This window comes from Panulirus ornatus, chromosome 38, assembly GCF_036320965.1.
Source record: "Panulirus ornatus isolate Po-2019 chromosome 38, ASM3632096v1, whole genome shotgun sequence".
Taxonomy (NCBI): Eukaryota; Metazoa; Arthropoda; class Malacostraca; order Decapoda; family Palinuridae; genus Panulirus; species Panulirus ornatus.
Window position 1 is genome coordinate 12,361,467 of NC_092261.1, and position 72,089 is coordinate 12,433,555.

Genomic DNA, 72,089 nt, shown 5'->3' on the forward strand with positions numbered 1-72,089 from the left:
TGGTCATGTGGGTATATAGGGAAACATAAACCACATGTAGTTGCAGGCCACCACATCAACCACTATATCCTTAATCTATTTTTTTTTCTATCTTTCTTTCTATCCTTCACTTTCCTGATTTCTATTTTAATTGGCAAATACTCAAACATTTCTCTCGTCCTTCGTCAGGCCATTTACGCTCATCTATTTTGTTTAGTGGAATGGTACCAATTTTCATCTTCTCCCTAAAAGCAATTTCCCTCCCTCCTCTCTCCTGTCCTTTGCCATTCCTCTTTTACTGTTTCTTTCGATCTCAAGTTCGTCATTTTTATATCCCCAGTTTTTCGGCTCACTTTAATCCCACACGCAAGCCCAGCTCCGGCTAAACCTCGTCGTCTTCATTCCTAAGGCTCTCCAGAGTAACACTTTTATCAAGGATATGTCGAATGGGTTTCACAGTAATATTCTATCAAAAAACATTTAGCCAAACTTTTGCCTTATGTTACATACAGTACAGGAGAGTTAGCCTCTCAGAATGAGCTAAACACGCGTCTAGTGTATTCATATTTAAGTGTATTCATATTTAAGCTTAAGCTTGTCAAAAGTCAAGGTCCTTAAAACTGTAGAAATGTCAACCATCAACTGATAATGCAAAACACCCTCATTAGGCGTTCGAGATAATCCACAGACCATACACTCTCTCACGTCATATATATATATATATATATATATATATATATATATATATATATATATATATATATGGGCCCTTGGGTCAAGGATCAAGACGATATCTTACAAATAGGATGGTCTGAGCGTAGCCTCGTATATCTTTATACAGATGTCGATCAGCTTCTTTCACGAAAGTCAAGTATTCAAAACAAAACATATACGTTAAACATGTTGGTAAGGAAGAATTTAATATTCCGGACTAAGATATGTGTTTTCAAACGCGGGAGACAGCGACAAAGCAAAATAATAATAATAATAATATGTACATTTTTTCATCAAACGTTTTCATTGTTTAGTTTACCATCTTTCAATTCAATCAGTCTATTTCTATCTTGTCTGAATCATTCCTTAATCTTGTCCTTAGTCTATCTTATCCACCACTATTTTTGACGTCTTAGGTCGTATATATACTTTTTTTTGCATCGTCCAAGGCAGCAGCAGGAACAAAGTTGTACTGGATGACACATCTAGCGGGTCAAGTGTACTGGCCCTCCACTTCGTGACAAACAATTAATTCTAAAAAAAAAAATCTCTGTGATCGAATCTTTGTGGCTCACGCGGTACCACCACATCCCGCTGCAATGACCACGATGGCGGCCTCGGGAACCTTCTGGGCGCGACGGAAAAATGATTTCATGAAAGCATGAAGATTATAGATGAGAAAATTACGACGATCGGGGGGTCGGTCTTGAACGAGATGAATTACAACAGTCTTCTCCTCTCGTGTAGAACGCGGTGTATGTCTATGAATAAGATACAGATCAATCAACAGATAGATTGACAGAGGGGAAAGATACGTAGATGGACTGATAAACGGACAGTACGAGGAAGACTAAGAAATAAACAAGACTAAGAGAAGGTAAACAAGACCAAAAGACAAAGAAAACGAGTCAACTATGTTTCCCTCCGAAATATCATGGAAACTGGAAGGGTAACATAAGGCTTCAGGCGAGGTTATAGGAGAAACACGAGACTGGAAAAAACCATGCCTTCCAGGAGACAGTGTCTCAACCCTGTCCGTTTTCTCTTGCATGTCCCTGACGTCACGGAATAACAAGGCCGTAATTGGCTTTCCAAAGGTTGGGGGGAAAGAAACCTCCCTCCTCTTCCAGCGAATGTCTCTCCTCATCTATGGTTTTCGTCACTCTCGTTCCGGATCCATAAGAACCACCAGCGGCCAGGCGTAGCGGCTCTTCCTTCCAAGAATTACTACGAAATTTACCATGACATTCATGACACCAAATACCGCTTGAGATGAAGACGGTGCAAACGTGATCTAGTTCACTAGGGAAACTGAAGAGGATTCTTGGAGTCTTTCCTAGGGGGGAGAGAGAGAGAGAGAGAGAGAGAGAGAGAGAGAGAGAGAGAGAGAGAGAGAGAGAGAGAGAGAGAGAGAGAGAGAGATTAAGATTTTCTCATAAATTCTAAATTGATTGAGTAGCTGTGTCTCGCGCAGTGTTGTTTCCATGCTGGGACTTACAAGGAGAGTTACTGCTGCCGCCACACACTCAACTTGACCCACTTGCCCTACGACGAAATTTTGGTTCACTCCCCTCTCTTTTACAGGTATTACTTCGAGGTTTTTGCTCTCTATAAGCACCACCAAATGCTTGATCACTTATTACTTGCCAAGCTACTGCGTCACATGATTACTGTGGGGCCGTTGGCTATTCATGGCTGGGGGTTGTTTTGATATCTGTACTGTTCCTCACACAGCGAAGCTTTGGAGGCGTTCACTCCCTCAAGTTCTTCCCAGCAACTATGATCTGGCCCTTTCTAGAATGCAAGTAATCCATTTCCTTCAAATTTCTTTAAAAAGTTTTCCTCTTTTCTTACTTCTTCCTCTCACTGACCTTCTTCACATTTCTATTAATGCCCGACCTGTGTGTGGACTTTGGTCCTTGACAACATTGAAATAAGTAGCCAATTTGCTTATTTTCCAATGTAGTTATAGACTGTAAATACAGTTTAAAAGCTGCCGTAATTTGCTTGTTGTTTCATCTAGTTATAGACTGTAAGTACAGTTTAAAAGTTGCCGTAAAAGACACGAGAGATAATAAGAGCAATCTGATAAGATGAATTCATCCAAAGAAATAATACATTACCGAGGAACATTACCAACCATTCCGTACAGAACAAGAGTCTTCATCCCTGATGCTGCAGTTCCACACACAGAGGTAAAAGGCATCCCCCCCACACACCACAGAGTCCAGTCATCCATCTCCATCCTTGTCCAGGAGCTGTCCTGAGATTCTCACTGGACTGGGGTACTCCCGCCTCCTGGATCACGCCTCACCGTCCCTCCAGCACTGACAGTACAGAATGGGTGAGGGAAAGTCCACCTCTGCTTTACGAGGGGGTAATGATGCCTGGAATATTGGTGAGACTGGTGCGGTGTGGCGGAGGTGGTGTGGAAGTTATTAGGGCTGTGTATAGATGGGATTTTGAGTGTCACTCAGGGGTGACGAGTGTACTGGGTGTGTTGTGTATACATATAGCATATGTGTGTGTGTGAGAGAGAGATAGACAGATAGATAGATAGATAGATAGATAGATAGATAGAGAGAGAGAGAGAGAGAGAGAGAGAGAGAGAGAGAGAGAGAGAGAGAGAGAGAGAGAGAGAGAGAGAGAGAGAGAGAGAGAGAGAGGCAGGCACAATGGGAATAGCCTTACATAATCATCTAAGATATGGGTAGCGGCAGACAACACAATGACAACGGGAAGCATTCAGTCATGGACCTCCTCCTCCTCCTCCCTCCCATTCCTCCAACCCCAAAAGGTTCAACCCCCATTCTGGTAATGGTTGAGGGCAGCGGGACGCCCACGGGCTCTCTCTCTCTCTCTCTCTCTCTCTCTCTCCACTGCACTGCACAGCGTGAGGAAGGGGGAAGGGGCTGGAACATTGTTGGCCTCACTGTGAGACCTGGATCTCTGAAACTCATTCAATATCCTGCAACTTACGCTCCAGAGCGGGGGTGGGGGAGAACATACGAGACATCTCTTAGCCCGATGGTCGAACTTGTCCAGTAAATGCCCCTTCGAGAGATGATCCTCAGGCTTTAGAAAGTAATGTATAAACTACTTTCAGTCTCCCTCTCTCTCTCTCCACCCAAGTGTGCTCACTGACATGTCGGTACGGGATATTTTCCTGCACTCGCTGTAAGAACTTAAGTCTCCGAATTCCCCCCCATTCTATATCTATTGGCAATTTGTCCATCTTTAGTACATTAGTACATCACTGTCTCTGAGAAGTAAGCGTCTTGCAAATTCGTGTGTGTGTGTGTGTGTGTGTGTGTGTGTGTGTGTGTGTGTGTGTGTGTGTGTGTGTGTGTGTGTAAGTGTGTGTGTGTGTGTGTCTGTGTGTGTGTGTGTGTGTGTGTGTGTGTGTGTGTGTGTGTGTGTGTGTGTACACAGGAGTACAGAAATGGTACAAATACAATGTAAAGACACGGGGTGACACGAGTGTAAAACTCTCTCTTCGTAACAAACAGTAATAACACACACACACACACACACACACACACACACACACACACACACACACACTAACACACTAACACACGCCCTTGCAATTCCCTACAAGGGAGACGCACGGATCATCCAAGCTGTCCTTCAAACTCCATATATCCTGGATGGTAACGGGAGTCTGGGCTGGCCTAGCAACTGCAGCGGGCACCTCCGCCTCACACAAGGCAAACAAAAAAACAACTCGGTATTCGGCTCAGGACCAGTACACTGTACAGAGTCGCTGATTTACAGATGCCTTATATATAGGCATTACAGTCCACGTATCTGACCAAAGGAAAATTATTTTGCGATGATTTTTACGGATCAGTTTGACCAAACGCTCAGTTACGACGCTGACCAAAGGTGCCGTACTGCTGCTGATGAAAAAGTTACAGTAACAAAACACTGAAATCACTAAATACGTGCCAACAGCTCTGGGACCAAGGAATGTAATAGAGAATTTAATACTGACATGATCACCGGCTCAGACATACTCGCTACATCACAAAGAATCTATCAATATTGAAATGAGGACTTTGGCAAATAGCGCCTGTCCACTTAATAGCCCTTGACTAAGACGCTGTCAAATCGTGCAAGTATGAATGGGCCCCCCATGAAAACTACGTCGGGCTACAAAGGCTACGAGCAAAGTCTGTCTGTTCCTGGAGTGATCTGCGTCAGAGGAAAGCTGAGATCAACGTACCATAGACTATAGAGGATGACAGACTGTATTCCCCTAACGCTCCTTCGGCTATTCACCACAGGCGATGGAAGTGATCGGATGCCGTTTGAAACATCAGGATATATCTATGCGATGGGGTTCACGACAGCAATACCAAGTTGGCAATGGTTGTTTATACCGCCAGTCACCTACACACCAAAGACTCACTTGACTCTCTCATCGAAGTCATGGAGTAAAAAAAAAAACAAAAAACGAGCAAGTACGACCGACCAATAAGACCAGACCACCACGTATATAATCTTCATGAAGCTATAACAAAGTAGAGTTACTCTAATGCAGCGTTTAGGCGAAGCTGTTTCTACGCTACAGGAAAACTGAGGTTAACACAAGGAAAGATTTTTTTTCGACGTGACATTCTGTTGATATCTGCATCTATTGTATGCTATTTTTCTTAGAATAATCTAAAGGTATCCAATTCCGGTCAGTATCTATGAGAGACAATGGCATTCAGTCTTGATATAACCTCATGAAAGAACCTCAGGACTTGATGTGCTTCCACAAATATCCATCAACCACAGCATGTACCGATGTGCTGATAATGTGGTAATGGAAACACATAGATATATTTTGAGGAGGTTACCATTAAGGTAATCCACCCAGGTGGTGATCAGAAGCATACGGCACTAACACGTAGTTAATGAAGCCATGAACACCTGCATACCCTTGCCCGCATCTCTCTAAAATTCCAGACTTTTTCTCCCACTTGGAAGCATGCCTTGGTGCAGCCCATCCCTAAGAAAGGAGAGCGCTACAACCTTTCTAACTCTCGCACTATCACACTCTCACTTCGTCTCTTTCCAAATAGCATCAAACCTCTTCTTAACTCTCGGTTTTACAAACACGCAGGGTCCCATTCCCTCATCATCTCTTCCTGCCCTCCTGCTTTATCAGTCTATGCCACCCATCATCTTTTATCAGTGTCTCATTCTAGTGAAATTCATCTTCGGTCCTATACAACGCAACGCGGCGTACCATCGCTCCGGCGTCATAAGGTGATCATATGCAACCAACACTTTTTTTTTTTCTATACCAACAACTCGAGCGGCGGCGGTGCTTGCTCGTTCCTGCTTCCCTCTGCGTGCGGTGACGAGGGTAGCGTAGCAGCAGCAGTAGTAGTAGAAGTGCTTTGAGGCGTGGGAGGGAGGGGAAGAAACCCTGGCTGCGTCACCCAGTTTCCCTAGGTCGAGCCTGACGTATTCAGGAGAAACAGACACATTTCTCATTAACATGACATACCAAGGGGCAATGCCAGTTACAACTTGTCTCTCATTTTTGCCCCCCCGTGCCTTAATGAGAGAAGCCTGCTCCCGACAGGTAATTAGAGATATAATTAAACCGTGGTATATTTACCATCGCCCTTACGGATGACACTCTAGAGACTGGGCAAACCATAGTTGGTGTATAAGGAAGGTCCATGTCCATTACATTGGCCGTTTTCTTTATATATATATATATATATATATATATATATATGGATACATATCCACTTTCCCTTTTCTTTTTCTCGGGATGGCATATCGGACCATCTTAAACACCTGGGTAAGGGAAAGAAAGACGATATGGAATGAGATCGATAGACAAACTAGTACAATACACAAAGGAATAATTAAAGATGATGTGAAAATAGTCATTATGTACGTACGTTGATTATCTCTACGTCTCATAAACTTTGTAACTACTCGGGTTCATTAGCTGTTAAGACACGTTAATGAGTCAAGCTTCGAGTTCCAAAAATCATTATCATTATTATTATTATTATTATTATTATTATTATTATTATTATCATTATTATTATTATAATTATTAATATTACAACTATCATTATCATTACTATCATTATTATCAGTATCATTATCATTACTTCTTTCTTTCAAACTATTCGCCATTTCCCGCATTAGCAAGGTAGCGTTAAGAACAGAGGATATTATTATCATTATCATCATTATCATTATCAATAATTACTATCATTATCATCAATATTATTATTATTATTATTATTACTATTTTCATTATCATTATCATTATTATTGTTAGCAGTAGTAGTAGTAGTGGTAGTAGCAGTAGTGGTAGTAGTAGTAGTAATAGTATAGTAGTAGTGGTAGTAGTAGTAGTAGTAGTAGTAGTAGTAGTAGTAGTAGTAGTAGTAGTAGTAGTAGCAGTAGCAGTAGTAGTGGTGGTAGTAGTAATAGTAGTATCAATATCATAATTATCTAAAGCCCCAAGGCTGCGCTACTTCCAGTAGCAGAGAGAAAAAAGAAAGGCCTCGTCTGGAGTGAGAAATTCCTCCTCAAAAGACCATGACACAGCCTTGCCGAAGGTAACCTTCTACTTGCGGCTTAACCACGGTGAGGCAGAGTCCGGTAACACCTTCTTCATAACGCTGTTGTTATTGTTACTGTCACTATAATGAATACATCATCATACTTATTAATGACTGTCATCATTCCCCATATCATCATTTTGACATCATCATCAAAAGTCATACAGGGTTGTAGGTACTGATATCCCAAATGATGTGTGTGTGTGATGTCTGTGCTACACACACACACACACACACACACACACACACACACACACACACACACACACACACACACTACAGCCAGACCTGTTGCTCCGGCAAGAGAGGTAACTTTCTACGAATAAAACTGTCAGGAACAGTTGATCTACATTTATTTTTTCTCTCTCTCTCTGAAGGTAATGGAAATATTCGCTTCCAGCTTCTCTCTCTCTCTCTCTCTCTCTCTCTCTCTCTCTCTCTCTCTCCATTGCTTTCGTCCTTCCAGGTTTCCAGAACCGCTGTGCACGACAGTGCAGTAGACATTCACACACACACACACACACACACACTCACAGATAAGTCCCTTGGAAACCTGCCGATTCCCTGTCTATCACAGTGTTGGGTCACATCCACCCCACACTGCACCATCTGCTATAACAACATCTTAACAAGCAACAAAGACTGAATCACAGAGTTCCCGAAGAGAAGAATTCTATCGCTTTCTATGGTCCATAGAACAATTAGAACTACTGCCAAGGTCAGTGGATAGAGATAGGTCTGTGACAGCTGTCTATGTAACGAATACAAGCTATGAATTGATATTCTCATGGATATTCTTGACTGATACTCTAATGGGTATTCTTGACTAATATTGATATTTCAAAATGGAACGCGAGGACCGTGTCTTGGGCATCAAAGTACTGATAATAATCTACGTCTGATTATGCTCTAAGTATATTGTTTATAGGCCATCTGTCTGACTTATAAACACATAACTAGTACCAATAGAGTGAAAAAAAAAGAGACAGATCCCTCTAGTATTATCTAGTACTATCTAGAGATAGATTCACCTTCGTATATGAATCTAAAACCTGCCGTGTATATACAGAATATCAGTCCAAGGGGTTTCAACTTTGGGGTTATCGTAACCTACTAGCCATAGCGTCCTGAAGACCATGCGATAATAGATCCCTAGGGTTGAATCCTCGTTGGTGTTGGAGGGTATCGTGGTGTGTTTCTATACCTCCGCGTTTTGAAGTGCGAGGGTAGATTATGTTCTCACTGAACTGGCCAGGCAGGCAGACAGACAGAGAAATCTCTCACGGCACAATTAATTCCCTTCGTTTATCTCTGGAAATTTCCCTCTCTCTCTCCTCGGGTGGGAAAATACCGAAATGTGTTTCTTTTAATTGAATCTTTATGGAAATTCAGCCTTCGTCTGGTAATGAGGCGGCCTATAAATCCGGCATAACCATCGGAATACCGGGGGGGAAATAATCGCCTCTGGTCAATTGGATGGAAAATATAACTAATGTGTCGGATACATGTGTTGGCGGAGATGGATATGGGAAAAGGGGAAATTTTTACCGCCGCTCTGATACCTTTTCGATCATTTACGGTCGGACGATTTTTATCGATGTATTTTGGAGAGATGAAATTCATGTTACAACTACGGTTATAATTGTAAATGTAAATATAACTCATTAATAAGCCACTGATAAGGTACGCTGTTGAAGAGTAGAATACAGCCATCTAAAATATTTGACTTTATTTACATCATTTAAGAGCAAACTTTCGTGTTATGAAAAAAATCATATTCAATAATTCCTACACGGAATAAAATGGCGTTAGTTAATATACGTAACAGTGAAGACATGGCAAGATAAAGTGAAAACAAACGAACTAGAAACTTCTCTTTGGGGTCTAATCTTAGTCTGGATCAGATTGGCTGATAGAGAGAGCATTCGACTAGCTATATCACCTGTTCACACAACCAGCTTGACATAATAGGGTCCTAGCATTGCGTCTGCCACTCTGGTATGGGTTCGAACCCCCCTGGTTCAACATGGGACAATGAATGAGCTCCTGTTCCCACCCTAAACTTGTCCATTCTTAAAGCAATAATGAGGAGTGATGTGTGACGATGATGAGGTTGAGTGGGAAAGGAAGGCCATCACGGAGCGAGAAGGTGGAACGAGAGAATGGAAACAAGAACTCCCGGAGGAAGGTGGGTGGGTGTCGGGGGGTCACTTTGAGAAGCCACTAGACTTTGCTTCACCTCCACCACCTTGATGCTTTGGTATCCACCGAATGACTGATGTGCACACCCTTAGAATATAGACGTGAATATACAGCAGAAGCAAAATGGTGACCATCGACCCACCACCCTCACGATTCATACACACCAGCTGCTGCTGGTCGGTTATACATGGGACAGAAGCTTAAGGAAAATGGTATTTCATTACCGGGTATGTGTAACCAGTTCGTTGAGTAATTACGTCAACGTTCTGCCCACTTTCATGACCGAATGAGTAAATCATTATCTCCCCCCGATGACTAGATTAAAATAACCCCTCTGGTCAATATTGGTCGTATCAATTACGTACGATTGGATTTGTCAATTTTCCCTTCAACGAAAGATGAAATATCGTTTTCACACAGCCACTCTTACTCTCGAGAGGGACGAAGCCTGGCAGGAGATCCCGTTCAAAGTTGAATCATTTACCTCTTAACAACCCAATCCACTCTGGGTAAATGACATGTTAGGAGAATTAAGTCCGACTTTATGACATGGAATCTTCATCAACTCAAGTTGCAAGAGGTTACGTCCGGGATGAGGGGGTCTCAATTGCCACAAGAAACACCTTCATTTACGCAGTCGTTACTTATCTCTGAGATCGTAAGACGATGGACCCACAGTATATGTAAGAGCTTAAACCCACGGTAGATCTCAAATATCCAGATGTTGTATCATAGGCCGAGTTTGAGTCTTTAGTCACCAAAATGTTCACTGATATCTTGATCATCTAATCCTTCAACGGACGGTCGAGGGTCTGAGGTCGAATTACGTATTTTAGGTTCAACCCATGCCTCATGGGCGTTCAGCAACGTTCTTGCTAAGTTCGTTGTGTGTGGTTTCCTTACGCCAAGATGCTGTACTCCAGCTGCTTTGTCACACTTCATCTTCCGCAAGGCTTTCACCACTTCATCTCTTTTCACTAAACTACTCGCCATGACACTCTCGTTCCGTACACCTAAACACATCAACCACCCTATCAATATCCAACGTACCTACCACCTTATCAACTAACGCATTCACAGTCTTTCGCAATACTCTTTCCATCTCGTCTTCGCCAAGTTTACCATTTGTCTTGTTTCCCTCACTGAAGAAACCATTAGTTCACCCATTCTCCTCACACTATTCATCTTTTTTCAAACACCTCTATTTTCTTCTCCATGAAGTTGCCGATACATTCTCACCCCAGCTCCCACTTGCGCTCTTTTTTTCTTCTTCACAAGGGACCTTGTTTGACTCCAAGACCCCATTTCCAAGAGCCCCAAGGCTCTAAGGCGTTCTGAAGGCGCGTCACAATGATAACAACAATACAGAATTCAAATCACTGACATAGCGTACTAAAGAAATTGATAAATGGAACCATTCAGTAAACGTAATATATATATATATATATATATATATATATATATATATATATATATATATATATTTTTTTTTTTTTTTTTTTTTTTTCATACTTTGTCGCTGTCTCCCGCGTTTGCGAGGTAGCGCAAGGAAACAGACGAAAGAAATGGCCCAACCCCCCCCCCCATACACATGTACATACGTCCACACACGCAAATATACATACCTACACAGCCTTCCATGGTTTACCCCAGACGCTTCACATGCCTTGATTCAATCCACTGACAGCACGTCAACCCCTGTATACCACATCGCTCCAATTCACTCTATTCCTTGCCCTCCTTTCACCCTCCTGCATGTTCAGGCCCCGATCACACAAAATCTTTTTCACTCCATCTTTCCACCTCCAATTTGGTCTCCCTCTTCTCCTCGTTCCCTCCACCTCCGACACATATATCCTCTTGGTCAATCTTTCCTCACTCATTCTCTCCATGTGCCCAAACCATTTCAAAACACCCTCTTCTGCTCTCTCAACCACGCTCTTTTTATTTCCACACATCTCTCTTACCCTTACGTTACTTACTCGATCAAACCACCTCACACCACACATTGTCCTCAAACATCTCATTTCCAGCACATCCATCCTCCTGCGCACATCTCTATCCATAGCCCACGCCTCGCAACCATACAACATTGTTGGAACCACTATTCCTTCAAACATACCCATTTTTGCTTTCCGAGATAATGTTCTCGACTTCCACACATTCTTCAAGGCTCCCAAAATTTTCGCCCCCTCCCCCACCCTATGATCCACTTCCGCTTCCATGGTTCCATCCGCTGACAGATCCACTCCCAGATATCTAAAACACTTCACTTCCTCCAGTTTTTCTCCATTCAAACTCACCTCCCAATTGACTTGACCCTCACCCCTACTGTACCTAATAACCTTGCTCTTATTCACATTTACTCTTAACTTTCTTCTTCCACACACTTTACCAAACTCAGTCACCAGCTTCTGCAGTTTCTCACATGAATCAGCCACCAGCGCTGTATCATCAGCGAACAACAACTGACTCACTTCCCAAGCTCTCTCATCCCCAACAGACTTCATACTTGCCCCTCTTTCCAGGACTCTTGCATTTACCTCCCTAACAACCCCATAAACAAATTAAACAACCATGGAGACATCACACACCCCTGCCGCAAACCTACATTCACTGAGAACCAATCACTTTCCTCTCTTCCTACACGTACACATGCCTTACATCCTCGATAAAAACTTTTCACTGCTTCTAACAACTTGCCTCCCACACCATATATTCTTAATACCTTCCACAGAGCATCCCTATCAACTCTATCATATGCCTTCTCCAGATCCATAAATGCTACATACAAATCCATTTGCTTTTCTAAGTATTTCTCACATACATTCTTCAAAGCAAACACCTGATCCACACATCCTCTACCACTTCTGAAACCGCACTGCTCTTCCCCAATCTGATGCTCTGTACATGCCTTCACCCTCTCAATCAATACCCTCTCATATAATTTACCATATATATATATATATATATATATATATATATATATATATATATATATATATATATATATATATATATATGTATATATATATATATATATATATATATATATATATATATATATATATATATATATATATATATATATATATATATATATATATATATATATATATATATATTCTTTCATACTATTTGCCATTTCCCGCATTAGCGAGGTAGTATTAAGAACAGAGGACTGGGCCCTTTGATGGAATATCCTTACCTGGCCCCCTTCTCTGTTCCTTCTTTTGGAAAATTAAAAAAACGAGAGGGGAGGATTTCCAGCCCCCCGCTCCAATATAATATTTATATATATATATATATATTTATATATATATATATATATATATATATATATATATATATATATATATATATATATATATATATATATATATATATATATCGCACTCAAGACGTTGTTCACATACTGTAATCAAACGATTTCACATCGCACACAAAGTATGACTGTAACGTTCTTAAGAGGGTACATACATCATTGTCAACGCGCAGTACATGACGGGGTTAGCAGACATCGTGATCTACGTTGCCATCATGAGGCCTGTAACTCGCTAACCCAGCTTATGCAAGAGGCTCATACTCCACACTGTGTTTGGTAGTGATACAGCCAACCCAATGAACTATTACACTTGGGGACACGAAACTATACAGTTAACTAAATCGTTTACATAGAACTCACTACTACAGGCACTTTAAAGCAAAATAAATACAGTAAAAGTAATATAAGATGAATGATAAGAGATTAAGAGAGGAAAGCAAGAAAGACAATGACTTCAAAACATGAAAAAGCGGTACAATCCTACTCCAGGAGTCTATAAATTTTATGAATGAGTGTAGGATTGCTCCGGGAGTTCTATAAATGTGTGTGTTGAACCTTTTAGATGGACTACTGAAACCGTCAGTGTCGTCGAACTTTCTGACTAAAGTGTTGAGAACTTTAAAGAAAGTGTGTGAGAACTCCCGCAGCAAGCCTCTACACACACACACACACGTTAGGATCTTATTAACCAGGGACCGATGCGAACTTGTTTCCAGGAAGAGAGAGAGGGAAATATAAAGTTAGTGACAGGTATTCAGAACCTGACGTGTTTCCCATTTAAAATGCTCTTAATGATGGCGCTGGTGCGTCTATTAGGGGAGCTTACGCAACGTTGCTCTTATGTTTACAGAGAATCCTTACCATGATATTGAGAGAATAATAAGCAAGGCTTTACTGTGTTCGAATATCTTTGGTGGAAGACGACGTTACACAGTACTGTGAGTACTGGAACATGTCAGAGGCACCTTACGACATAACATGAAGCGGAATTAGTCTCATTATACTACACACACACACACACACACACACACACACACACAGACTCAGGTAGGGTATACACGAACACAACGAAACTTATCTAATGCATGAAGCTATCCGGTCCGCCTTGAACTGAGAGTCTTATATAATCAGTTCACTATGTTCCAATCATGACTAGTTTTGTAGCATCTGTAACACCTGAACTATGTATCTTCATCCGAATGGCTAACATAGATTCTATAAACTATTATGACTTACTTATCTATAGAGAAGTGTACTCTGTTATAATTACATGAATCTGTGTACAACTTATCTATATCTCGATATGTTATCTTCCTTCAAGGAACTTCGCACTTTGAAAGGAGTGAATCATTCATTTCCCAGCTCCTGATTGAAGTGCAGTCGTAAATCTTTAAAGAGCCACCGAGACACACTCCCACAGTCGTACAACAATGTTGCATCTTCATCTACGAATTATTTCTTATTTGTTTCGTCATGAGGCGATAATCAAACAGACTTGAGAAAGAGCTAAAGCGAAGGCCTGAATCGAGGTGAGTAACGCATCTCACAGGCTTATTATCTGATCATCATTTACACACTCCCAACTTCCCAACTTGCCTAAGCTCCAAGCGCTGCTTGCTGCCTCTCTCTCTCTCTCTCTCTCTCTCTCTCTCTCTCTCTCTCTCTCTCTCTCTCTCTCTCTCTCCCCCCACCTCTCTCTCACACACACACAGACCACCACCAGGGGACTGCGGCAAAACCACTCCTGGGTAACTTAGACTAAATCGGCTGATGTTCAAGATGGATTTAGCCGGGTAATTCGCTTGCATGCGGTGGGTACCCGCCTCTTGGGAGGCAGCAACAAGGTTTTGGAATTATCCCAGACTTCTTGCAGGATAATCTACTTTATCAAATCCGTTTATCCAAATGTAATTTGAGTTGATCCACAACGATAACGCTGTGTGTGAGTGTGTGTGTGTGTGTGTGTGTGTGTGTGTGTGTGTGTGTGTGTGTGTGTGTGTGTGTGTGTGGGTGTGTGTGAGGCTGCCTGCAGGTGCTGGGGAAGGTCTTACTGGAGTGTGGTTTGCTGCCGTAACTTCACGTCTCTGTTTTCTGAAAAGAAGGTCCTCACTGACTGGTATCTTTTCCACCCAGATGTGTTGTAAACCAACGTCTGTCATTATGGAAGCAGTGGACTCTCGGTGTCAAGATGATGATGCTGGTCAGTGATTATGATACCAATAAATCGTTGTACGATACCAAGATATCGTTGTACGATACCAGCAAATCGTCGTAGGATACCAACAAATAGTCGTACGATACCCAACAAATCGCTGTAGGATACCAGCAAATCGCTGTACGATTCCAGCAAATCGCTGTAGGATACCAACACATCGTCGTACGATACCAATAAATCGTTCAAGAACACCAATAAATCGTTGTAGGATACCAGCAAATCGTTGTAGGATACCAGCAAATCGCCGTAGGATACCAACAGACCGTCGTCAAAACACAAGAGTCCTTTGCGATGAATGAGTCGTAACCCTTTTATCATAACATCATCATCCACAGATGCCTTCGTGGTAGCAGCTAAGCGAGGCATGATGATACTGTCTTGATATATATATATATATATATATATATATATATATATAATTACTCTTCATTACGGCAGCGACTGGGCCAAGTACAATACACAACAAGAGAGGTTGATGCACCAAAGGAGTCAGTGAGGCAGCCAAAACGTCGCGCTGCGTTAAACTACACACACACATCTCATGGTCCAGTCCCCTTGAGCCGAAGGGAACACACACACACACACACATAGTGTCACTCAAACCCTGGAGAACGCCCCTCTCCAGGTACCTCAAGATCTTACCTCCTCCTTCTCCATAGCCCCAGGAGGACATGTATCAAGCCTTGCCGATTAATCTACCATCTTTCACCGAGATGACTTGCCCTCCAGCGATCTCCTTAGACATTAGTCATCAGGGATTTTGCATTGTTATTAATCACTGACGATTATTCATATCTGAGGGCGCGTAGCGTGTGATCTCGCCGATTAAAATTTGACTTATGGCGTTGCTCTGTGCGAAAAGGAAAGTGACTAATGGCCAAATGAAACCATCCAAGACTAATTTATTCGGTCATTAATATCAACTTTCTACCCAGGATTAAATCATTCATCTACAACATGAATGGTTGTTAAATGATAAGGAGTAAATCGGCTAAACTCTCTCTAAGCAATACGAATAACAACATACAATAACATTCTACAATATTCCTATATAATTTCACCTCGTTTGGGAACTGCACAACATCATCACATTGGTAATGGTGGCACGAACACTGTGTTGCTGCGTAACAGGCATGGAAAGGTGTGTGTGTGTGTGTGTGTGTGTGAGTGTGTGTGTGTGTGTGTGTGTGCTGGAGGGGGGTGTGTGTTGCTGTTTGTGACGGTGTACCGGAGGGAAACACATCAGGGTGGACAGCGTTGACGTTCTGTTTTGCTGGACGTTGTGTTATGTGATTCATATTTATGTGTTGCGGATTAGAATAGAAACCCATACACACACACTCACACACACACACACACACACACACACACATATATATATATATATATATATATATATATATATATATATATATATATATATATATATATATATATATATATATATAAACACACGTACTTTTCACACACAGACACTGGCCGCGAGTCAGCAAGGGCCCGCCCGGGGACGGAGCTGCATGGGTTCGAATCCCGAGCGCGGCAGTCGGCTCATACCCGACCCAAGTGTTCATCCTCCCCTTCGGTTTAGTCGACAGATGGATACCTATCTTGGGCTGGTGTGTGTGTGTGTGTGTGTCAACAAAAGAATAAAGACATGGTAAATTTACATATAAGGTTAAGAGACGATGCAACAAGTGTATAAAATTCTCTACCCTTAAGAAACACATAGTAATCACATACACACACAAACACAGGAAGGGAACGGGAGGAGAAGGAGGAAGAAGAGGAGGAAGAAGAAGAGGAGGAGGACGAGGAGGAGGAAGAGGAGAAGAGGAGGAGGAAGTCTGGCCCTCCTAATAAGAAATATCCTCAAGTTTCAGGAAATAGTGATGCTGGCTCACCACTGTCACAATGCCTGGCCACACACTCCTTACAAGCTGCCCACACCATCAACCAGGAGTGCCAATCACCCAGTTTCTTTTTTCTCAGTCCCAAATGAACCACGAAATAAAACACCAAATCAGCACGAAAAGTAACTTATCAAAAACAACTTTAAAATCTACCTGGAAATTAACTGATGTGTCATTAACTTTGTCCTACATACGTGAAATGTCTCCAAAAACATAATTATGTGGTTATGGACATGATTGCCTTTGAATAAACACGCAAACCAGCTGATGTGAATGATAAATACGTTATCAACTGACATGTTGTTACCCTAGTGCGACGGCCTTTGAAATATATACCAAATGTAGGCGAATTCAGATCAATTTCTACGAATGTAATTGCCAAACACATAGACGAACTCTCCATAAAACCTCCCATGATTATGGAGGTGCACATTATACGCACAACATCCACGAGCGAGTGCATATCAAACACAGAGACTAAGGGTGTAGATATTACACTCATGGTGTACACTGGGGTGTGGGAATCCAAGTGTGTGCAAATTATATACGCGACACCGCCTTCCCTTGTTCGGGACTGTAATCAAGGGTCGTTAGATAGTTCAGTCGCAGGGCTAACTACTGTAGTACGGTGTGTGTGTGTGTGTGTGTGTGTGTGTGTGTGTAACAAAACCTGTGATGAATGAATACTACATAATTTTGTTATATATAATCAATATCGTTACTAAAAGTATTCCTTCGTGACTATAAGCTTCAGTCCAGAATGTGCCACAATCACAGACACGAGATGTTGTACGTGAAGGCAACAGCCAACATTAATACTAACAGCATGAAACAAGGCCACATAGTTAGTGTGTGTGTATATATATATATATATATATATATATATATATATATATATATATATATATATATATATATATATATATATATATATGTGTGTGTGTGTGTGTATGTATCTGTGTCAATTATTCTTACATGAAAAATCAATATATGTATTTCACTTCAGACTCTATACATATCATTTAATTATCTTAACAGATAAGCAAGAGTAAAATGAAGAAGACGTGAAACATATCTTTTAAGATACTGATGAATGCGAGGTTTGCTTACCGAAGCTTGCTTAAGTGAGCAGATCCTCAATCTCCAGGGGACACTTCCCACTTAAGCAAGGCAAGCAACAGTCACACAAGCAACCCCCTCATCCCTCCACCCACTCGCCCGTCCGCCTCACACTGGAATAAAGATAATTCTTAAAGATAATTCTTTCGTCTTGGAAAATGTTGTGGGAGACACTCCATGCGGGACTTAAAAGTAGTGGAGCCTTCGAGTATTTAAGGGAAGATTCTTATCTTAATAACTTGAAAGATTTTTGTTGATATGCGTCGTTAAGAAAGTGTGACGCTGGCGGTGTTGGCGTTAGCTGTGACTATCGTGATGATAATACGCAATGCAATGGCGTTTACATAACCCACGTTGTGTCCCTATTGCGAAAACCTTTCAAAATGGATTTATTTTTTTGAGGTAGTAGGTCTCGGAGGGCGGAGGGAGACATCAAGGGTGATTGGCGTGACGGTGGGCAAACATTCCGGAAGTATTGGGGAAGAATTGGCTGACATAATGGAAGAATCAGCGGATGAGGAATGTTGCTCATCAGGGAAGACGGAGGGCGTCGTTAAGGTGATGTATAGGATGATCTGGGAGGCAACCTGAGCCACTGGCTAGTAATGCTTACCCTACACGTCTCTCATCCCACGTACATGTGTTCTTCACCTCACACACTGCATGGCCCTCGTACTGCATGTCCCTCGCACTATGTGTTCTTCACCTCACACTGCATGGCCCTCGTACTATGGGTTCTTCACCTCACACCGCATGTCCCACGCACTGCATCATGTCCCACACACTAAGAGTTCTTCACCTCACACTTCATGTTCCTCACACTGCATGTTCCTCGTAGTATGGGTTCTTCACCTTCATGTCCTTCACACTATGGGTTCTCCACCCCACACTTAAAGTCCCTTGCACTATGGCTCCTTCACTACATCTTAAGTCCAACATTATCTTACAATAAAAGTATTTCTTTAACTGCCATTAGAAACTTTTTTCTACCAAACTTCAGGCCGTATACTTGTACCTATACTGGATATCAAATGGCTCTTCCAGAACCGCCATTTCACATCCTACTTCGCTGAAGAAGAAGAAAATAAATCCTTTATCCCTAAGGATCCTTCTAACCTCATCCTGTGTATCTCTCACCTCACGCCTCCAGATCCTCATCGATGCTACGCTTGGATCACTCACACCATCACAACCTCTCCTTTGCTGACTATAAATCCCCGACGCTAAAAAGCTGCATCACATCATCCTTGACAATCATCCATTTCATCGTCCCTCTTTCCCTCCTTCCCTCACTCCTTCCCTTCTTGACAATCACCCATTCCTCGTCCCTCTTTCCCTACCTCCTTCACTCACTCCTTCCCTTTCTCTTTCAATCCTGGATAACTTTACTCATAAGACTCACTGGGTGCTCCTCACGTCTAATGAGATTTACCTACTCCTACTACATCACACAAAATGTATACCATTTTCCTTACAGTTACACGTCGGATGAATCTTGGTTAGCGTCATGTTAGCGCGGGAATACATGTATGTTGTTGTTTTTTTTAACACCTTCCACGGTTTGGTTTACGGTGATATTCCTTTGTGTTCCAGTTCTACAGAAAAAGAAACAATTCTTAGGTCTATCCCACGGATTTCTTGTTGAGTATTATTCATCTTACGTGTGAATAATGTTGGTTCGTGTGACGGTGACGGAGGTGCCCTAGTGCTGGTCTGGTGACGATGATGATGACAGAGGTGCCCTATAGTGTTGGTCTCGTGATGGTGACGGAGGTGCCCAGGTGGGTGACGGTGACCCTGAGCCCTAATGTCGGTTCGTGTGACGGTGATGGTGACGGAGGTGCCCTAGTGTTGGTCTGGTGACGGTGACGGATGGGCCCCAGTCTTTGTCTGGTGACGGTGACGGAGGTGACCTTGTGCTGGTCTGGTGACGGTGGGACCCCAGTCTAGGTCTGGCGACGGTGACGGAGGGGCCCTAGTCTTGGTCTGGCGACGGTGACGGAGGGGACCCAGTCTTGGTCTGGTGACGGTGACGGAGGTGCCCTAATGATGGTCTGACGGTGACGGTGACGCTGTGCCTTAAAAGGCTTTGGTGACTAATGTTACGGGCACGGGGAAGCGGCAGATGATCGAAATTCCTTTAATGTAATCTATTATCTTTTTTTTTTCCCCTTCAGATTCTATTCTTAATAGGTTCGAGCACCTCATTACGGCGGGACCGACCATAATTCGTCAGCGCTGGTGGGAGGTCCATTTTCCAGTGTATGCAAATGAGGTAACAAGGCAGGTGGTGGTGGAGGAGGAGGAGGAGAGGTGCGACCATTGTCCTGAGAGGGACGACGTGTCGTGTGCCTGGTTGTCTGGCTGGTGACGTCAGGAGGGAGTCTTGAGATAGAGTGTCTCTGTGGGTCGTGCTACGTGTCTTTGTTTATCTATCTGTATCTACCATTTCACACATATGTAGATGTAACATATGTACTAAAGGACACACACACACACACACACACACACACACACACACACAGAGGGGATCTTGCAGCTTCATGGATGCGCTGCACACAGCAGCATGGACAGGTCGGATTTCTTTGAAGCGAAAAGTTCTTTGGCAAGGGGGTACTCTGCTTCGTCAACTGATGATGGTACAGTCTCGTCAAAAAAATAACTTTCCACTGCTACAGTAACCTCCAGCAGGAGGAGTCCAGTAACATGGTGATGATGATATAACAATTTTTGACTCGCATACAATCATTTGAGCTCATTCCGTTCGACACATTTTCTATATGTCTCAGGATTTCGCTTCCTCTTGGGAGGGACGAGCGAAGACAACTTCTCCAATACGCTCCATCATCCATCGTCACATACAGCGTATACCTTCTGCACCAGGCATCTTCTGGTACAAGTGTATATATATATACACACACAGCTTAAGATACGAAAATGTACAATCTCCATCGTGTGGAGGTGAGGCTCAAATTATGGTGTCAGTCACAGGTACGTAGCCTAGAAGGTTGGGCAGGTATGACTGGCACTGGGGGGGGGTTAGGGTTAAGAGTAATTCGGCAAGGGTAAGGCCGTAGATTATATTAGGGGTCAGGTAGTGTAATCTAATTCAGGAACTTAATTCTAATATCCTTAAGGGGGAGGAGGAGGGGGGATCGCTCTTGTGATCATTATGGGGAGGTGAAGGTGGTGTATGAGGAATGCTGTAAGGCGTTGGTTAGCAATGCCGTCGGACAGTGCTGGCCATCAAACAGGGGGGACGACTGTAGCCACCACATTCTACTGTATGTTGAAAGACGGAGCTTTATCAAGAATTTCGCTCAACACCCCCAAACCCGCCCGCTCCCTCGTATCATTTTCTTAGTAACAACCTCGACATACAACATGACCAGAGAGATCAATAGCGTTACAACCTCACACATTCCGGCCGGGTTTTCAGTCCATGCCACTCACGACTTCATCCAGATCCACTGCAGCAAACTCCTCGATGGAATCCTTGAATCCTAACATGGTGTAGAGTCTTCAACAAACGTTCCAGTGGAGACGATGGTTCGAATCATCACCGAGAATGTCTTCAACCACCCGAGCCGACCATCCCAACGGATGGATACCTTGTGAAAGACCTAGGAGGACTGCCCTAAAGGACGCCTATTCTACCAAGAAGTGGTTGTGGGGTACCCTGTAGGGTGCCCATCTTTAGGGAGAGCCAAATCGTATTGTCGTCATGTCGATAACATTTTCCTACGAGATACGAACGAGAATCACCTGAGAGAAGCAAGCAAGCCGGAGAAGAATTATTTGTCCTTACCTTCACATACAAGAAGAAGGTGAATATCGAAACGCCCTTCCTAAACGTTGACATTAAAAGTTCAAAATGACGAACGTACATAAATTCATATCACACGAATGTTGATTGTATGTAGGTGTGTCTATTCATATGAGTGCCTGTGTGTGTGTGTGTGTGTGTGTGTGTGTGTGTGTGTGTGTGTGTGTTCACATGTATATATTACGAAGACGCATGAATATACAATCCATACTTATTCTTGAGACAGCAGATCACGAAGAGAAACTTCACTATAAAACACTTGATACAAACCAGTGTGGGGAAATGGTCACTGAGAACAATACATTTCGAATGATCGTCCGTCAGATGTGAGATCGCCTGACGAAGAACACTCACATATGTTTAGTGTTGGGGAGACACTGAGCGGAAACGTTAAAAACGACTCCACCGCCAGGAAGTATTGGCCGGCAATGTTTACGCTGCTGTACTGATGGGAACCACTGACCAGGAATGTTTACCCTGCCTTACAGCTGGGGAGCATTCTATTAACCTACGCTATTTGTGTTCCAATTGGCAGTGTTGATTTTCACGTTTTAGGCTTGACCGAAAAGTTTTAATTCTGTCAGACTCTTCTCTTTGGAACTCTTTCCTATATATTCCCCCCTCCCCACATACTTGATTGCAGTTTCTCACATTAACGAGGTAGCGCCAGGAATAGTACAGATAATGATAACGTCTTTTAGAGACTGTATTTCAAGCTACTTCTCCCTCTCTTCCCACCTACTTTTACTCTCTCTTTAACCTCTCTTTATCAGTAACTCCTAAACTCTCAAAGGATAGTTTACTGCCTCTCAACCTATCAACCTGTCGCTTATTCCTTCCAAAGTCTTGCATAATTGCATCCAAAGTCTCATTTTCATAGCCTTCGGCACCTCATTACCTTGCATGGTAGTTTTTACAGCCTCTCCCGAGCTATAACAGCAAAATGGCCAACTGCCTGCAAAAGACTTGAGAAATACTTTATTGCCTTACAGAAAAACCTCCCACAGAATAGGTCAGCGCCTGTCAATCTCTGATATACAGCATACCGCCCTCTGAAGACATACAACACCTAACGAGCATAATAGCAGTTCCGATTGCCCTATACGACATCTTAATTCCTCCCTGATACACCCTACTGTAATATACACACATATATCTATAGTAGCGATCTGGATCCCTAGTACTATATATATACATGTGTTCTGCCTGTCAATAAAGTTGATAAAGATCTGAACCCCCTCCCTCTCGCTATGCTGTATCGTAATCTAACGTCTGTGGGTATCTTACGTAGGCGTCGTAAACTGTGGCCCGTCACAACGCTGGACGATCATTATATTACCTTCTTGTCTCTCACACGCTACATTTCATCTGCTTCCATGTAAATACATTGAAAAAAATATTCATTGCTTTCCAGTTATCTTCGTACATTAAAATTTATTGCTTTCCAGTTTTCTTCATCGTAATTTTATTGGTTCAGCTGAATAGGAACTCGCTGTATGACGTATGTAATACCTGGGACATAACTCGTTATACATATCTGATAACATAATGGTGGCTGAGCTTTCAGAAACGAATTTACCAGTGGATTACTGTCTGACATATGACGTTGAGTAAGTTGGAGGAAGACTTGGTTGTCTACACACACACACACACACACACATATATATATATATATATATATATATATATATATATATATGAGAGAGAGAGAGAGAGAGAGAGAGAGAGAGAGAGAGAGAGAGAGAGAGAGAGAGAGAGAGAGAGAGAGAGAGAGAGAGAGAGAGAGGATTCGAAAGTCTGTCACTTATGACGACATTCGGGGCAGAGGTTCGAATCCTCTTTCCCCCCCCTCTGTCTGTGGAGGGAATTGTATGCATTATGCAAATGTCCCTTTCAACACTATCATATCTATCGATCTATCTATCCATCTATCTGCCTCTCTATATAACTATCAATCTTTCTATCTATCTATCTATCTCTGCCACTCTCTCTATATATCTATATATCTATCCATCTTTCTATCTAATCTATCTGTGCTTGCTTCTCCTGCCCTAAGAGTCCCTTCTACCCTTTAAGAGGACTTCTATGATACTCAGGGAAGCCAACCACGTCCACTGGGCGGTACTACAAGCTGCAGTGCTGTGTGTGTGTGTGTGTGTGTGTTACTCAGGGAAGCCAACCACGTCCACTGGGCGGTACTACAAGCTGCAGTGCTGTGTGTGTGTGTGTGTGTGTGTGTGTGTGTGTGTGTGTGTGTGTCCACATGAAGTCTGAAGCGTGACTCCATACTTCATTTCAGGACACCTACTACAATCACTATGGACAAGACATGGTGAAATACCCAGCTGCATCAGATATCCTTTGTCTCAAGCTAAATTTCACCCAATAATGAGTTTAATTAGATGACGTCAATCATTAATTCCATGATGAGTATTTCTTCCCTAGGGACGAGAGGAAACGTGATTAAGAATCGACTTATTAACATTCAACCATTTTCTTTCATTTCTTCGTAATTTTCTTCTGTCTTGAAATACTGGAGGAATTTGATGGATCATTATACGTATAGTGGGAGGGTATGTAGTTAAACGGGTTGGATGGTGAGAGACGAACAGAATCACTTGTAAAAGATCAAGTATGACTTCAAATGGTTAACACCTTCAATAGATTTCAAGCCATGATAAAACTTAAGAGCCAACTGTGCAGCAGAAATTGATAATGATCAAGTGAAATAGTCCCTCAGAGGTTTCAAAAGACAACTACTATATTTCAAGACTTTTGTCCCATGCCATAAGTAAGGGGATTTATAGGTTTCGATGCTACAAAGGAAAACAAAAAAAAAAAAAAAATCATGCCAAAAGATCAGCATGTCAAATACGTATAATTTCAATGCCATTTGGCGCAAATATTCTGTGGGTATTGTAGAAAACGAAGACTTCAACTCAGAGCAGAATTCCTACCCTGTCTTTCCCATAGTGTCAAGACGTTCCTTATTCACACAGTCGACGCCTTCGGCATATACATCTATTGCTAAGTAGACCAAACGCATTTCATTGATCAGCAGAAAAGAAAAAAAACTGATGGCCGGCTATCCTCCATAATCCACTCACGAAGAGCAATACGCGTCTCTTACAATTCCCGCTTTCTTACTTCGGCTCATCTTCCTACCAGGCAGACCCAACCAACCAGTCATCTCCACACCGTCCTGCATCTATGCCTCGGGATGTGATTTCCTCTCTCTCTCTCTCTCTCTCTCTCTCTCTCTCTCTCTCTCTCTCTCCCCAAGCAGGGTCTTTCATTCATTCGACATCTTATGGCAATTCTTAAAACAGAGACTCTGTATCATAGAGAGAGAGTTAGTTCTGTAGACCATACGGATCCACTAGGGAAAAAAAAATCCATTCTGTCTTTATATGTGTGTGTGTGTGTGTGTGTGTGTGTGTGTGTGTGTGTGTGTGTGTAAATATTCCTTGGCAACAGCATTGACCCTCGTCATTGGTGTACACTTGAATTCCTACACACACACACACACACACACACACACACACACTTAGATGGGTACCCGTTGATGGACCTAACCCAGAAGTAAGAGTGAACAGCCCTGGTCGGCGATGCGACCAACCTCGGCTGGACAAGAAAGAATTCGAAGCCCCAGGCTTGATGATTCATACCCAAAGGGGCGCCAAACCACCGCGCCAGGGAGAGTTCAGAACTGCAGTTGTTAAACTGGTTCACTAACTCTCGCCAGAATATAATGAAGACCTTATCCCTCGGACCATTACACTGTGAACCCCCAGACGATAGTTAAAGACCTTGTCACTATAATAGATTGTATTGGTTTTAAACCCGTCCTCAAAATATAGCTCAGATCTCGTCCCTATAAACCATAAACTGGTTTACACGATCAAGACACTATACCTTTGAGTCTAACTCATTTAATATTTATAAAACCCATTTAGTGCGACTCACTGCTAAATTCTTTCACATGTCCTGCTAATCACATGTACTCTTTGATTCTTTCACATGTCCTGTTTAATTCATTCACATGTCCTGCTTAATTCATTCACATGTCCTGCTTAATTCATTCACATGTCCTACTTAATTCATTCACATGTCCTACTTAATTCATTCACATGTACTGCTTGATTCTTTCACGTGTCCTGCTTAATTCTTTCATATGTACTGTTAAATTCTTTCACATGTCCTTCTTAATTCATTCACATGTCCTGCTAAATTCATTCACATATCCAGCTTAATTCTTTCACATGTATTGTTAAATTCTTTCAAATGTCCTGCTTAAGTCATTCACATGTCCTTCATGCAAATCGTATACAAAATGAGACGTAAAAACGCCACGTCTTATCGCAAACATATAATTCAGTTCTCTTGTTTACAATGTTAATGATACTGTAAGCTCATGCGACACGCGGGTCCAATGATAAGTTCTTCCATTACCCACGAACTCATTCCTTCCCTCAGGTACTACAGTGGACCGTGGGTAGAAAAGAAAAGAAGCCTTAGCTCCCCAGACGTATCTATATGGTGAAAATCCGACATTTTCTTACGAAGGCAATGCCTAGCACAACAACAAGTCAGGAGAACTACTGGACACATAGGGACTGAAAGGACCTTCGAAAAGATGACGAAGACATCTGCCCAAACCCGTGACTTAGAGCAATATGATATCAGCATTAGCAAATATCACACACACACACACACACATATATATATATATATATATATATATATATATATATATATATATATATATATATATATATATATATATACGAATAAAGTGTATATGAACGCGCACCTTCATAGAACATACAAAGCTCCATCAGCCAGGATCGAACCTGCACAAGGGGTCCCAGGTTCGATCCTGGCTGATGGAGCTTTGTATGTTCTATGATATATATATATATGCATAGTGTTGATCAAATGGCCTAAATCAGAGCTTTTGTAAGCCCAGGCCATTTCAAAAAGGACAGGGAAGAAGAAAGAAAGAAAAAAACAATGACGTGTGTTGACTTCATCAAAGATTTTGACATCAGTGAAGGAAGACGCATGGTGACGTCATTGGAGCAATAAGCTATATACATGCTGACATCATGTAAAGGAAGAGATTGTAAATGATGACATCATCATTTTTCAATGATTTACAACATGATTTACAACGCAGTTGCTGCCAAAACACACACACACACACACACACACACACACACACACACACACACACACACACACACACACCTGTAAAATCTTTATATACAAGATTCTTTTTTTTTTTACATTACATATTGTAAAAGTATTTTTCTTTTTTTTACTGCCCTGCCATATTGGCGTTATCATTGCCCTTAATCAACGATAAATTCCAACCATTTTTCTTTTTCATTCGATATTACTACAATGGTAATTAAATTTCACGTAAAATTAGAATGACTTTTTTTTTCCCTCCCCCTCACTCACTGTTGCAAACTGAACAATACAGAATATTGCTGTACGAATATTCCCGTGCTGTTGTTGTCTGGCTTGGACGAGCAGGAATACGTGACGTAATGATGTGCTCCACACGAGGGGGTGTGTACCACACTCTGTGGCCGTGGGTAAACGACACTCTAACCTAGCCTACAAAAAGGACACACACACACACACACACACACACACACACAATACACACACACACACCTATCTTTACGAAAGGTGATCGGAAGATTGATCTAAATTTCTCCATTCTCCTCAATAAGTGTATGGTAATCAGAAGGCCAATAGGGACGACTGCTTGAAAGAAAAGGAGGAACTACCGAGCTAAGAATCGTAGGTCCTGTATTAAGAATATCTTTAGAGCTCATTTATACACCCAAAGAGATAGATAGATACACCTTCTTTGCTTAGACTGTTAAGAGGCATTTGACCCTATACGACACCAGAGGGTGATGAGAAAAGCTGGATCCATAGGCAGGAAGAGGAGGGCATGCGAGTCCAGGAAGAGGAGGGCATACGAGTCCTTCCTAGCATTAAAGACTTACGTTACTGGGAGGGACTGAAGCTTACACGGGTGTTGAAGGAGCATATTCTCTCCTAATGGTTTGAGATCGTCAATGCTGAGGCACACACATCACTCCTGGGTTTACCTGCTCTTTTCGCTGTAGGCTCATGTCTTGCCTGATAGAATGGACTCTTTACCTGACCATGTTTGGGGATGACGCCAAAGTCATGGGAGAAGTTAAGAATGATGATTGCACCTACTTACAAGGGGACCTAAACAAACGGCAATGGAATGAGGATGGGAGAGAGTGATAAAGGCCTCGGCGCGACTGTAATGTTGATTGAATCATCATAGGATCAAAATATAAGAAGAGGAATTCTATATTAAGCTACACTTGATAAAATAGGGCGTGCGAATGTGCCCACCAAACGAAGGAAAGAAGAAGAGTCAGGGGTGACCAAGTTATACTTATTGAGTTTCTGATTCCACCAGACAAAGTCGACAATACAGAGTCCTCACAAGATGCTTAAAAGACAGGAGGTGATGAAGTGGTACTGGACGCTGTATTGGTAGTGGTTGGTTCCAGGGCTGAGCCCTGAGCTACATCACTACTGAACCCTCGGTTCATTTCTAGGAGACTCTGAGCTCTGAACACACCTCCTTCTGTCACCTTCTACAAAGGCGATTTGTTGTCCATCGAAGGTATCTCCCCCACTTTAGCTCTGCTTGAAGATCTGACGTCTTTACCAGGCCCAAGCCTCCTGCGGTGCAGTGATATACTGTGTGTGTGTGTGTGTGTGTGTGTGTGTGTGTGTGTGTGTGTGTGTGTTTCGACATTAAAAATATCAAATTTCAAAATGCCATTCATTTTTCATCTTATAATTCACACGGGAAAGTCAACAGACATTAACTTATGAAACGGAGCTGGTCCAAGGTTGACGACAAAAACTTAATCCTGGTGAGGTTTAGGGGCGTTTAAAAGGTTAGCTTCGTCCCGTTTGTTTATACTGTTGACGGTCGTTCGAAAAGACAGAAAAGAAAGCATTTCCTCCATTCTGGGTGGTGCCAGCTCGTCCTGGGTTAGGTCGCCGATGACAATAAAAGGGGGAATACGAAGGCTGCAAGCAATAAAACGATATTGAATTTTTGGGCCGGGCGGGGCTCTCTCTCTCTCTCTCTCTCTCTCTCTCTCTCTCTCTCTCTCTCTCTCTCTCTCTCTCTCTCTCGTACACACTCTTTCAGGTCTCTGAGAGCATCCGCAGTCTTCTCTGATCAACCCTTAACGTTGATCGATCCTCAAGGTGGTTCGTTAACCGGAATCAACAGTAGAATCTCTCACAGGAACATGAATCTTGTTATCATTTCGCTGCACCGAAAGGAAGTTTTACATTCGTGGGACAGCCCCTTACCCATCCCTTGACCATTGTCTACTATCATACAGTCTTTTTTTTCTCTCTCTAATCAATAGACGTTGTCTGTGTCAGATATCTTAAACGTGACGATATCCCTGGACGAATGATGGAATAGCAAATCACACTCCACACATGCTATTCACGCATTCTAGTGGAAGGCCGTGGAGCGAGGCACGAGCCAACCCAAAGTAAGGATTTACCGTCGAACTCATTACCTTTACGTGAAAATTCAGGTGGCAGTGGATATATATACAGGCCCCCAGAGAATTCGGTCGGATGCAGGACGGTATCCCAATAACAGATGCCTTCTGCGAAGCGCCCCTGTGGAGTTGCCTGTGTCTCTTCTCCCAATCATTCATCATTGAAGCCTAGTCTATCAAGGGGAATTGATGTCCATCTGGTTAGGAACCAAGATCCACGACCTATGACCAATACTGGTGAACTATATTCAAAAGCGGATGACGTCCGCGTTCATCAAGTAACTTCAGAGACTTTAATTCACTTCTGGGACAAAGTTGTTGTTCACCATTTCATATCTGAAAATGTCCGATGCAGTTTAGAGGTGTTAGTCAGGCCAAACATCTGCCTTGTTTATCCAACTTGGGAAACATGGAGAGAGATGTTACTGGACCTCAAATGGTGCCTACGTTTTCATCATCTGTGAATATAATATTGTGGTTCAATATATATATATATATATATATATATATATATATATATATATATATATATATATATATATATATATATATATATATATATATCTTTCATTTACATATAAAACTACATGTACTATCCAGCAGTGGTGCCTTACCAGTGGGTTGTTATGGTTTTCAAAACTATGGAGCACCCTCCTCCCTTGCGAAGCTGCCACACTTCGGCTCGTGGTTTATCACTTCGAACAGAATCGAACGAGGCTGACGTGGCGAGACAACAGTCAAAACCCGGGAATTACTCCAGCAGCCGAGGTGAGTTCCTACGCAGCCAGCCACATGTCTGTCCAGCAAATACTTTAAAAGGTTTTTAAGCTGTACTCGAGAGGGACTGGCTGCATGTGAGTGGCTTTATGACTCCTGCCTGAGACGCAGTAGTCTCTCTCTCTTTTGAAAGGAGGGATACACACCTCACCTCGGGGAAGAACTGGGCTAACAGGAGAGCTTAGAACTCAGATCATTTCAAGCTTTAAGGTGTAGTACCTTGCCAGTCTACCCGTGCCGCATATTGTGCGCATATACATATATATATTATCCCTGGGGATAGGGGAGAAAGAATACTTCCCACGTATTCCCTGCGTGTCGTAGAAGGCGACTAAAAGGGGAGGGAGCGGGTGGCTGGAAATACTCCCCTCTCGTTTTTTTTTTTCAATTTTCCAAAAGAAGGAACAGAGAAGGGGGCCAGGTGAGGATATTCCCTCAAAGGCCCAGTCCTCTGTTCTTAACGCTACCTCGCTAATGCGGGAAATGGCGAATAGTATAAAGAAAATACATATATATATCAGCAATTAATAACTTTCAAGACTTGATATCATGTTTGATACACGACTATTAACCAAAAAACTACGCACTCTCACAGTCCATCATCACCAGGACCCAGTCTGTTAACAGTAATTACAAGAGAAATCTCTTTAGTCGGAATTAATCAAATCACACGACACGAGTGACGCTTGTCAAGGGATTATGAATTACAACGGCACTCGTGTCGACAGAGAGAGAGAGGGTTATGATCCTATAATAAGAAACACCATTGGAGTTCATCTTCTCGTGTCATTCCGTCTATGTTCACAAGGGAGTCTTACCCCTTTTCCTCCTAAACCCAATCTCTTTTTTTTCACTTTTCTTTTCTTTACTTCTATATCGTCTTTTTTTTTCTTATTTAGACCATTTTCTTTCATACCTTATAGAAAGCCAAGCTCGATGGAAGCGATTGCTCCATACCACCCACCAGCGCGCCCCTGACGAGAGCTGACGACATAATGGGATAACTGAATTATGGAAATTACTGTTAAGAGACTGGCTTATATTGGTGGACTTTTTAAAAGTCCAAAAAAAATATAGAGTTCAGTACTGAAGGTGCACTAAACATCCCCTCGTATTATAATTGTCCCGGTCCTTCTGCATCAATCTATCTATCTATATCTATCTATCTATCTCTCTGATTCATTCAAACACTGATGCCCATTATCAAATGCACTGAAGGATCCTGTCCCTCCCCACTTCAGTGTCCACTTTAAATGTTCCTGCCATCCCCAGTTCGCTTACACCGACTCTCGTCCTACTCCCCACAGCAATTAGTGTCGTATCTGCTCTCCCTCCCTCCCTCGCTGTTCACTCCTGGCAGAACACACCATTCAGGGGAGCCATCCATTATTCGCAAGGTATATCACATCATATCAAATTCACAACATGAGACCAGTTACTCGAATGAGGCTGCGTCATCTTGCCTCGTGAGCCAGGGTGAAATATTCTGATGTCCTCCCTTCCTGATAGGCTCATCACACCTCCCTGTGAACCACACACACTCTCCCTGTTGACGGTATACCTTCACTGTACACCACATGTCTTTCCTGTAAACCACACGCCCTCCCTGTAAGCCTTTCTTGTAACCTGTACCCAACACGATATCTCTGTAAACCACAAACCCACCCTGTGAACCATACTGCTTTTTTCTGTGCCCCACACGACCACCCTGTAAACCACACACCCCCTCCTTGTAAAGCACACACCCTCCCTGTAAACCACACACCCTCCCTGTAAACCACACACCTTTCCAGTACCCCATATACCTTCCCTGTGAGCCATACGCCTTTCCTTTGCCCCCACACGACCTCAGTGTAAGCCACTCATCCTCCCTGTAAACCTCTCTCCCCTCTGGTTAGTCCATTTACATTCTGCTCTCTCTCTCTCTCTCTCTCTCTCTCTCTCTCTCTCTCTCTCTCTCTCTCTCTCTTATCCCCTGGGACCGGCTCGTCCCTCCTGCCAGCCCTCACATACCCTCACACTTTAATATCAAAACATAGATTTTCACCCCTGCGCGTATCCCTGCTACTTTATCCTCTGGACCGTTTTCCCCTCACTCTTAATGTTTATTGTCTTCCCCTCTCTCAGTGTGTTCCATGCCCCTCACTTATCTCCCTCTCTGTATTAGCCTCGTTACTCTCGTGTTGAGTGTATCCTTGACCTCCTGTGACCTGTCCAAAACCCTATATAGCCACTTCAGCAGAATTTTAACACTGGAGAAAACGAAGGACCTTAATGCTATTACAATCAGGGAAGGTTCTTGAGGAAGTGGTACTTCAGTGGATTTCTAGACCCATGTCTTTATACCGGATGATAATTCCCTAAATCCTATAAGACACTTCTACTACCCAATACATTGCATTTCATGAAGCAAGGATATAGACTTAACGTTTCTATCTTTTTCTGTTTTAACAAAAACTCGTATAATTCTATGTCTAATCTTTTTTTTTTTTTAGCAAAGTTGTTTCATACCACTTTCAAGGAACTGTCGTAAGGCCATTCAGCTCAATACTTGTATACGCTTGAATTCAAGAGGAGGATGGGTCTGCGTGCGATGGTTTCCACTACAGTCAGAGTAACTAACTCAAGGAGGAAGTTAGGGTACTCAAGTTATCGCAAGGGTTAACACAACGTACTCCAGTGTAAGTTATCGTACTCATGCGTAAGTTATCGCAAGGGTTAACACATCGTACTCAAGTGTAAGTTATCGTACTCAAGCGTAAGTTATCGTAAGGGTTAACACATCGTACTCAAGTGTAAGTTATCGTATTCCAGCGTAAGTTATCGTAAGGGTTAACACATCGTACTCAAGTGTAAGTTATCGTACTCAAGCATATATCACAAAGGTTAAGACATCGTATTATAAGTCAGTTTGCAAGGCTATGTCGTTGCACTTCAGGAATTAAGTTATACCCTACAGGTTTTGGCACTGGTTTAGTCAATGAGCTGGTAAAATGAAGTTAACACACTGAAATGAGTAAAATCATAGCGCCCGCGAAGTTTATGCATCGTACTTTTCAGCTAAAGGTATCGTACGTTAAGAATTTAATGGACCTCTTAATGGAGACTTTCCTGGAATTATCTTTTATTCTTCCTCTGCCCGAGGATGTGGTCAGCGAAGCCACGCTGGCAACAGCCAACACTAACTCGCTGGTCGCGAGGGAAGAGTTCGTGGTTTCAGACCGTCATAAGTCTTATGACGGAGCGAGTTTCTTTTGTGGTCATTTCAAGGACAAATTTCCATTGCTCCAGTTTTCACACGAATGAGAAATAAAACCGCTATCTCAGCCCGGTGAGATTCGCTGAGTTTCAAAGACACTGCGCGTCTGCAGCCATTAAGGACGAAATGACTTTAACAGCACCTGATAATGAGATAAGGTATGATACATTGAAGAGATGGTGCTACAGATGCCCCTCAGTACAGCTACCAATGAAAGGGACAGTAGTACAAGGACGCTGCTCAAGGTACCTAGTCAACAAACGGTGAATAAAGTACTGTTGCACTGAAGATGTTATTCATCCATAATGGTCACTCATGGGGAAACCACTACTCAGTTAAATGACTAGATGGTATCAAATGGATCTCATGCAAAATCAGAAGACAACAGGGAAGGATATAGTGCTCGGCTTCATCCACTAGATGGCTTTAACTGCGAACTTCCTCCTGAAATGTCTCCCACAATCATCTTTTCACCGTATGCAAAGTATGAAAATAAAAAATGGAATCGAAGTTATTCCCTTTTGTTTTTCATGTACGAATATCTGTGATAAGTGAGTGTGCCTGAGGCGTGGCCTGAATTCACCTCGTAGACCCAAGACACAAGTATGACTTCTGCTAACACACCTGCAGGTGCTGTCCGTCTTACGAGACACCTGTAGGTACAGGCTGGTTTATTAGACACCTGCAGGTGCTGTCCATCTTACGAGACACCTGTAGGCACTGGCCATCTTACGAGACACCTGTAGGTTCCTTTCTGATTTATTAGACACCTGCAGGTACTGTCCGTCTTACCAGACACCTGTAGGCACTGACCATCGTATATGACACCTGTAGATGCTGGCTCTCTCACTTGACACCAGTAGGTACTGACCATCTTACCAGACACCTGAACGTATTGGTAATCTTACAGATAGCCAATGGACCCTTGATCTCCGTTTATCCATAACTAAGATAACAGATGAAGAGCATAACGGCAACGACCCACAAATATATTAAATAGATACATAATATGAAACGAAGTTAAGGAAGATACAGCGAACGCTTTCGTCTAAAAATATCTCATCATGCCTAACCACGCCAATAACAGTGTGATTATGACACACCATCCCTCACTCTCAACTTCACCTTTACAACACTGTAAATCATTATTCCCCCCCACCACCACCACGTCGTACGCAACATTATGACGCCAACGCATACGCTCCCTCAAACGTAAATCACCTGTCGAATCCTTTTCCTTAAGCAAGTTGCACATTATCCCAACTAATCTCATTTCATCAGGTGAAGGCTTCATTATCATGTGGCAATCATCTAAATCACCTTTTTAGGTGAGTTTTCTTTTCCGCGCGAGTTTTAGAGGAAAAATTTGCCATTTTCCGCTTTCTTTTCGTAAATCGGGAGCATCAAGGGCTTTCAGACCTCATCATCAGCCCAGTCCATGAAAGGATCTCGACTCATCCGGGAAGATCGTTGCAACAGACAAGAAAATGAGGCCAAATGAACAGCTCCCGCCACTCCACTACCTTTATTGAAAGGTCAAAAGGGAGCAGGTCTGAGTGTGCACTGAGGAGCCACGTTCAACGCTAAGGAGCAAGGTGAACGGAAAAGGAAGGAGCAAGGTGAACGAAAAAGGAAGGAGCAAAGTGAACGAGAAAAAGGGACCCTGTTGAACGCAAGGAACGCGTGGAACGTAGGAAGACGAGTTTTTCAACATGTGTTTCTGTCTTTCCTCTTTTTTTTACTTCCTTTTCTGTCATACATGACCCATCTCGCTATATAATAGGAGAGCTTAGTACAAGATCTTATCAGTATATTCAGACACATATATCTTCTTTACGTAATGGGTAATAAGTTCCTATAAACGTCACGTATCAAAGGATCCTTCTATACACCAGCACAGCAATAAGAGTACATCACATCCCTTGACATGAAGCTTAAACTCTCCTCACCTCCCAGAGATACGCTCTGAACCCATAATCCCCAGTCATCAGTGACTACTTTCTGTCAAGTTTTCATTGTCCCTGTGTACATTATGATTGTAACAGACGACTCGGTTGTGCTCTCATGAAAGAGGTTTGTATCTTTGTTATCATTTTTTAGGTCATACATATATGCATATGTATATATTGTCTAGCTTCCAACACTGTGTCATGCGGGAGCACTCTCTCTCTCTCTCTCTCTCTCTCTCTCTCTCTCTCTCTCTCTCTCTCTCTCTCTCTCTCTCTCGACTCCAAGACGCCTGTTTCCCTTACAAGTGTATTAATTTCCCTCCCCCCCCCAAAAAAAAAGAAAAATAAAAAAAATAAAACATTCGACTGTCAAAATTCTTAATCTATGGATATCAAAATCATCTTTTTCTTTGTTTCTCTTCAGGCCCTGAGAGTCTTATGACCCTGAGAGTCTTATGACGACAGACAGACAAACACGGAGACTTGCATATACAGATTAACTTAAAAGATAATATTTGGCGTCCTTTTTCTTCTAAACATTTTTTATCTGTTTTGTAATGTCATAGAGCGTTGCATGATTTCAAACTCAAAACAATCTACGTTTTCTTTCTTAAGATCTATTTTCATATATATCATAATAAGCATAAATCTTAAACGCACTGACGTTCCAAGTTTAAAAAAAAAAAACACAGTCGCTTATCTGAACAGGAGAATAATCAATTCCATAAATACGTCGGAGAACGTAAGAACGAACTAACATGGCCACATAACACATCAAGTCCCGCAGACTGTGTGTGTGTGTGTGTGTGTGTGTGTGTGTGTGTGTGTGTGTGTGTACCGGTTTTCTCCTCAGCGGCAGCACACACCGCGCGCGCGTCTGCTGAACTCTCTCCCAGAACGGTGGAACCATAAATGTCTGCTGGGGTCGGACCCTCCAAGAAAACAGTCGCTGAAAATGTTCGCCATCGCTCACGGGCGTCCCTCAGTTCAGGTTTGAGAAAATACACGCATAAATCGTCCTTCCCCATTATACCCGCGCATGTATTTCATCTTTTATTCGCCTCTTATCTCCATCGACGCTGCCAGCTTATGACGACACCACTCTGCAGCCACCGGCTGGGGGAACCATATAAACTGGTCGCGAGTTACCGCATGTTGCTCTGCCACGCATCAGATATTAAGGCCGCAGGGTTAGAACTGCAGTGAATGTCATTATCTTAAGGCGATGCAGACCTGGGACGAGATCACTGGCTGGAGAAGAGGGACTGGCCACCAGGCAGCCGGTCAATGGAGGGTGACCGGAACGAACCCCGAGGGAGTGGAGGCAAGAGGAGGGAGGGAGGGATTGGGAGAGAGAGAGAGAGAGAGAGAGAGAGAGAGAGAGAGAGAGAGAGAGAGAGAGAGAGAGAGAGAGAGAGAGAGAGAGAGAGAGACGATGAAGGCAAATAGGACAGAGGAAAAGGAACGAGGGGAAAAGAGATCGGAAAAAAGGAGGAACTAGAGAGAAATGGCGATTTGGAAAGACGAGAGTGAGGCTGATAAAGACAGGGAAAAATGGAACAGATAAGACTACAAAATTAACAAAAGAAGATGGGGGAATGATAATCAAAGGAAAGGAGGAGGAAAAATACAAGAAGAACGAGGAATGGAAGCTGTAGGAGGAAAGCAAGGACCCTGTTAAAGGTAGATCAACAGAACGAGAGAGAGGCAGCAGTGGAGGTAGGAGTAGCGATAGCAGCAGGAAGCAGCAGCAGCAGCAGGAAGCAGCAGCAGGCAGCAGTGGAGGCAGGAAGCAGCAGGCCAGGGGGGGGGACGCAGCACCCCTCCCGTCCCCCTTTTCCATCTGGAATCACTGGCATCACTACAAAACCCTCCAGACCCCGTCCCGTCCCCCTTTCCATCTGGAATCACTGGCATCACTACAAAACCCTCCAGACCCCGTCCCGTCCCCCTTTTCCATCTGGAATCACTGGCATCACTACAAAACCCTCCAGACCCCGTCCCGTCCCCCTTTCCATCTGGAATCACTGGCATCACTACAAAACCCTCCAGACCCCGTCCCGTCCCCCTTTTCCATCTGGAATCACTGGCATCACTACAAAACCCTCCAGACCCCGTCCCGTCCCCCTTTTCCATCTGGAATCACTGGCATCACTACAAAACCCTCCAGACCCCGTCCCGTCCCCCTTTTCCATCTGGAATCACTGGCATCACTACAAAACCCTCCAGACCCCGTCCCGTCCCCCTTTTCCATCTGGAATCACTGGCATCACTACAAAACCCTCCAGACCCCGTCCCGTCCCCCTTTTCCATCTGGAATCACTGGCATCACTACAAAACCCTCCAGACCCCGTCCCGTCCCCCTTTTCCATCTGGAATCACTGGCATCACTACAAAACCCTCCAGACCCCGTCCCGTCCCCCTTTCCATCTGGAATCACTGGCATCACTACAAAACCCTCCAGACCCCGTCCCGTCCCCCTTTTCCATCTGGAATCACTGGCATCACTACAAAACCCTCCAGACCCCGTCCCGTCCCCCTTTTCCATCTGGAATCACTGGCATCACTACAAAACCCTCCAGACCCCGTCCCGTCCCCCTTTTCCATCTGGAATCACTGGCATCACTACAAAACCCTCCAGACCCCGTCCCGTCCCCCTTTTCCATCTGGAATCACTGGCATCACTACAAAACCCTCCAGACCCCGTCCCGTCCCCCTTTCCATCTGGAATCACTGGCATCACTACAAAACCCTCCAGACCCCGTCCCGTCCCCCTTTTCCATCTGGAATCACTGGCATCACTACAAAACCCTCCAGACCCCGTCCCGTCCCCCTTTCCATCTGGAATCACTGGCATCACTACAAAACCCTCCAGACCCCGTCCCGTCCCCCTTTTCCATCTGGAATCACTGGCATCACTACAAAACCCTCCAGACCCCGTCCCGTCCCCCTTTTCCATCTGGAATCACTGGCATCACTACAAAACCCTCCAGACCCCGTCCCGTCCCCCTTTTCCATCTGGAATCACTGGCATCACTACAAAACCCTCCAGACCCCGTCCCGTCCCCCTTTTCCATCTGGAATCACTGGCATCACTACAAAACCCTCCAGACCCCGTCCCGTCCCCCTTTTCCATCTGGAATCACTGGCATCACTACAAAACCCTCCAGACCCCGTCCCGTCCCCCTTTTCCATCTGGAATCACTGGCATCACTACAAAACCCTCCAGACCCCGTCCCGTCCCCCTTTTCCATCTGGAATCACTGGCATCACTACAAAACCCTCCAGACCCCGTCCCGTCCCCCTTTCCATCTGGAATCACTGGCATCACTACAAAACCCTCCAGACCCCGTCCCGTCCCCCTTTTCCATCTGGAATCACTGGCATCACTACAAAACCCTCCAGACCCCGTCCCGTCCCCCTTTTCCATCTGGAATCACTGGCATCACTACAAAACCCTCCAGACCCCGTCCCGTCCCCCTTTTCCATCTGGAATCACTGGCATCACTACAAAACCCTCCAGACCCCGTCCCGTCCCCCTTTTCCATCTGGAATCACTGGCATCACTACAAAACCCTCCAGACCCCGTCCCGTCCCCCTTTTCCATCTGGAATCACTGGCATCACTACAAAACCCTCCAGACCCCGTCCCGTCCCCCTTTTCCATCTGGAATCACTGGCATCACTACAAAACCCTCCAGACCCCGTCCCGTCCCCCTTTTCCATCTGGAATCACTGGCATCACTACAAAACCCTCCAGACCCCGTCCCGTCCCCCTTTTCCATCTGGAATCACTGGCATCACTACAAAACCCTCCAGACCCCGTCCCGTCCCCCTTTTCCATCTGGAATCACTGGCATCACTACAAAACCCTCCAGACCCCGTCCCGTCCCCCTTTTCCATCTGGAATCACTGGCATCACTACAAAACCCTCCAGACCCCGTCCCGTCCCCCTTTTCCATCTGGAATCACTGGCATCACTACAAAACCCTCCAGACCCCGTCTCGTCCCCCTTTCCATCTGGAATCACTGGCATCACTACAAAACCCTCCAGACCCCGTCCCGTCCCCCTTTCCATCTGGAATCACTGGCATCACTACAAAACCCTCCAGACCCCGTCCCGTCCCCCTTTCCATCTGGAATCACTGGCATCACTACAAAACCCTCCAGACCCCGTCCCGTCCCCCTTTTCCATCTGGAATCACTGGCATCACTACAAAACCCTCCAGACCCCGTCCCGTCCCCCTTTCCATCTGGAATCACTGGCATCACTACAAAACCCTCCAGACCCCGTCCCGTCCCCCTTTTCCATCTGGAATCACTGGCATCACTACAAAACCCTCCAGACCCCGTCCCGTCCCCCTTTTCCATCTGGAATCACTGGCATCACTACAAAACCCTCCAGACCCCGTCCCGTCCCCCTTTTCCATCTGGAATCACTGGCATCACTACAAAACCCTCCAGACCCCGTCCCGTCCCCCTTTCCATCTGGAATCACTGGCATCACTACAAAACCCTCCAGACCCCGTCCCGTCCCCCTTTTCCATCTGGAATCACTGGCATCACTACAAAACCCTCCAGACCCCGTCCCGTCCCCCTTTTCCATCTGGAATCACTGGCATCACTACAAAACCCTCCAGACCCCGTCCCGTCCCCCTTTTCCATCTGGAATCACTGGCATCACTACAAAACCCTCCAGACCCCGTCCCGTCCCCCTTTCCATCTGGAATCACTGGCATCACTACAAAACCCTCCAGACCCCGTCCCGTCCCCCTTTTCCATCTGGAATCACTGGCATCACTACAAAACCCTCCAGACCCCGTCCCGTCCCCCTTTTCCATCTGGAATCACTGGCATCACTACAAAACCCTCCAGACCCCGTCCCGTCCCCCTTTTCCATCTGGAATCACTGGCATCACTACAAAACCCTCCAGACCCCGTCCCGTCCCCCTTTTCCATCTGGAATCACTGGCATCACTACAAAACCCTCCAGACCCCGTCCCGTCCCCCTTTTCCATCTGGAATCACTGGCATCACTACAAAACCCTCCAGACCCCGTCCCGTCCCCCTTTTCCATCTGGAATCACTGGCATCACTACAAAACCCTCCAGACCCCGTCCCGTCCCCCTTTTCCATCTGGAATCACTGGCATCACTACAAAACCCTCCAGACCCCGTCCCGTCCCCCTTTTCCATCTGGAATCACTGGCATCACTACAAAACCCTCCAGACCCCGTCCCGTCCCCCTTTTCCATCTGGAATCACTGGCATCACTACAAAACCCTCCAGACCCCGTCCCGTCCCCCTTTTCCATCTGGAATCACTGGCATCACTACAAAACCCTCCAGACCCCGTCCCGTCCCCCTTTCCATCTGGAATCACTGGCATCACTACAAAACCCTCCAGACCCCGTCCCGTCCCCCTTTTCCATCTGGAATCACTGGCATCACTACAAAACCCTCCAGACCCCGTCCCGTCCCCCTTTTCCATCTGGAATCACTGGCATCACTACAAAACCCTCCAGACCCCGTCCCGTCCCCCTTTTCCATCTGGAATCACTGGTATCACTACAAAACCCTCCAGACCCCGTCTCGTCCCCCTTTTCCATCTGGAATCACTGGCATCACTACAAAACCCTCCAGACCCCGTCCCCCTTTCCATCTGGAATCACTGGCATCACTACAAAACCCTCCAGACCCCGTCCCGTCCCCCTTTTCCATCTGGAATCACTGGCAACAGGCAGAAACCACCCGTGCCTTCCATCCTCAATATACAGAACAGCCATTCTTGACCCTGTCCTGTGATACCTCTTTGCTCCTGACACGGAGACCCTCTCCACGTTCTTACCTCCAAGACTGGCGTGAGAAGTGGGAGGGCAGGCAGGTGATTCCCTAATAAGGAGGGGTGGCGGCATGTGTATCCTCTCACAGGAGGGTGTTGACGCACTCCCAGTGGAGGGAGTAAGAGGCTAATACTCTCACATGGACGCTGAAGCACTCACAGGGAGAGGGTAAGAGGCTAATACTCTCACAAGACTATATATATATATATATATATATATATATATATATATATATATATATATATATATATATATATATATATATATATATTCCTATCAGTCCACGGGGAAAATGAAACGCGATAAGTTCCCAAGTGCACTTTCGTGTAATAATCACATCATCAGGAGAGACACAAGAGAGAAATATACCAGTCAGTTGATATACATCGAAAGAGACGAAGCTAGGACGCCATTGGTAAACATATATATATACATATATATATATATATATATATATATATATATATATATATATATATATATATATATATATATATATAAATATATATATATATATATATATATATATATATATATATATATATATATATATATATATAAATATATATATATATATATATATATATATATATATATATATATATATATATATATATATATATATATATATATATTTTTATATATATATATATATATATATATCACATAATGCCCCCATCAGCAAGATTTTGTAAACTGCTGGTTTCTGGTAATGTGAGCCTGATGGGATTTGACCGGTGTAGATCCCCGTTGCTCATGAAGATGAGACGAAGGGTATTCCATTACCCGTAATCGAATAGAGAGATATGAGAGAGAGAGAGAGAGAGAGAGAGAGAGAGAGAGAGAGAGAGAGAGAGAGAGAGAGAGAGAGAGAGAGAGTATGTACACTGGGGTTTACCCCGGTTCTCTGCCACTGTTGTTCGGGTATTTTCCTCTGTCTTTTTTTTCCCCGCTCTTCTTGTTATTGTCGTTGATGTTGTTGCGTTTGTTTTGACGTTGCCGGCGATGTCTTACATCCTCCGCCGCTCTTGTTTATGTCGCTGGTGCCGCTGTTCGCTGATACTTAATACGTCGGGGTTAATGCTGTGGCCACGTTTTCCCTTCTCTTCTTTTTTTTTTTTCCTATAAAAAAAGTTTTTCTGAAGTTTTGGTTCGGCTGTTGTATATTTCAGTGGAGGTAAAACTTTTGTTTCTCGACGATCTTTATCTTTTTTCCCCCCCTTTTTTTTTTAACCGAAATTTATTCTTTTTTTTTTCCCCTTTTAAACCCAATTAATTTTTTTTTCTTTTTTCATCTTTTGTTCATGTTGCACTGGCTATTGTTCTCAATACCCCGAGATGTCTCTTTGTCTCCTGCTATTCTTCTTTCTTCTCATTCCTCCTCTCCTTTCCTTCTCCCAATCTTCTTCTTCCTTCTGTCTCTCTTCCTCCTACTCATCTTAGTTTACAAATCATTCTATATTCCCCTCGTCTTCTATATTCCCCTCTCCCCATTTTCTTCTTCAGCCCTCTTCTCATTATCTTCCAATTTCTATTTTTTCCCCTCTCTGCTCTCCTACCATTTCTCACTTATGTCTTCCTCACACCGCCACCATCTATGTCTGTGGCCTCACACCGCTACCATCTGTGCCTGTGGCCTCACACCACCACCATCTGTGCCTGTGGCCTCACACCACCACAATCTGTGTCTGTGGCCTCACACCGCCACCATCTATGTCTGTGGCCTCACACTGCCACCATCTATGTCTGTGGCCTCACACCACCACCATCTGTGTCTGTGGTCTCACACCTTCACCAGCTGTGTCTGTGGCCTCACACCGCCACCATCTATGTCTGTGGCCTCACACCACCACCATCTGTGCCTGTGGCCTCACACCGCCACCATCTATGTCTGTGGCCTCACACCGCCACCATCTATGTCTGTGGCCTCACACCACCACCATCTGTGTCTGTGGCCTCACACCACCACCATCTGTGTCTGTGGCCTCACACCTTCACCAGCTGTGCCTGTGGCCTCACACCACCACCATATGTGTCTGTGGCCTCACACCACCACCATCTGTGCCTGTGGCCTCACACCACCACCATCTGTGTCTGTGGCCTCACATCACCACCATATGTGCCTGTGGCCTCACACCACCACAATCTGTGTCTGTGGCCTCACACCGCCACCATCTGTGTCTGTGGCCTCACACCACCACCATCTGTGTCTGTGGGCCTCATCTCTGTCACCTTCAACTGGCCGCTCGGTGCCACCTTCGTCAGGCCCCGCAGGAGAATTATACTCCAGTCATCTGCTGGAGTCCTTTACTAAATACTGGTATTCACTGCAGTTTAAACGCCAGAAAGTAATTCAGTCTAAGGTCACGCCCTTTAAACGCTGAAAAGTAATTCAATCTAAGTTTCGATAATGTCCTTCACCGCTGTTTAAACGTCAGAAAGTAATTCAGTCTAAGGTTACGCCGTTTAAACGCTGAAAAGTAATTCAATCTAAGTTTCGATAATGTCCTTCACTGCTGTTTAAACGTCAGAAAGTAATTCAATCTAAGGTTACGCCCTTTAAACGCTGAAAAGTAATTCAATTTAAGTTTCGATGATGTCCTTCACTGCAGTTTAAACGTCAGAAAGTAATTCAGTCTAAGGTCACGCCGTTTAAACGCTGAAAAGTAATTCAATCTAAGTTTCGATAATGTCCTTCACTGCTGTTTAAACGTCAGAAAGTAATTCAGTCTAAGGTTACGCCGTTTAAACGCTGAAAAGTAATTCAATCTAAGTTTCTGGGAGGAGAGCCCTTCTCTCCTGTGGCCCTGGGAGGAGAGCCCTTCTCTCCTGTGGCCCTGGGAGGAGAGCCCTTCTCTCCTGTGGCCCTGGGAGGAGAGCCCTTCTCTCCTGTGGCCCTGGGAGGAGAGCCCTTCTCTCCTGTGGCCCTGGGAGGAGAGCCCTTCTCTCCTGTGGCCCTGGGAGGAGAGCCCTTCTCTCCTGTGGCCCTGGGAGGAGAGCCCTTCTCTCCTGTGGCCCTGGGAGGAGAGCCCTTCTCTCCTGTGGCCCTGGGAGGAGAGCCCTTCTCTCCTGTGGCCCTGGGAGGAGAGCCCTTCTCTCCTGTGGCCCTGGGAGGAGAGCCCTTCTCTCCTGTGGCCCTGGGAGGAGAGCCCTTCTCTCCTGTGGCCCTGGGAGGAGAGCCCTTCTCTCCTGTGGCCCTGGGAGGAGAGCCCTTCTCTCCTGTGGCCCTGGGAGGAGAGCCCTTCTCTCCTGTGGCCCTGGGAGGAGAGCCCTTCTCTCCTGTGGCCCTGGGAGGAGAGCCCTTCTCTCCTGTGGCCCTGGGAGGAGAGCCCTTCTCTCCTGTGGCCCTGGGAGGAGAGCCCTTCTCTCCTGTGGCCCTGGGAGGAGAGCCCTTCTCTCCTGTGGCCCTGGGAGGAGAGCCCTTCTCTCCTGTGGCCCTGGGAGGAGAGCCCTTCTCTCCTGTGGCCCTGGGAGGAGAGCCCTTCTCTCCTGTGGCCCTGGGAGGAGAGCCCTTCTCTCCTGTGGCCCTGGGAGGAGAGCCCTTCTCTCCTGTGGCCCTGGGAGGAGAGCCCTTCTCTCCTGTGGCCCTGGGAGGAGAGCCCTTCTCTCCTGTGGCCCTGGGAGGAGAGCCCTTCTCTCCTGTGGCCCTGGGAGGAGAGCCCTTCTCTCCTGTGGCCCTGGGAGGAGAGCCCTTCTCTCCTGTGGCCCTGGGAGGAGAGCCCTTCTCTCCTGTGGCCCTGGGAGGAGAGCCCTTCTCTCCTGTGGCCCTGGGAGGAGAGCCCTTCTCTCCTGTGGCCCTGGGAGGAGAGCCCTTCTCTCCTGTGGCCCTGGGAGGAGAGCCCTTCTCTCCTGTGGCCCTGGGAGGAGAGCCCTTCTCTCCTGTGGCCCTGGGAGGAGAGCCCTTCTCTCCTGTGGCCCTGGGAGGAGAGCCCTTCTCTCCTGTGGCCCTGGGAGGAGAGCCCTTCTCTCCTGTGGCCCTGGGAGGAGAGCCCTTCTCTCCTGTGGCCCTGGGAGGAGAGCCCTTCTCTCCTGTGGCCCTGGGAGGAGAGCCCTTCTCTCCTGTGGCCCTGGGAGGAGAGCCCTTCTCTCCTGTGGCCCTGGGAGGAGAGCCCTTCTCTCCTGTGGCCCTGGGAGGAGAGCCCTTCTCTCCTGTGGCCCTGGGAGGAGAGCCCTTCTCTCCTGTGGCCCTGGGAGGAGAGCCCTTCTCTCCTGTGGCCCTGGGAGGAGAGCCCTTCTCTCCTGTGGCCCTGGGAGGAGAGCCCTTCTCTCCTGTGGCCCTGGGAGGAGAGCCCTTCTCTCCTGTGGCCCTGGGAGGAGAGCCCTTCTCTCCTGTGGCCCTGGGAGGAGAGCCCTTCTCTCCTGTGGCCCTGGGAGGAGAGCCCTTCTCTCCTGTGGCCCTGGGAGGAGAGCCCTTCTCTCCTGTGGCCCTGGGAGGAGAGCCCTTCTCTCCTGTGGCCCTGGGAGGAGAGCCCTTCTCTCCTGTGGCCCTGGGAGGAGAGCCCTTCTCTCCTGTGGCCCTGGGAGGAGAGCCCTTCTCTCCTGTGGCCCTGGGAGGAGAGCCCTTCTCTCCTGTGGCCCTGGGAGGAGAGCCCTTCTCTCCTGTGGCCCTGGGAGGAGAGCCCTTCTCTCCTGTGGCCCTGGGAGGAGAGCCCTTCTCTCCTGTGGCCCTGGGATGAAAGCCCTTCTCTCCTGTGGCCCTGGGAGGAGAGCCCTTCTCTCCTGTGACTCTGGGAGGAGAGCCTCTCCCTTCTGTGGCCCTGGGATGAAAGCCCTTCTCTCCTGTGGCCCTGGGAGGAGAGCCTTTCTCTCCTGTGGCCCTGGGAGGAGAGCCCTTCTCTCCTGTGGCCCTGGGAGGAGAGCCCTTCTCTCCTGTGGCCCTGGGAGGAGAGCCCTTCTCTCCTGTGGCCCTGGGAGGAGAGCCCTTCTCTCCTGTGGCCCTGGGAGGAGAGCCCTTCTCTCCTGTGGCCCTGGGAGGAGAGCCCTTCTCTCCTGTGGCCCTGGGAGGAGAGCCCTTCTCTCCTGTGGCCCTGGGAGGAGAGCCCTTCTCTCCTGTGGCCCTGGGAGGAGAGCCCTTCTCTCCTGTGGCCCTGGGAGGAGAGCCCTTCTCTCCTGTGGCCCTGGGAGGAGAGCCCTTCTCTCCTGTGGCCCTGGGAGGAGAGCCCTTCTCTCCTGTGGCCCTGGGAGGAGAGCCCTTCTCTCCTGTGGCCCTGGGAGGAGAGCCCTTCTCTCCTGTGGCCCTGGGAGGAGAGCCCTTCTCTCCTGTGGCCCTGGGAGGAGAGCCCTTCTCTCCTGTGGCCCTGGGAGGAGAGCCCTTCTCTCCTGTGGCCCTGGGATGAAAGCCCTTCTCTCCTGTGGCTCCGGGATGAAAGCCCTTCTCTCCTGTGGCCCTGGGAGGAGAGCCCTTCTCTCCTATGGCCCTGGGAGGAGAGCCCTTCTCTCCTATGGCCCTGGGAGGAGAGCCCTTCTCTCCTGTGGCCCTGGGATGCAAGCCCTTCCCTCCTGTGGCTCTGGGATGAAAGCCCTTCTCTCCTGTGGCTCTGGGAGGAGAGCCTCTCCCTCCTGTGGCTGTGGGAACTGAGGAGTGAGAGGCTGGTACATGTTATGGCCGGGCGTGGTGCTTCCAGGCGACGCTAGTGCGACACTCGGAAATGTACAGTAACAGTAAATGCTTTGTGTTCCCGACGCTGGAATTACATTCCATGTGTGCGGAATGACGTGCGATTTTATATGAGGGGGAAGAAAAAAAAAATGAGGTTATAAAAATGACACCCCCCCCTCTAAAATCACGTCGCAATATCCGAAGATGTCAAGAAACTTGAGGGAGCATAATGGTCTCTGGATGGTGCAATGCATAATGCAAGATGTACGTGAAAGGTTCTCTCTACCCAAGAAAGACAAAAGGTTCCTTATGATCATCTGCGCTGCTCTGCACCGGCTGGGGCTCACAACAACATTTCGTAAAGGGAATCCTGCCAGGTATACGAGGAGAGAAATGATTGCTTCATCGTTCGTGGTAGAAGCCTTCTGTGTGTGTGTGTGTGTGTGTGTGTGTGTGTGTGTGTGTGTGTGTGTGTGTGTGTGTGTGTGTGTGTGTGCGTGTCTAGGAATATAATGAATTGGAACGATGTGGTATACCGGGGTCGACGTGCTGTCAATAGATTGAACCAGTGCATTTGAAGCGTCTTGGGTAAACCATGGAAAGTTTTATGGGTCCTGGATATGTCAAGGGAGCCGTGGTTTCCGTGCATTTGTGCATTAAGCACAACCTGGTCTCCACCCACTCGTACCTGAACAGCAACAATGTTTATTGTCACGTCTCTTGTAAATAGTTTAATCTCCTTCTTTTTTTTCTATTTCATTTTTTCTTTGCTCTCTTCTGACTTCCACGCGTAGATCTGTTAGTGGTTTTGGGAGTCTCTTGACATGAAAATATAATTCCAGTTCCCATTGCTTGACGAGGTTACGAGGGTTCCGAAGCTTCAGTTGTAATCTCCGTCGTCCTGTATCTTCGACGGCATTAGCGGCAGCACAAATACGCGTCTCACAATGCGTCGCACGTCATGGGAATCGTACATAGAGATGCCATGAGTTATACATACAAGAGATTCTCAATTCAACTCCTGACTTCACAATCCACAACAATTACCGGTTCAGAGTTCGAATTCATGACGCCCATAACGCTAATTCATCTTTCACAATCAATGCACTTAAGAGAAACTGATCTACTTCGATGGTATATTAGGTAGTTCATAAGAGAAAATGCAATATTCAAAACTGACAGGAAATCTGATCCGTCTTTTTGGCACTGAAGACATCGTATCCACCTCCGTAGACATGTCAGAAACACTCATCCATGACCTATGTTCCCTTATGCTGTGAACGAAGGGTTGAGCGGATACGAAAACGATTAAAAGAACAAGAAAGAGTGTCTGGCATCACTGGAACAAGGGAGACTATATATATATGTGTCTGTCAGCCGACCGAAAACAGAGGGATAGCACGCAGGTGTAAATGTTGGGGAGGAGAAAGATTGCAGACGAGAGAGAGAGAGAAGATTAAAATGAATATCTCCATTACAGGAGACACATAAATGGAGATTCATCAGGTTATCTAATACAATAATGGTCTGGGGGACTGTGTAGTACAGGTGGGCCTGTGGTGTGTGGTTTGTGGTCATGGTCTGGGCGGGTCTGAAGACTGAGTGGGGTCCTGGTCTGAGTGGGTCTGTGGTCTGGGTGGGTCCTTGGTGTGGGTGGGGCTATGGGCTGGATGTGTCTGTGGTCTGGGAGGGTCTGTGGTGAGGTAGAGACCATGGTCTGGGAGGGTCTGAGGTCTGGGAGAGTCTGTGGTCTGGGAGGGTCTGTGGTCTGGGAGGATCTATGGTCTCTGAGTGGGGTCCTGTTCTAGATGAGTCTGTGGTCCAGCTGGGTCTGTGGTCTGGGTGGGTCCATGGTGTGGGTGAGGCCATGGTCTGGGAGGATCTGTGGTCTGGGAGAGTCTGTGGTCTGGGAGGGTCTGTGGTCTGGGAGGATCTATGGTTTCTGAGTGGGGTCCTGTTCTAGATGAGTCTGTGGTCCAGCTGGGTCTGTGGTCTGGGTGGGTCCATGGTGTGGGTGAGGCCATGGTCTGGGAGGATCTGTGGTCTGGGAGAGTCTGTGGTCTGGGAGGGTCTGTGGTCTGGGAGGATCTATGGTCTCTGAGTGGGGTCCTGTTCTAGATGAGTCTGTGGTCCAGCTGGGTCTGTGGTCTGGGTGGATCCTTGGTGTGGGTGAGGCCATGGTCTGGGAGGGTCTGTGGTCTGGGTGGGTCCTTGGTGTGGGTGAGGCCATGGTCTGGGAGGGTCTGTGGTCTGGGTGGGTCCTTGGTGTGGGTGAGGCCATGGTCTGGGAAGGTCTTTGGTCCAGCTGGGTCTGTGGTCTGGGTGCGTCCTTGGTGTAGGGTGAGGCCATGGTCTGGGAGGGTCTGTGGTCTAGGAGGGTCTGTGGTCTGGGTGGGGTTCTCTCGTGGGAGCATCCTATGTGACTGAACATGTGCAGTCGCTGGCCATCCAGGCGATGGCCCGCCCGGCTGGGATATATGTAGTCTACGTGCACGTGATAAATTGTTGAAGCCTTGTATGAGGTTATTGCCCTGGGGGAGCCTGACGCCAGTGATTAATGTCGCACCCAACCGAAGATTTTTGCTCACATATTTACAAAAAACAAAAATACTAAAGAGAGAGAGAGAGGATCTAATACATTAGCGTGCTTTCAGACAGTAATGAACATTAATGCCATTCGTTACGAGTTAGTTGCTTAAAAGATAAAAAATAATCCAACAAAAAACGATTCTTTTTTTTTGACAAATCACTTTAAGCAGTGGGTATATTATATATATATATATATATGTATATATATATATATATATATATATATATATATATATATATATATACTTGTTCATCCTTTCCCGCGTTAGTCCGGTAGCGCCAGGAACATAATAAGAAATGGCCTCATTCGCTCTCACTGTCATTTGCAATATACCGTAAGTACAGCCCCCTATGCGCATCCAGGACCCACAGACCTTTCCGTCGTTTCCTCAGACTAATTCATATGCCTTGGTTCAGTCTGCTGAGAGTATCTCGCCCTTGTATACCAAATCGCTCCAATTCACTCTAACCTGTGCACGCCTTACACCCTCCTGTATGTTCAATCCTGCCCCAAGCACTCAAAACCTTTTCCAATCCATACTTCCATCTCCAGTTCGGTCTCCCGCTTCTTCTTGCTCCCTACTTCTGATACATAACCCTCTTTGTCAACCCCTCCTCACTCATCTCCTCCGTATGATCTAAACCATTTCAGCACACAATTCCCTCACCACTTCACCCATAAACGCATCAAACAGCAAAGGTGACATCACATGCCCCTGCTGGAGACCTCCCTTCACCTGGAACAACTCACCTCTCTCTCTCTCTCTCTCTCTCTCTCTCTCTCTCTCTCTCTACTCGCACACTTGCCTTACTCTTCCGTACCGTACATTCGCAATATCATCCACGGAAAGTCTCTCTCAACCCTATCATATGCTTTCTCCAGATCCATAAACACCACACACAAATCCTTCCGTTTCTCTAAAAAATTTCTCACGCCCATTCTTCAAAGCAGACACCTGACCTGCACATCTCTTCTGCTCCTGAAGGAAGAACATTGCACCTCCCCAGTGTAAATAAAGTCAAGTACTCAGCCATTAGCACCTATAATAGAGAAACGAGCAGCACATATGTACCAAACAGATGGACGGACATCTGCACTATACATATCCCCCATAGAAAACGATCATCGAGCTATCATCTTTCCTGGGCGAAGATGCTGATGTGATTAATCAATTCATCTTACGTGCCGCTTCCCTTCCTCCCAGCCATAGTTCACAGGAATTAGTGGAGGGGATTCATCCCCCATCGAATTTAGGAATATGGGTTGAGGGGAAAGGTATGGTCCTCGAGTAATAATATCATCTCCACTTATCATACTAATGATACGAAGTTATTAGTGATCTTATGATGATGGTGATTTGGCGTCCTCTTCCTCCTGCCCTGGAGACACGTAGTGGCATATCCTAGAGATTTACGAGACATGTTCAATCCAGTATTCATCTGTATGTACGGAGAATTAGAGTAATTACCTCAAAGCACCGTAATGAGTTATCTATCCGCGATAATCTCTTTCTCTCTCTGTCTACCTACGTAAGAGCGCGCGCACACACACACACACACACATATATATATATATATTATATATATATATATATATATAATATATATATATATAAAATACTTGTTCATACCTTTCCCGCGTTAGTCCGGTAGCGCCAGGAACATAATAAGAAATGGCCTCATTCGCTCTCACTGTCATTTGCAATATACCGTAAGTACAGCCCCCTATGCGCATCCAGGACCCACAGACCTTCCGTCGTTTCCTCAGACTAATTCATATGCCTTGGTTCAGTCTGCTGAGAGTATCTCGCCCTTGTATACCAAATCGCTCCAATTCACTCTAACCTGTGCACGCCTTACACCCTCTGTATGTTCAATCCTGCCCCAAGCACTCAAAACCTTTTCCAATCCATACTTCCATCCCAGTTCGGTCTCCCGCTTCTTCTTGCTCCCTACTTCTGATACATAACCCTCTTTGTCAACCCCTCCTCACTCATCTCCTCCGTATGATCTAAACCATTTCAGCACACAATTCCTCACCACTTCACCCATAAACGCATCAAACAGCAAAGGTGACATCACATGCCCCTGCTGGAGACCTCCCTTCACCTGGAACAACTCACCTCTCTCTCTCTCTCTCTCTCTCTCTCTCTCTCTCTCTCTCTCTCTACTCGCACACTTGCCTTACTCTTCCGTACCGTACATTCGCAATATCATCCACGGAAAGTCTCTCTCAACCCTATCATATGCTTTCTCCAGATCCATAAACACCACACACAAATCCTTCCGTTTCTCTCAAAAAAATTTCTCACGCCCATTCTTCAAAGCAGACACCTGACCTGCACATCTCTTCTGCTCCTGAAGGAAGAACATTGCACCTCCCCAGTGTAAATAAAGTCAAGTACTCAGCCATTAGCCACCTATAATAGAGAAACGAGCAGCACATATGTACCAAACAGATGGACGGACATCTGCACTATACATATCCCCCATAGAAAACGATCATCGAGCTATCATCTTTCCTGGGCGAAGATGCTGATGTGATTAATCAATTCATCTTACGTGCCGCTTCCCTTCCTCCCAGCCAAAGTTCACAGGAATTAGTGGAGGGGATTCATCCCCCATCGAATTTAGGAATATGGGTTGAGGGGAAAGGTATGGTCCTCGAGTAATAATATCATCTCCACTTATCATACTAATGATACGAAGTTATTAGTGATCTTATGATGATGGTGATTTGGCGTCCTCTTCCTCCTGCCCTGGAGACACGTAGTGGCATATCCTAGAGATTTACGAGACATGTTCAATCCAGTATTCATCTGTATGTACGGAGAATTAGAGTAATTACCTCAAAGCACCGTAATGAGTTATCTATCCGCGATAATCTCTTTCTCTCTCTGTCTACCTACGTAAGAGCGCGCGCACACACACACACACACACACATATATATATATATATATATTAGTGGAGGAGCTGCCTCGTCAACTAGTGGAAGAGCTGCCTCGTCAACTAGTGGAAGAGCTGCCTCGTCCAACTAGTGGAAGAGCTGCCTCGTCAACTAGTGGAGGAGCTGCCTCGTCAACTAGTGGAAGAGCTGCCTCGTCAACTAGTGGAGGAGCTGCCTCGTCAACTAGTGGAAGAGCTGCCTCGTCAACTAGTGGAGGAGCTGCCTCGTCAACTAGTGGAGGAGCTGCCTCGTCAACTAGTGGAGGAGCTGCCTCGTCAACTAGTGGAAGAGCTGCCTCGTCAACTAGTGGAAGAGCTGCCTCGTCAACTAGTGGAAGAGCTGCCTCGTCAACTAGTGGAGGAGCTGCCTCGTCAACTAGTGGAAGAGCTGCCTCGTCAACTAGTGGAGGAGCTGCCTCGTCAACTAGTGGAGGAGCTGCCTCGTCAACTAGTGGAAGAGCTGCCTCGTCAACTAGTGGAAGAGCTGCCTCGTCAACTAGTGGAAGAGCTGCCTCGTCAACTAGTGGAGGAGCTGCCTCGTCAACTAGTGGAAGAGCTGCCTCGTCCAACTAGTGGAAGAGCTGCCTCGTCAACTAGTGGAAGAGCTGCCTCGTCAACTAGTGGAGGAGCTGCCTCGTCAACTAGTGGAGGAGCTGCCTCGTCAACTAGTGGAAGAGCTGCCTCGTCAACTAGTGGAGGAGCTGCCTCGTCAACTAGTGGAAGAGCTGCCTCGTCAACTAGTGGAAGAGCTGCCTCGTCCAACTAGTGGAAGAGCTGCCTCGTCAACTAGTGGAAGAGCTGCCTCGTCAACTAGTGGAAGAGCTGCCTCGTCAACTAGTGGAGGAGCTGCCTCGTCAACTAGTGGAGGAGCTGCCTCGTCCAACTAGTGGAAGAGCTGCCTCGTCCAACTAGTGGAAGAGCTGCCTCGTCAACTAGTGGAAGAGCTGCCTCGTCAACTAGTGGAAGAGCTGCCTCGTCAACTAGTGGAAGAGCTGCCTCGTCAACTAGTGGAAGAGCTGCCTCGTCAACTAGTGGAAGAGCTGCCTCGTCAACTAGTGGAAGAGCTGCCTCGTCCAACTAGTGGAAGAGCTGCCTCGTCAACTAGTGGAAGAGCTGCCTCGTCAACTAGTGGAAGAGCTGCCTCGTCAACTAGTGGAAGAGCTGCCTCGTCAACTAGTGGAAGAGCTGCCTCGTCAACTAGTGGAAGAGCTGCCTCGTCAACTAGTGGAAGAGCTGCCTCGTCAACTAGTGGAAGAGCTGCCTCGTCCAACTAGTGGAAGAGCTGCCTCGTCCAACTAGTGGAAGAGCTGCCTCGTCAACTAGTGGAAGAGCTGCCTCGTCAACTAGTGGAAGAGCTGCCTCGTCAACTAGTGGAAGAGCTGCCTCGTCAACTAGTGGAAGAGCTGCCTCGTCAACTAGTGGAAGAGCTGCCTCGTCAACTAGTGGAAGAGCTGCCTCGTCCAACTAGTGGAAGAGCTGCCTCGTCCAACTAGTGGAAGAGCTGCCTCGTCCAACTAGTGGAAGAGCTGCCTCGTCAACTAGTGGAAGAGCTGCCTCGTCAACTAGTGGAAGAGCTGCCTCGTCAACTAGTGGAAGAGCTGCCTCGTCAACTAGTGGAAGAGCTGCCTCGTCAACTAGTGGAAGAGCTGCCTCGTCAACTAGTGGAAGAGCTGCCTCGTCAACTAGTGGAAGAGCTGCCTCGTCAACTAGTGGAAGAGCTGCCTCGTCAACTAGTGGAAGAGCTGCCTCGTCAACTAGTGGAAGAGCTGCCTCGTCAACTAGTGGAAGAGCTGCCTCGTCCAACTAGTGGAAGAGCTGCCTCGTCAACTAGTGGAAGAGCTGCCTCGTCAACTAGTGGAAGAGCTGCCTCGTCCAACTAGTGGAAGAGCTGCCTCGTCCAACTAGTGGAAGAGCTGCCTCGTCAACTAGTGGAAGAGCTGCCTCGTCAACTAGTGGAAGAGCTGCCTCGTCAACTAGTGGAAGAGCTGCCTCGTCCAACTAGTGGAAGAGCTGCCTCGTCAACTAGTGGAAGAGCTGCCTCGTCCAACTAGTGGAAGAGCTGCCTCGTCCAACTAGTGGAAGAGCTGCCTCGTCAACTAGTGGAAGAGCTGCCTCGTCAACTAGTGGAAGAGCTGCCTCGTCAACTAGTGGAAGAGCTGCCTCGTCAACTAGTGGAAGAGCTGCCTCGTCCAACTAGTGGAAGAGCTGCCTCGTCCAACTAGTGGAAGAGCTGCCTCGTCCAACTAGTGGAAGAGCTGCCTCGTCAACTAGTGGAAGAGCTGCCTCGTCAACTAGTGGAAGAGCTGCCTCGTCAACTAGTGGAAGAGCTGCCTCGTCAACTAGTGGAAGAGCTGCCTCGTCAACTAGTGGAAGAGCTGCCTCGTCCAACTAGTGGAAGAGCTGCCTCGTCCAACTAGTGGAAGAGCTGCCTCGTCAACTAGTGGAAGAGCTGCCTCGTCAACTAGTGGAAGAGCTGCCTCGTCCAACTAGTGGAAGAGCTGCCTCGTCCAACTAGTGGAAGAGCTGCCTCGTCAACTAGTGGAAGAGCTGCCTCGTCAACTAGTGGAAGAGCTGCCTCGTCAACTAGTGGAAGAGCTGCCTCGTCAACTAGTGGAAGAGCTGCCTCGTCCAACTAGTGGAAGAGCTGCCTCGTCCAACTAGTGGAAGAGCTGCCTCGTCCAACTAGTGGAAGAGCTGCCTCGTCCAACTAGTGGAAGAGCTGCCTCGTCAACTAGTGGAAGAGCTGCCTCGTCAACTAGTGGAAGAGCTGCCTCGTCCAACTAGTGGAAGAGCTGCCTCGTCCAACTAGTGGAAGAGCTGCCTCGTCCAACTAGTGGAAGAGCTGCCTCGTCCAACTAGTGGAAGAGCTGCCTCGTCCAACTAGTGGAAGAGCTGCCTCGTCAACTAGTGGAGGAGCTGCCTCGTCAACTAGTGGAGGAGCTGCCTCGTCCAACTAGTGGAAGAGCTGCCTCGTCCAACTAGTGGAAGAGCTGCCTCGTCAACTAGTGGAGGAGCTGCCTCGTCAACTAGTGGAAGAGCTGCCTCGTCAACTAGTGGAAGAGCTGCCTCGTCAACTAGTGGAAGAGCTGCCTCGTCCAACTAGTGGAAGAGCTGCCTCGTCCAACTAGTGGAAGAGCTGCCTCGTCCAACTAGTGGAAGAGCTGCCTCGTCCAACTAGTGGAAGAGCTGCCTCGTCAACTAGTGGAAGAGCTGCCTCGTCCAACTAGTGGAAGAGCTGCCTCGTCAACTAGTGGAAGAGCTGCCTCGTCAACTAGTGGAGGAGCTGCCTCGTCAACTAGTGGAAGAGCTGCCTCGTCAACTAGTGGAAGAGCTGCCTCGTCAACTAGTGGAAGAGCTGCCTCGTCAACTAGTGGAAGAGCTGCCTCGTCAACTAGTGGAAGAGCTGCCTCGTCAACTAGTGGAAGAGCTGCCTCGTCCAACTAGTGGAAGAGCTGCCTCGTCAACTAGTGGAAGAGCTGCCTCGTCAACTAGTGGAAGAGCTGCCTCGTCAACTAGTGGAAGAGCTGCCTCGTCAACTAGTGGAAGAGCTGCCTCGTCAACTAGTGGAAGAGCTGCCTCGTCAACTAGTGGAAGAGCTGCCTCGTCAACTAGTGGAGGAGCTGCCTCGTCAACTAGTGGAGGAGCTGCCTCGTCAACTAGTGGAAGAGCTGCCTCGTCAACTAGTGGAAGAGCTGCCTCGTCAACTAGTGGAGGAGCTGCCTCGTCAACTAGTGGAAGAGCTGCCTCGTCAACTAGTGGAAGAGCTGCCTCGTCCAACTAGTGGAAGAGCTGCCTCGTCAACTAGTGGAAGAGCTGCCTCGTCAACTAGTGGAAGAGCTGCCTCGTCAACTAGTGGAAGAGCTGCCTCGTCAACTAGTGGAAGAGCTGCCTCGTCAACTAGTGGAAGAGCTGCCTCGTCAACTAGTGGAAGAGCTGCCTCGTCAACTAGTGGAAGAGCTGCCTCGTCAACTAGTGGAAGAGCTGCCTCGTCAACTAGTGGAAGAGCTGCCTCGTCCAACTAGTGGAAGAGCTGCCTCGTCCAACTAGTGGAAGAGCTGCCTCGTCAACTAGTGGAAGAGCTGCCTCGTCAACTAGTGGAAGAGCTGCCTCGTCAACTAGTGGAAGAGCTGCCTCGTCAACTAGTGGAAGAGCTGCCTCGTCCAACTAGTGGAAGAGCTGCCTCGTCCAACTAGTGGAAGAGCTGCCTCGTCAACTAGTGGAAGAGCTGCCTCGTCCAACTAGTGGAAGAGCTGCCTCGTCAACTAGTGGAGGAGCTGCCTCGTCAACTAGTGGAAGAGCTGCCTCGTCAACTAGTGGAGGAGCTGCCTCGTCAACTAGTGGAAGAGCTGCCTCGTCAACTAGTGGAAGAGCTGCCTCGTCAACTAGTGGAAGAGCTGCCTCGTCAACTAGTGGAAGAGCTGCCTCGTCAACTAGTGGAAGAGCTGCCTCGTCAACTAGTGGAAGAGCTGCCTCGTCAACTAGTGGAGGAGCTGCCTCGTCAACTAGGGGAGCAACTGCCTCGTCAACTAGTGGAGGAGCTGCCTCGTCAACTAGTGGAAGAGCTGCCTCGTCAACTAGTGGAAGAGCTGCCTCGTCAACTAGTGGAGGACCTGCCTCGTCAACTAGCGGAAGAGCTGCCTCGTCAACTAGTGGAAAAGCTGCCTCGTCAACTAGTGGAAGAGCTGCCTCGTCAACTAGTGGAAGAGCTGCCTCGTCAACGAGTGGAGCAACTTCCAGGTCAACTGGCGGAGCAGCTGCTACATCAACTAGAAGAGCAAATGTCCAGTCACCTTGCAGGCGTCAAAAGCTATCAACAGAATCAACCTGGTCTCCCAATTGGATGGTGTCACATCCACGTAGAAACTACCCATCCCATCCTTCACCAATCACGTAAGATGTATATATTCAGTACACGGCCATTTATCAAACGACGGTCAAAGTGGTGGTGGTGGTGGGGGGGGGGGGGGAAACCTCAAGCAACTTCGGAAAACTTAAATTACTTCGCAGACAAAGTTGAGGATGCACTTCGTCTCATCTAGGACGCTCTCATTCTTTTCTCACCTGGAGACTAATTGGAAAAATCCTGGGGCTAAAGCGCTCCAACGTTAAACATTTCCTCCGTCATGAGATGCGCAGCTGATGACTGAAGACTGATTTTCAGCGTTGCATTTAAGACACTTCACTGGCTGTCACGTTTCACTCCCTGGGTCCATGTAACTGTCTTTTCTTTCTGTAGCTCCAATACATACAACCTCTTCATCTCAAACATGACCTGTAGTTAATAATACGTACTTAACACGATTCGTTTTTCGTAAGCCCTAAATATTCCTACGGTGAGCGCAACGCGCAAGCCCTATCTTTGGCCAAATTTCTTTGTAAATACTTGTAAGCAAGTAAGTCCTCTCCTCTCTCTCTCTCTCTCTCTCTCTCTCTCTCTCTCTCTCTCTCTCTCTTTAATTCTATATCTTTAGACATTCATTTCAATCCTAATCTGAATGTCTACATCAAGTGCAAGAAAGACGAATCTACATTACGTGGTACTTAAAACACATATAAAGGTAGATACAACTTGTTGAACAGTTCTCTGAACATAACAGATAACTTACAACTTCAGGCATAACATCCTACCTCCACCCCCAACCACGGAGGAAAAACATGTGGAACACAAATAAATTGCTGTATGTGCCTTTGAGAAAACCTCTTTCCCTCCCGAGCCAAAAAGCTTTTGTATTTTCGTAACTCTCGAACCAAAACTTAAATTCGTGGCCACCGGAAAAATAGTCTGCGCACAATATTTATGTAGCAGCTGCGTCCTGGCCAGTCTGGCGGAGGCAACTGGCGGGTGCATTATGTCCTCATATGCCCGAGAAGTCTTGTGTTATGAGGAGTGGTAGAAGGGGAAGAGGAACCAGAGAGGAAGAGTACGCGAGTGGAGGTGGTGACTGATACGCAAGGCTGGTGCTGAAGTTCTGACTTCAGCCGTATTGATCTCTTGGTCTTTCACAATGACCTGAAGAAAGAGGTTTGAAGTTTGACTTCAGTCGTATTGACATCTTGGTCTTTCACAATGACCTGAAGAAAGAGGTTTGAAGTTTGACTTCAGCCATATCGACCTCTTGGTCTTTCACAATGACCTGAAGAAAGAAGTTTGAAGTTTGACTTCAGCCGTATCGACCTCTTGGTCTTTCACAATGACCTGAAGAAAGAAGTTTGAAGTTTGACTTCAGCCGTATCGACTTCTTGGTCTTTTTCAATGACCTGAAGAAAGAAGTTTGAAGTTTGAAGTTTTGACTTCAGCCGTACTGACCTCTTGGTCTTTCTCAATGGCCTGAAGAAAGGACCAAAAGATTCAGACGCTTCTCAATGGATCATCCGTGTGGCGTTCCAAGACCTGAAGGCTTCTCTCATTGGTCCAACCGCTTGCTTGATTCCCCTACACCCACCCAGTCTACATGACCAATCACGTAGCGCAATCCATGCTGTAGGCCTCTCCCACGTCACCAAGGCTGCCCTCACGTGCGTGGAATCCTCTACAGTCTACAATTATTCCCTGGTGACCGTAGCCATGTCCATCTATGTACCCCTGGCCAACCAGGGTGACGAGATCCTTGTTCAGTGTGTGCGTGTGTGTGTGTGTGTGTGTGTGTGTGTGTGTGTGTGTGTGTGTGCAACCAATGCGTTTGAAGCCCCATGCCCTCCACCAGGCATCCTGTTTTTAGCAGTTCTTTTGTGCAAGCCTCGGCCAGTCTCATTAGTGTGAACTTTTTTTCCACATCCAGGACACGGTATTTTGTATATCAGGTCGGGCCCACTTGGGTTTCAATCCAGAATGCCACAGGCGGCCCACAACTAAACCAGGTGTTCACCCGCCCCTCTGTGCGGGCTGGTGTGTGTGTGTGTGTGTGTGTGTGTGTGTGTGTGCGTGTGTGTGTGTAGAAGGAAAAGCGTGGCTCATACATGCAATGTTTGGAGACGGGACAATGCGAGTGTAATGTATCTCTCCTCTTGTAATACACAAGAGAGAGAGAGAGAGAGAGAGAGAGAGAGAGAGAGAGAGAGAGAGAGAGAGAGAGAGAGAGAGAGAAATATGTGTATAGATACAAAGATAAGGAGATAGATACATATAAATCCTGATCATAGCACACACACACACACACACACACACACACACACACACACACTTGCATCCACCAGTGCATTCTGGGGGCGTCTCGCGTCGTTCGGAAAATAGGCAAGATGTGGCAGAGATCAATTCGAGGGGAGGAACCTAATGACGGAAATGGCCTCGTTAGTGGTGAGATTGTTGGGAGGGGAAGATGGTGAGTGAGGGCACACGAGATAGTATCCATTAATGACGGGGGGAGAGGGGGAGAGAGAGAGAGAGAGAGAGAGAGAGAGAGAGAGAGAGAGAGAGAGAGAGAGAGAGAGAGAGAGAGGAGGAGGAGGAAGAGGAGACGGCAGTGAGGGTGTGGGCAGATAATATATTCACCCACCGCACAGACGTTAGGCAGAAGATACTACGGAGAGTTTAACGAGGTGCTTTAAATCTAAAAAAAAAAAAAAAAAAAAGAGCAGTAAGGAGTTTCATCACCAGTAACAGAGGAGTGTCAGCAGGGTTGCTCAATGACTTGATCAAGGTGTGGTGGTAGAAGGAGGAGGGCGGCTGGGCTGGCAAGGTAGATGACAGGAGGAGAGGCAACATGATGTGTGAAGGAATTTCAAAAAATAAATGACGGAGGTAGATGTGTCTATCATCTTGGAGCCTACAATTACCTAGAGGTAGGTGTGTGTGTGTGTGTGTGCGTGTGTGTGTGTGTGTGTGTGTGTGTGTGTGTTTACTGAAACAAATAAAAGATAATTCACAGTTTCTCTCTTGCGACGGCAGGTAATAAGTGAATAGGGTGACGCAGCAGCTTCGTCCTGACCTGCTGGAGGAGGTCCAAGTGGTAGCTTGAGAGAGCGAGGACGACCACTGTGTTGAGCGTCTCTTGATAAGACGTGTGCGAGGAAATGAGAACATCTTTGCATGCTTTATCTGCACCTCTTTTGTTTCAAATAGTCTCTGCTGGATGGAAATGAAAACTGGCCAGGGGAAGCTTATTCTAGTTTGAGCAAACTGAAAGTTGTGTCGATTTTCTTCTGTTCAAGAGCTGAAAGTCCTTCCAACATTCACTCCTCCTGAGTCACATAGAGAAGCCTGATGGACCGAGAACCGTGAGGGAAGTAACAGGACCCAGGGAAACAGGTGGGTGTGGTGCGTGGTCGGTTGGGAGGCCGGTGCGAACGACCACGGATTTTGATTTGGTTGACGAGGACATATATGGCTGACGATAGTTCAGTTCTGGAGCTTGTTTACAGTTGCTCTGGAAAGCTGCTGTCAACGCCGATGCCAATATCAAGTCATCGTCGTACTTCCATTACGCAAGTGCATCGACTACAACATCATCATAAGGGTGAGAGGGTGAGGAAGAACATAGGTTTTCCCTCCCTCGTGTCTTCTGGAACGTTAGACAGTTAAGAAAATATTAGAGATGGCCACAGGTGGAGAGTGTTTTACCCAACGACGTGAACTGACGAAAACCACAGTCCACAGATTTGGACTTCAACGCAGCAGAGTGTTCACGGCTTTGTTCATGACTGACTCGTACTGCTGAGGCTCCATGGAGCTTGCAATGTCCATCCGTGTAAGTCCAGCCAAAACACAATTCAGAGAGTAAGCTGCGGATCAGGGGTGATGACAGCAGGTCGTATGTAAATGAGAGATTTATGGACTTACGGACTTTGGTACAGGAGTGCCATGGGATGTCCCAAAGTCTACGGAGCATTTTCATCGCTGGAAAGAGACACTGATAGCGATTTGGAAGAGTCTGGCTCGTAGGGGGGAGAGGAGAATTCCCTGCGGAGTGTCATGGGCGAGTCAATCAGCGTAGTGGAGCGTTTCACCTCAAGGCTGTTAAACCGTCTGGAGACTTCAATTTCATGCGCTGGAATTAGGTGCGTTGGTTCCTGGAAGGCCAGGTCTTCTCAAAGTGGGGAAAATCTCTCAAAAGATGTTGATGTGGTGATATAAGATGGTTAATAAGTTCAGGTGCATTTCTCTTCACTGCAACCGTGATGGAATACAGTGAAAGGAAGGTGCCTGGTTGTTATAACTCGTATTCTGAAAAAAGACCTTGTGAAGGGATTGTGTTGTTTGAAGAAGTTCACTCGTCGCTGCTGCACTGTCGCTGTAAACAGGAGTCTAGGCCTAGCTGTTACATAATGTCGTTGTAAGTTGGATACCAAGTCTCAACACCACATCATTCCTTTTTTCAGCAGCGACCAAAACTATAGTTTCACTTGGTCTTGTTAACACGGAGGAGGGGCGGCGGGGCGTGGCCCAGCTGTAACGCCATCCGGTTTGCTCTTGGCCATCCGAGCAGACGCAAGATATACGACGTTAAGTCTATCTCTCGTCGAGAATAAACAGGACCCTATGCGAGTCGAAGGTGAGGAAAGTTATTCAGTGTTTATCTCGTTAGACGTGCTATCATGAGGCTACGAACACTCGGGTGAAAGTGTCTGTGGCTTGCGTAGTTATGCCCAGCACCCAATGGGTCAGGTTATATATATTTATATACTCCCCTTGCACTTTCCTAGCATCTCCTCTTGTCTTCCCGACCATGGTGCCTCAATAATACTCTCCATAATACGTAATAACTCTCCTGCTACAATGACTCTAGACACACTACTGATACTACGGTACAGTTAAGACTTGAATAAGAGCAGAGCAAACACGAGACTAAGGTAGACTAAATGATATGGAGGAAAGTGACACAGATAAGAAGAAAATAATATAAGTTGAGAGTAAATATGAAGAAAGTGAGAATAAGCAAACGGAAATGGATGAAAGAGTTGGCAAGTGGAATAATAAGACAATGATAAGGGAGGGGAAGAAAAGAGAGATTGAGAGCAAGGGAGCCAAAACATTGAATACGAGAAATAACTAAGAATATTGGAGATGTAGCACAGAAAAAGGAGAGAAAACAGTAGAGTTGTCATTAGAAAAGGCCAAAATAAATAAGAAAGAAATCGAGCAGAAGAAGAGGAAAGCACGAGAGAACGAAGGAGGAAGAAGTACAGTGAGGCAGGGAGGAATAAAAGAGGAAATGATGCTGTGGGTGGAATCTTTATGGATATGAGAGTGGAAATTATGCGTCACTTAGTAAAACCCGAGAAAGGCCCGGCCGGGAAATGGAAATGCTTGAATGGGGAGAGGCTCCTGACGGCGCGAAGATAGCTAAGATTGTATTGATATCATAAAGCTGATTGCTTCAGCTCTCTCTCTCTCTCTCTCTCTCTCTCTCTCTCTCTCTCTCTCTCTCTCTCTCTCTCTCTCTCTCTCCCATTTCCCTTTTGCTCATATGTCGCCAACGTAGACAAGTGAATGCCCTCGGCTAACGTGCTCAAAGAGTTCGACCGTCAATTGGGAAAAAAACGTCACCAGTTGTATATTGCTGTAGCGCGCTTCTATCTATTTGTTGGAGAATCCCTTATGTGTGTATATATATATATATATATATATATATATATATATATATATATATATATATATATATATATATATATATCATCCTGGGTAAAACAGTTGGATGAAGATGCGAAATGAAGAAAAATTATTGAGCACCTTTTACAACAATTGACAAAACTGAACGAACGAAGTTAAAATATTTTAGGCTCCGACATCTGGAAAGACCAGGCGAAAAAAAGGACTCCTGACGTAGGCCTTCACGAGGTACCAGCCTGAAGGAGACCATCAGGCTGACCTAGAGGATGATAGAGAGACGTCAATCCAGGAGGTCTGATCGAAGTCCAACCAGAGCGGAATGGTTGCAGGCAACGTTGCCTCTCACTGATAGGCTAAAAGCCTTCCTCAGCCAAACGTATGAAGTATATATATACATATATATATATATATATATATATATATATATATATAACAGATCAAAGACGACACGAAAATAAACTTTCACAAGGATATAAATAAACCGAAGTAGCCCAGCGTCTCACCCTGGGGAAGGTACACATTTGGTATAAAGTCCACAGCTTTTGTTTCGTCGTGGAGAGATCCACTTTGATGTCAGAGACAACAAGGGGTGTTCCATCTGCGGGAGGCAGCCTCAGGTTATCACAGATCATATCCGGTAAAAACTCTGGACTCCCATGGGTAAAGGACGCTCATTGATGGCCTTTTGATACGAAACATGAAAGCCTTTGGCACACGTTCCAAAACAGTGTCTTACAGCACCCGGACGTAAGGATGAGGCTCGGAGAAGAAGATATAGAGACATGTATCAGTGTGATATTCGGGGATGGCTGTGAATGGGAAAAAGTACGTACCTCCATGTGTCCTTCACTGCCTGAGTATCACAATCTTTCTTTGTGAGTTAGTCAGCGTCAGTCTCACGTTTGCCAATATCTGGTTTCAGGAACGAGTCTCTCTCTCTCTCTCTCTCTCTCTCTCTCTCTCTCTCTCTCTCTCTCTCTCTCCCCTAGGGAGTATCAGATGGCAGGCAGCCACCGACCAAGAGAGGGGGGTATATTACCGGTACTATGGGTATCAGGAGGGTTAGTGAAGGCTGCTGAGCAGAACCAACACATTTAGAGGCTGTTTAGTGTCACTCCTCTGGTTCAAGTAGTTGTAGCTTTCTGCCTCACCCACACGTGGGCTGCTGGTTTTCAGAACACACACACACACAGACACACACACATACACACACACACACAGTCTCTCCTTCTCACATACAACAATTGACAATACGTAACTCGAACGATTCTTTCCTTATAACTTTACTTTGCCTGGCCTTCTGGCATACATCTCGTCATAAGTGCTTTTAAATACTCTCTCTTCTATTTTCAATTTTCTCTCCTTTATCTCAAAATAATAAGGAGATTCTTATCCTTTAAGAAAGTAGCACAGAAGAAACTCAAAGAGAATGACAACCATCACGATAGAGCAAATCACGCAATTTTTGCGTAAAAAACACTGAGCGATTTACCCGTCGACGTAAAAACGTCATTGTGATGTGAATGCAACATAATAAATAGCGAAAGCAACCCGAAAGAATTTCATGGTTATGTTAGAAGCAAGAGAGTCATTACCTAGACAAGTGGGCCACCAATTACAGAAAACGGTGACTTGGTTCAAGACAAAGAAGCCATGACATGGACCTTAAATTACTTGTTTCTTTTTTCTTTTTCATCTATTTTTGCTACTGAAAATACACCTCATGTCCTGGTTCTATTTCCACTGCCAGGAGAAGAGAGCATTCTACAACATACTGACACACATGTTGGTAATCTGCTATCGGCATTAAGTGGAATGAAAGTCAATAAATCGGCAGGCCTGGAAAAGCTTCATCCGAGAACATTAAAAGAAGCGGAAAATGAAGGATGGAAGTCTGCATATGGAAAGATGTGCCCTTTAGACCTGATGAAAGTAGAGCCACAGAAACATTTAATGAATAACAGGACTGACATTATTTCCTCTTCCTTGATTTCATGTAAAATTTCATTTTTTATTTCTTTTTTAATAATCATACGTCCATTTCTCTTCTTACTACACTGATTTCTGACTTTCTGATCTCTTCCCTCAACACAGACCTCGAGAGGAACCTATAAGGTATGTTGACACAATCAAGACTCCTCGTTTATCCTCTGATTTGCTCACGGTTACAAAGGTTTGTCCTGAATGCATATTCAGCCACATTTGGAATCCCTTCATATAAGACTTGTCTGTCACCAGACACTGGTAACAGATCCAGGAATCTCTTCCGAGATGATCAAAAGCTTTAACGTAAAGAGGATCATATCAGTTCTCCCAGTCAGCAATAAGCAAGCCTCTTGTGTTGACTTTCAAAAACTATTGTTTTTTCGATCCTGCCACTATCTGGTCATGGCGCAGTTATTCTCTTACAGAAGGGAGTTACCTAATTCAATGATTTAAGCCACGTGGCGAAAGAATTACACAAAAGTACTTTAGAATAATCGTGGTTTAGCAACAACACCCGCCAACATTCATACGAGTAAAATGAACACATAAGTACTTTACCGTAACCCCACCTCAACCCTGCACGATACTCACTTCCGTGCAATAGCACTAAGAGTCCCTCACTCCCAAACCTCACCCTTACCATTCAACAACCCCGAAACCTTAACTTACAGGCCTACAACTCTCCTCCAAGACAAAGATAAGACTGACAAACCACATACACACCGAAATGGTTTGAGAAGCACTAAAGAACCATCACTCCAATCTAGTCTTACTCTCCCGTCCGTTAAACATTCATCCATCCGAAACTAACTTTACCATTCATGGACGAGTTACTCTTTCTAGTCTCGCTACTGGACACTTCTCAAGTCTTTCCAGCATTACAAACACAGATTCAGAACATAAAAAGACCACTCATGTCTGAGACGCAACTGCCACACTGAAGACACTGGCCGTTTACTTATCATCTGACCAGCATCGCTCACCCCAGAAAGGTAAACACAACATTACCTCACGTCTTGACCTGCAGTCCGCCCAGTAAACACGGTCTGATTGCTGAACATAACGAGAACCCCATGAAGGAGGGTCTTAGGGCAGAAGGTAATATATATATATATATATATATATATATATATATATATATATATATATATATATATATATATATATATATAGTAGATGATACGCATGCAGCTATGATGCACAATGATGAAAAGAAAAAAGTTTAAAGACAGTACAGGAGAACCACTAGGATAGACAATCATAACTTCTTTTTGACATGTTCATCTAATCTCTCTTGACATAAGTGCATCAGGAACCCGACTATTTAGAATAACGATGACACTAAACCCAACAATACCACCACCTCAACTCCCTTCGCTCGGCTCGCGACGAGGAACTATCCATAACATCGGATGAGACAAGGGATAAGCATCACCATCTTTCTCTGCATTACTGGCCGTGCACCGCACTGCCCGACTCCATCCTAATCTCATTGATTCCAAAGAGTAAGTTATAGCGGCTCTACTGTTCTTCTCCCAACCCCCTCCAACTCCCCTATCCAGTTTATGTACTGAAGCTTTTGATTTCAATCTTTACCGTGTGGTTGAGAAAACTGACTGCTCCTTTGCATAGACAAACAATTGTGTTTGCTGGGGGGCGCGCAAGTGATGCGAATCTGCTTAAACTTTCATGTGCAAACTTTGAGATATTTTCGTTTGAGTTTCATAACTTTGCAGCTTCCAAACAAAGAAAAAAAAAATAAATTTATAAATGCACGAGGGATATTCACGGAGGAATATATTTCTTAAATAAACATGATAACTTACGCATAAATACTACACCTCACTGAGCAGTTTAATGCAGTGTTTTACCTCGGTAGAGGAGCGTGGGAAGGGCGGAAACTCTTGACGTACAGTGGAACCTGTAGACCAGACTGGCTCTGGAAACTGTAGAACTGTCTATATCCCTTCACTGGCTCTGGAAACTGTAGAACTGTCTATATCCCTTCACTGGCTCTGGAAACTGTGGAACTGTCTATATCCCTTCACTGGCTCTGGAAACTGTAGAACTGTCTATATCCCTTCACTGGCTCTGTGGAACCTGCAGAACAGTCTGTATCTCATCACTTCCTCTGTGGATAAAGACCAGAACAGTCTTTATCTCATCACTTCCTATGTGGATCTTGCAAAACAGTCTTTCTCCCTTCACTGGCTCGTGGACCAGAACAGTCTTTATCTCATCACTTCCTATGTGGATCTTGCAAAACAGTCTTTCTCCCTTCACTGGCTCGTGGACCAGAACAGTCTTCATCCCTTCACTGACTATATGGAACCTGAAGAACAGTCTTTCTCCCTTCACCGTTTTTGTTGAACCTGCTGAACAGTCTTCATTCCTTCAGTGCCTCGTCGTACAACCTGAAGAACCGTTCTTATCTCCTGGCTCGCTGGCTCTGTAGAACCTTACTGAACAGTCATCATCCCTTTCGCTGGCTATGTGGAAAGTTCTGAACGGTCTTCATCCACCTTCGCTGGGGCTCTGTCGTACCTGAAGAACAGTCATATCCCTTCAGTGGCTCTCAAAAACAACCCCCTCACCCGTCTGAGACCCGCGGAAGCTGCTAGTTCTTCGTCTAAGTCTCTTCTTCAGAGGCGTCCTGGAGTAAATACTCTGTTTAATCTGACACATCCACGAGGACAACAGGGACGAACGCACATCTCGCCCAGCAAAACCCTCGAAAGAATTTCTAAATGAATTCTTTTCTTTTTTTTTTCTTCTCCCCCGCGGTATATTTTTTTTGCTCTTCGTGACGTAGCAGTGGAATTCTTTACTCCCCCGGGGCTCTTGGAGGCCAGGATATTAAAGCGGTAATGGTGGGAGAGAAGAGAGGCAGACCTAAAGTCTATTCGCCATAGTGGGTGATGCTATAGAATTACGAGATAACCGTCCAGACACACGAGATAATGAGACAGAAACGTGAGACACTCGTATCTGAAACAAGAGATACTGAAACAGAAACGTGAGACATCGTATCTGAAACAAGAGATAATGAAACAGAAACGTGAGACAACGTATCTGAAACAAGAGATACTGAAACAGAAACGTGAGACAACGTATCTGAAACAAGAGATACTGAAACAGAAACGTGAGACAACGTATCTGAAACAAGAGATAATGAAACAGAAACGTGAGACAACGTATCTGAAACAAGAGATAATGAAACAGAAACGTGAGAAAAAGTATATGAAACAAGAGATACTGAATCAGAAACGTGAGACATCGTATCTGAAACAAGAGATACTGAAACAGAAACGTGAGACACAACCGTATCTGAAACAAGAGATACTGAATCAGAAACGTGAGACAACGTATCTGAAACAAGAGATAATGAAACAGAAACGTAAGACAACGTATCTGAAACAAGAGATAATAGATAAGGAACACGACATATCGGAACAGCTGGAATAGAAGCGTGAGATAACGGAGGAGAAACATGGCATAATGGAAAAGAAACACAAAAAAAATAATGGAAAAGAAATAAGAGATATTGTACCAGAAAAACGAGATGACGTGATAAAGTATAGAAAAAAAAAAACAATGCGAGATAATGAAACAGAAACACGAGATAAGGGAAGAGAAAAACATGACAGAGGATCGGAAACACACGAGATAATGGCACATACACGAGAGACAGCGGAGGAGAGACACGAGATAACAGAGTAAGTGGATTACCGACGCGCGACGTAATGCACCCCATCGCATCAGGAAGAGTGGAACGCAGACACATTGTAACGCAATACGCCACTCCGGCTTGCGAGTGACGCCCCATGACGCCACGAGTACACAAGACTGATATTCAAAGGAAAAGGTCAATAAAACGCGGAAAATAATCTAAAGCCTTAGCAAAGGGACTAAGGTCCACTACTCTGCATCGTGGGGCACGTCAGGGTTAAAGGTCCTGACCTTAACTAGAGGTCAAAGAGGTTAAAATCGTGGATGACAGTTAAGGGGTCAGCAGGGGTCAACGAGGAGGTTAAGCATTAATGATCGGGTCAAAAATGACAGTTCAGAGGTCAAGTTGCAGGTGAAGACTCAGGTCAAAGGTAGGTTAAAGGTCACATGGGGGTCATGTGACAAAGGGCAGAAGGTAAGGGGTCAAGTTGGAGGTGTTGGGGGAGGGGGCGAAGTCGACCATATCATGGACGTAGATCAGAGGGGCAAGGGCTATGAAAAAAAAAAAAGGGTCAAGGACGGAGGTCAAGGGTCACATTCGTTCCTTGGGAAACAATGGTAAAGTCCGGATGCGTGAAAGAGAAGTTTATGTAAGTATGTATCATCATGTGAGCATGTATCATTATGTGATCATGTATCACTATGTGAGCATGTATCATCATGTGAGCATGTATCATTATGTGATCATGTATCACGATGTGAGCATGTATCATCATGTGAGCATGTATTTATCATTATGTGATCATGTCTCACTGTGTGAGCATGTATCATTATGTGATCATGTATCATTATGTGATCATGTATCATCATGTGATCATGTATCATCATGTGAGCATGTATGTATCATTATGTGATCATGTATCACTATGTGAGCATGATTCATCATGTGATCATGTATGATTATGTGATCATGTATCATTATGTGATCACGTATCATCATGTGAGCATGTACCATTATGTGATCATGTAACATCATGTGATTATGTATCATCACGTGAGCATGTATCATTGTGTGAGCATGTATCACTATGTGAGCATGTATCACTCTATGAGCATGTATCAGGAGCTCATCTCATGACTTTTCAGTGACACACATCTGCAAGCTAGGCAGCCTAGGCAGGGAGGGTGGCCTTCAAGTTTGCCCATTATCACAATTTCTTCCTCTTACCGAAATCTCCCGACTGTTAGCTCGGTGGGTCGCTCAAAACTTACAGCAAAAGAAAGAAAAAAAAAATGTTACGGGCTGAAAAATTTCATCCAAGATGTTCTCTTTTTTTTTGAAGTCTTCAAGCACTTGAACAACAGTGATTCCACCTCTTGGATGAGGTAATTAAACGCTGAGTTTTGGGATTCGAATCTCCTTATTGCAACAATAACAACAACCTGTGTTGACTGCAATTACTTACGCGCAGGGGAATACCTACTTTGATCGCATGACCTCTCTCTCTCGTCTGAAATAACCTAAAGTACGCAACTTTAAGGTATAGCCTCAAAGCCCTTTCTTTAAAACTTTTTAAGGACTTTCGGGGGAAATTTTCGTTCTCACTCCTCAGGGCCTCTACAAGACTTTCTAGCTTCAGGTCGACTATATCTAAGACCCCAGCTATGACTCTCGTAGTCTCGGATGCCATGTCTACCTCTCCTACAGCCACGAAGGCACACGACGCCGAATGAATCAGAACCAGACACAACAGACACTTGAACTCCTGACTTCTTATCTGCTTGCCACTGATAGCAATGAGATACCGAAGGAGATGATAATAAAGTTTAGGCAACCTTACCGTGTTTTAGTGTAAAGTTAAATGAGGAACATGGTGCTCAAGAAGAGATTCCTGATAGCTCTTTTTAAATGGAGCTAGTGTGTGTCTACATTGCAGGAACTGCCACAGCAGGTAAATAGATGATGTCACTACATCTATCTATCTACCACCGTAACGACACACAGACAACGTGGGCAAGTAATTACAATTATGACTGGACTTGTAGGATGGACCCTAGACACTTATAATTCTCAGTTAGATCCTATGTATCTCCTTGCTTTCAGATGTATGTCCTCTAAATCCACTAATGGTATCCGATCCTTTCAGGCATATAATATTCATCTCCTCAAGCAATGGGATGTAGTTTCAGTACGGATCGGCTGTGATAGACGCATCAGAGAGAGAGAGAGAGAGAGAGAGAGAGAGAGAGAGAGAGAGAGAGAGAGAGAGAGAGAGAGAGAGAGTTTCAGACGGATCTGCTGTGATAGACGCATCAGAGAGAGAGAGAGAGAGAGAGAGAGAGAGAGAGAGAGAGAGAGAGAGAGAGAGAGAGAGAGAGAGAGAGAGAGAGAGAGCAGTCATTCCTCAGCGGTTCCTCACACTTCACGTTGAGGAGGACTGAGCCAGTTCACATGAAAAAGAAAAAAAATAACATTCACGCAAGGACAGGTACCGTATGCAATATACAGATGGTCGAGGTAGCTGGGCTGGAGGTGTGGGGCTTCCGGCTCTGTGGTCTGAGTAATGACGCTTCCTCGCCATCATGATCGCACTATCTGTCATGGTATACGTGACAGGAAGCAAGGGAAAAAAAAAAAGAAAATCCCTCACCCATTTTTCACCATCATACCTCCCGTTTTCCACCGAGAGAGAATACAAAAACAATCTTTTTCAATAACTTAGAAACTTACGTCCTTGATGCAGGTTCTGTTTCTTCATTACTAAGTTGTTTTGTTGTGAGAAACTTGTACGGTAAGTACCGTCTAACTGAAGGTGTGTTAGGACACCTAACTGACGTCTAACTAACGCGCTTACTAGTAACTAACGCGCTTACTGGAATTCCTGGAGCTCAAGGCTACGCTGCTTTCAGTAGCGGGGAAATGTGGACTCCTTTAGAGTGAAAAGTTCCTTGACGACGCTAGACTTCCAGTGATGTAGCCACGCCCAAGGTGACTGTTTCACTAGGATGGAATGAATTGGAATGGGGTGGTATATGGGGGGTCACATGTAAGGGCTTGGTTGTGGATGGAGGGGACCGGATGTACGCAAATGAGGCCATTTTTTCATTATTCCCAATGGTACCAACTCACTAAGGCGGGAGAGGCAGTTGGGTCTATATAGCGTTACATCACAGGACTATATTATATATATATTATCCCTGGGGATAGGGGAGAAAGAATACTTCCCACGTATTCCCTGCGTGTCGTAGAAGGCGACTAAAAGGGGAGGGAGCGGGGGGCTGGAAATCCTCCCCTCTCAATTTTCTTTTTTTAATTTTCCAAAAGAAGGAACAGAGAAGGGGGCCAGGTGAGGATATTCCCTCAGTGGCCCAGTTCTCTGTTCTTAACGCTACCTCGCTAACGCGGGAAATGGCGAATAGTTTGAAAAAAAAAAAAAAAAAAAAAAAATATAT